The sequence below is a fragment of the Ipomoea triloba genome, chromosome 10 (genome assembly GCF_003576645.1).
Source record: "Ipomoea triloba cultivar NCNSP0323 chromosome 10, ASM357664v1".
In the NCBI taxonomy this organism is placed as follows: Eukaryota; Viridiplantae; Streptophyta; class Magnoliopsida; order Solanales; family Convolvulaceae; genus Ipomoea; species Ipomoea triloba.
This window is the reverse complement of record NC_044925.1, coordinates 21,504,160-21,574,169: the sequence shown is the minus strand read 5'-3', so window position 1 is coordinate 21,574,169 and position 70,010 is coordinate 21,504,160. Positions and strand designations below refer to the sequence as shown.

At 34.6% G+C, this 70,010-nt stretch overlaps 9 protein-coding genes and 1 non-coding gene across 13 annotated transcripts; 5 read left to right on the top strand and 5 right to left on the bottom strand.

Annotated features, from left to right (window-relative positions):
- Positions 1–5,711: 5,711 nt before the first annotated feature.
- Positions 5,712–17,245, bottom strand: LOC116032159 (pre-mRNA-processing-splicing factor 8A). Its single transcript, XM_031274591.1, has 26 exons — positions 16,787–17,245; positions 16,049–16,172; positions 15,835–15,927; positions 15,307–15,697; positions 14,662–15,139; positions 13,775–14,565; positions 13,592–13,677; positions 13,298–13,480; positions 12,859–13,173; positions 12,417–12,721; positions 11,880–12,334; positions 11,652–11,778; positions 10,916–11,157; positions 10,691–10,814; positions 10,223–10,412; positions 10,026–10,133; positions 9,517–9,770; positions 8,732–9,348; positions 8,541–8,647; positions 8,200–8,454; positions 7,657–8,130; positions 7,364–7,525; positions 7,072–7,269; positions 6,653–6,931; positions 6,293–6,535; positions 5,712–6,178 (listed from the first exon to the last, which is right to left on the bottom strand). The coding sequence occupies exons 1-26, from the start codon at positions 17,110–17,112 to the stop codon at positions 5,987–5,989; spliced, it is 7,119 nt and encodes a 2,372-aa protein (XP_031130451.1). The 5' UTR covers positions 17,113–17,245; the 3' UTR covers positions 5,712–5,986.
- Positions 17,246–21,056: 3,811 nt separating this feature from the next.
- Positions 21,057–23,615, top strand: LOC116031412. Its single transcript, XM_031273612.1, has 5 exons — positions 21,057–21,294; positions 21,396–21,492; positions 21,976–22,075; positions 22,856–22,950; positions 23,076–23,615. Exons 1-5 carry the CDS (start codon positions 21,138–21,140, stop codon positions 23,311–23,313), a joined length of 687 nt encoding a protein of 228 aa, XP_031129472.1. The 5' UTR covers positions 21,057–21,137; the 3' UTR covers positions 23,314–23,615.
- A 4,602-nt stretch (positions 23,616–28,217) lies between these two features.
- TRNAR-UCU lies at positions 28,218–28,290 on the top strand. The gene has a single exon. It is a non-coding gene; the product is annotated as a tRNA-Arg (tRNA).
- A 44-nt stretch (positions 28,291–28,334) lies between these two features.
- Positions 28,335–32,858, bottom strand: LOC116031387 (PX domain-containing protein EREL1-like). The gene is made up of 10 exons (XM_031273584.1): positions 32,438–32,858; positions 31,660–31,770; positions 31,245–31,343; positions 30,861–30,947; positions 30,254–30,362; positions 29,959–30,146; positions 29,699–29,863; positions 29,325–29,564; positions 28,833–29,051; positions 28,335–28,741 (listed from the first exon to the last, which is right to left on the bottom strand). The coding sequence occupies exons 1-10, from the start codon at positions 32,675–32,677 to the stop codon at positions 28,520–28,522; spliced, it is 1,680 nt and encodes a 559-aa protein (XP_031129444.1). The 5' UTR covers positions 32,678–32,858; the 3' UTR covers positions 28,335–28,519.
- A 5,925-nt stretch (positions 32,859–38,783) lies between these two features.
- Positions 38,784–40,691, top strand: LOC116031638 (pentatricopeptide repeat-containing protein At3g02650, mitochondrial-like). The gene has a single exon (XM_031273888.1). The coding sequence runs from the start codon at positions 39,235–39,237 to the stop codon at positions 39,838–39,840; it is 606 nt and encodes a 201-aa protein (XP_031129748.1). The 5' UTR covers positions 38,784–39,234; the 3' UTR covers positions 39,841–40,691.
- LOC116031637 (pentatricopeptide repeat-containing protein At3g02650, mitochondrial-like) lies at positions 38,989–40,790 on the top strand. Its single transcript, XM_031273886.1, has one exon. It carries the CDS (start codon positions 39,925–39,927, stop codon positions 40,579–40,581), a length of 657 nt encoding a protein of 218 aa, XP_031129746.1. The 5' UTR covers positions 38,989–39,924; the 3' UTR covers positions 40,582–40,790.
- Positions 40,791–43,607: 2,817 nt separating this feature from the next.
- LOC116032397 (zinc finger BED domain-containing protein DAYSLEEPER-like) lies at positions 43,608–46,476 on the top strand. Its single transcript, XM_031274924.1, has 2 exons — positions 43,608–43,805; positions 44,367–46,476. The coding sequence occupies exon 2, from the start codon at positions 44,377–44,379 to the stop codon at positions 46,396–46,398; it is 2,022 nt and encodes a 673-aa protein (XP_031130784.1). The 5' UTR covers positions 43,608–43,805; positions 44,367–44,376; the 3' UTR covers positions 46,399–46,476.
- Positions 46,477–46,609: 133 nt separating this feature from the next.
- Positions 46,610–52,067, bottom strand: LOC116033301 (protein FAR1-RELATED SEQUENCE 6-like). The gene is made up of 4 exons (XM_031276054.1): positions 52,008–52,067; positions 51,298–51,532; positions 49,504–49,679; positions 46,610–48,802 (listed from the first exon to the last, which is right to left on the bottom strand). Exons 1-4 carry the CDS (start codon positions 52,065–52,067, stop codon positions 46,814–46,816), a joined length of 2,460 nt encoding a protein of 819 aa, XP_031131914.1. The 3' UTR covers positions 46,610–46,813.
- Positions 52,068–53,171: 1,104 nt separating this feature from the next.
- Positions 53,172–56,666, bottom strand: LOC116032849 (protein FAR1-RELATED SEQUENCE 8-like). 3 transcript variants are annotated; one of them, XM_031275582.1, is made up of 3 exons: positions 56,510–56,666; positions 55,675–55,826; positions 53,172–55,554 (listed from the first exon to the last, which is right to left on the bottom strand). In XM_031275582.1, the coding sequence occupies exons 2-3, from the start codon at positions 55,684–55,686 to the stop codon at positions 53,329–53,331; spliced, it is 2,238 nt and encodes a 745-aa protein (XP_031131442.1). In that variant the 5' UTR covers positions 55,687–55,826; positions 56,510–56,666; the 3' UTR covers positions 53,172–53,328. The 3 variants fall into 3 exon arrangements, with proteins under 3 accessions (XP_031131442.1, XP_031131443.1, XP_031131440.1); XM_031275583.1 differs by having other exon boundaries at positions 55,813–55,826; XM_031275580.1 differs by lacking the exon at positions 55,675–55,826.
- A 1,862-nt stretch (positions 56,667–58,528) lies between these two features.
- LOC116031742 (formamidopyrimidine-DNA glycosylase) lies at positions 58,529–63,011 on the bottom strand. Of its 2 annotated transcripts, none has more exons than XM_031274036.1 (10): positions 62,680–63,011; positions 62,268–62,319; positions 61,823–61,880; positions 61,282–61,350; positions 61,053–61,178; positions 60,473–60,523; positions 60,133–60,210; positions 59,938–60,037; positions 59,286–59,320; positions 58,529–59,171 (listed from the first exon to the last, which is right to left on the bottom strand). In XM_031274036.1, the coding sequence occupies exons 1-10, from the start codon at positions 62,906–62,908 to the stop codon at positions 58,890–58,892; spliced, it is 1,080 nt and encodes a 359-aa protein (XP_031129896.1). In that variant the 5' UTR covers positions 62,909–63,011; the 3' UTR covers positions 58,529–58,889. The 2 variants fall into 2 exon arrangements, with proteins under 2 accessions (XP_031129896.1, XP_031129895.1); XM_031274035.1 differs by lacking the exon at positions 59,938–60,037 and adding an exon at positions 59,784–59,883.
- Positions 63,012–70,010: the final 6,999 nt, after the last annotated feature.

The window sequence follows — 70,010 nt, the reverse complement described above, 5'->3', positions numbered from 1 at the left end:
TTTTTCCGTCGTCGGTCGCCGAATTTCCCTCTGAACAGTAAATGACATGTTATTGCAGGTCATTACCCGTTTTTGGGCTTCTTTGTCTCAATTTAATATGTTAAAGGGCATAATTACACTTTTTAAATGTTTAGGGGTCTAATTAACTTTTCATGTATTGTTTAGGGGCTTATTTGATCATTTTTTCTATTTTGTATGGTGGCGTTTGGTTTGCAAAATAAACTAAAAAATAAACAACATTTTATAAAATATATTTATTACATGATTTGGTTCATTTTTAAAATCATATAATAAAATTTTATAAAACAGTTATTCTGTATTATCCTTGCAACGAGAATGGTCATTCCCATGCCAAGACCCTTTTGGTATTAACTATTCATCATGTTTCATGAGGAATAATAAAATTGTATAGTACCAGAAATACTCTTATATGTGTCTTTAATTTATTTATTATTTTTAGAATGAGTACTATTGTTATTTGATTATGTTATTTTTATACATGATGTACTTGTTTATGATTTGGTTTCATTAATGAAATACGGAGTACAACTTTACTTTTAAGTTTTAATTAACAAAATAAAAATAATAATATATTATATGCATTTCGTATATCGAGAAATAATAATACACCGTATCCATTATATAGGTTTTGGAAGCTATGATGTTTTTAGGGGGAGAAACTGAAACTGTATGTCGTCTTTTGCACAGCCTTCGACGGCAAATTATACCGTGCACCACGGTGCTCATAACAATGTGCACCACGTACGTAAACGACGTTGTTTTGAGTATAGTAAATTAACCGTCTGATTTTTTTTGGAAATCACGTTTCTCGTTTCGGCCGATTTCTGTATTTATGTTAATATTATGTGTATTCCAGGCAATCAGTATGTGTATTCTAGGCAACCGTTCTGTGTATTCATGTTTGTAACAGATATTGTGATGTGTTTGTGCATTCGAATGTTTAGGATGATGAGTTCTGTGTATTTTTGTGTCAATATTCTGTATATTCATGTTATTAACACAGAATTGTGATGTGTTTGTGCATTCGAATGTTAGGATGATGAGTTCTGTGTATTTTGTTTCAATATTCTGTGTATTCTGGGTAAACATTCTGTGTATTCTAGGCAAACGTTCTGTGTATTCTAGATAATGATTATGTGTATTTTAGATAATGAATTCACTGGAGTCATTCGCGTCCGCATCCACTAACATCTGTGTATTTTATGTCAATATTATGTGTATTCTGGGCAAACATTCTGTGTATTATAGGCAAACGTTATGTGTATTCTAGATAATGAATTCCCTAAAGTCATTCGCGTCCGCGTCCACTAACATCGAAACGACGTCGTTTACGTACGTGGTGCACATTGCTATGTGCACCGTGGTGCAGGGAATATCGGTTGGCCTTCGACATATTCCTTATCCATTTCTCAGTGGCTTCTTATTCCTTATCCATTTCTAAATGGCTTCTTTCAGTTCTTTGCCCTCCTATCTACTTAGTTTATATTTATCTATTTTGTATTTCATTGTGAAGAATGGTAATGCAAAGCAAGTTGAAAAATTAATAAGTTTTTGGAAGTTATAAGGTTTTACTTTTATTTTTTGTTGGGAAATTATATTTCCAATTTTGTAATTAGAAAATAACAGGGTGTTTGGTTGGAGGTAATTACAATTCATTTTCCACTTAATTCTCACCTAATTCCAAAGGCAACTAAATTCCTTCGTTTGGTTGGAGGGAGTTGTGGAATTGCAATTCCATCATTTTCATGGAATTAGAATCCCATGGTCCCCCTGGGATTTTAACTCAGTGGATTTTAAGAAGAAAAAAAAGATAATTCTGAGACAAAATTACCATTCCTTTATTTTAACCTAAAATTGATGTCTGACATTCCCTTCAAAATTATAGCGTGTATTATTCTTCAACCTCCCTTTGTGTATGTTCCTTTAAATATTTATATGGAGCAACTATTCACAATTTGCATTCTTTATATGTTCCTACGACATCCAAGCCTCTGTTGAGTCCGGGAGGTGGAGACCAATCCACATCAATAGAGGTGGGCTCGGTCTCTCTCATCTTTTCTTTGCAGACGATCTAATGTTGTTCGATGAAGCTTCTATCCAACAAGCATCGACTATCTTGGATTGTCTAAATAGGTTCAGCAATGCTTCGAGCCTCAAGATAAAACTCTCAAAATCCCAAATTTATTGTTCGCCTAACACTAATGCAAGAGTGAAGAGGAGCATCAGTGATGACAAAATGGGCATCCCCATCGGTGACAAAATGTACTTCCAGTTAATAATACCTACTACAATTAACATATTATATATCTACATCTACAGTTAACATATTATGTATCTGTAATTAATCAATTATGTATCTATTTCAACTACTATAATTAACATATTATATACCTATAGTTAGTAAATTATGTAGTTATAGTTAACATATTATGTAGTATATACATTTAATTTATTTATAGGTACATAAATTGTTAACTAAAGAGTAAAGACACATAATATTTTAATTACTGGTGAATAATCTAAATTCCAACCACATTTTCTCATCCAAATGAATGTAAAAGAAAAAAAAATTGAGAGGGTCATTGTCAAATTAATGAGGAGAGGGCCGTTGTCTAGCCGCACATATGTATGAGTTCAAATATGTAAAACGGGTAATCTGCTCTTGACAGCCATGATTGGTAGGTATACCAACTTAGCACTTAGCAACAGTTCATATGCACTATATTCTTTGCCCTTCTTCTGCAATTGTTATACGGTGGCCATGCTCCACGCACACAGCTTTTTGTATCATGGTCCGAAAATGACTTTGATTTTTTAAGTAAAAAAACGACAGTTGTTAAATTTTAACAAATTTTATCAAAATGAAACTATAGTGTATCTAAAATAAAACTGAATAATTTGTCACGCATATTGTGTTTATATTATCAAACGAAATTGTAATTGAATTGAAATTTTATTTTAGTTGTGTTGAAATGAAACTGCGGTATGTATAAAATGAAACTGAAATACATGTCTCGCACTCTCACATATTGAGTGTATATTGTAAAATAAAAATGTAGTTGAATTGAAATGATACTTTAGTTTTGCTGAAATGAAACTACAGTATATATAAAAAGAAACTGAATAACATGTCTCGTATATTGAGTGTATATTGTCAAATGAAACAATAGTTATATCAAAATGATACTTTAGTTGTGTTGTAGTGCATATAAAATGAAATTGAATAACAGTTTCACATATTTGAGTGTATATTGTCCAATGAAACCGTAGTTAAATTAGAATTATAATTTAGTGGTATTGTAATAAGACTACAATGCGTATAAAATGAAATTCAATAACATGTCTCACTGTAATAAGACTATTGTATGTATAATATCAAATGAAACTGTAGTTGAAACAAAATGAAACTTTAGTTCTGTTAAAATAAAACTACAATATATATAAAATGAAACTGAATATGTTATATAAACAGAACTAATATACGGAAAGTATGCCGTTTCTTTTTATTAAAATAAATGACATTGTTTTGGACTATGGTGTAAAGTAAAATTTGCCCGGCTTCTCTTACAAAGTCGATTCTGGAGTAGCCTTACTGGCCTAGCTGATTGGATGTCCTTCATCTACTGTAGAGTCGCTTATACGGTATTGGAAACGTCCTTAGTTCCTCGATTCATCCCGTGGCGCGAAATCCATCATTGGCTAAACCCACCTCGCAGTGTCCCGCCTCCCCCCGAATGATCGGTGCGGCGGTTAGGCATCCTTAGTAGTAGGCACTTCTAGGCCCCTTCCCGGCTACTGGATCACTCCAGTGCTTCGGGATTAACTCGTCTGAGAACCGCCATTCCCGTACTATTCCTCCCCACTAAAAAGAGCGATTGAGAATCACCATTTCTTGCAAACACCTCTTCTTCTATCCAAATAGTTTGACAAGCCGAAAGCCGGGAAAGAGAGGTTCTTGGTTACAGACAGGGCAGTCGAGGATATTAGGGGAAGCAGTGAGTGGAGATTCCCCTGCAGAGAGCCGGATGAGGGGAGACCTTCACGTCCGGTTCGGGGGTCGGGGTAGTTTAGAAAGACCTATCGGACCTGTGAAAGTCTCGTTTTTGACTAAGTTTTCTTTTGTGCCACTTATTCATATTAGGTAACTGCTCTTTCGATTCTGATACTTCTAACATTTCTTTCTTTTTTTTTTGTTTTTGTTTTGTTTTTAAATTTGTTGACGTAATTTATAATGAATTTCATGATTCATTTTATAATTAATTAGATGATGACTCTTTTTTATATTTTTTAATTCATATGTTGAGGGTGACATAACGAGGTGAAATGATAGATTCGACAAGTAAGCCCATGATCTGATAATCCAATTCTCAATTAATTTTTGCATAGACAATGTAAAAGTTGGCAAATTATTGCATGGACCATGGTCCACACAGTTGTGTGGACAAAAAATAAAAAGTACATTATTTTTGTACTGTAGGTACATTATTTGATAATATATATCAAATAATGTACCTTCAGTACAAAAATAATGTATCATAAAATAATGTATTTACAGTACAAAATTAATGTATCTTCAATACAAAAATAATGTGTTTTTTATTTTTGGTCCACACAGCTGTGTGGACCATAGTCCGTGCAATAATGATTGGTAAAAGTTCTCTCCAATGTTGTAACCTAAAATAAAAATTCATACTTGAAGTCATTTGTTGTATCAAAATTAAAGTGTCATGACCCTAGAGTTACGTTGTTGGACTAGCTTCAAAGTTATTTGTTGTATCACAATTGAAGTGTCATGACCATAAAGGTGTTGCACTAGTTAGAATTTGAATAAACAAGAGCTCTGGATGGTTGTGTATTAGTTGTTTGTATTTTGCTTCTTTTTTTTTTTTTTTCTTATTTCTATATACTTTTGCACAAAAAGTCTAACCAGAACCAGGAATTAAACGCATGTTTTAAGTGAGACTTCTCAGTAACTAAATCAATGCATTAAGAGCATCCTTATCAGTGGAGTTTTTTCACGGTAATTGAGGAGTTTTTGTAAGTGTGATTAGGAAAGAAAAAATGGGAGTGGAGAAAACAAATTTAAAACAAATCAAATTTAAAAAAATAATAATAATAAAAATAATAAAGAATGTGGTCAAGCGCGCCTGCTGTGCGCATAACGCGCACAACAGCACATGAGCATTAAATTAAAATGTCAAAAAACACTGTTTCATGGACCTTGTTTAGCATATGATCTCTTCCCTCTCTCTCTCCTATTCTCTCTCTTAACACATGGCATCTCCTCTGACATAAACCAACCAATATCTATTGGTGGTGATGCTCTAATGCCCTACAGATTGAACACTCACCCCACAGCCCACCCCCAATGCCTTTTACCCCATTTCTGCATGCGTAAACCGCCCAAAGGTAGCACCTCTACAAAGTTAGCTAGTCGTACTCCCAACACAGATAACTCCGTATTCATGCTCGCTCAATATTTTGTCAAACTTTTTAGAGTTGTATAATCATTTTTTTAACCAAGTTCTAAAACCCAGAGCACAATAATAGCTAGTAGGAAATCCAATATCTGCACTATCTGCAGGGCCGATTTTTTATCTATCCGTCAGGTTCTGATATACATACAGACAAAATGCAAGTTGGAGTTGAAATAGGTATGGATCCCTTTATGGGTTTAGGAACTTTGCACATTAAAAGCACGCAGCAGGTACCATATTATGTTCAAATACAAAATCTGCTCATTCCCAACTTGGGAGAATTACACTGGAAAACAAAATATTCCATTGGCTGTTTACAAAGAAACAACTCTAGCATAGCACATCAAGTACAAGGTCGCATCATACTACATTTCTGTAACATGTATTTACATCTTTAGAAGTAACTAAAACACATTTTCCTTCAGATACCGTATTCCAGCTAAATATAAAGTCTAGAGATACAAGTGAAGTGAGAAATTCAAAGTGGACTAAGAAAATGTATCTTCTCGATCCGCCTCTGCAGTCTCACCTTCCTCCATGTTGCTGAACTCTAGGAAATGAGTTGGCCTGTGATCTTCATTATAGTATTCCCGTGGGGTGCCTAATTTTACCCCATACTTCATGCTAACTGTGTGTTTCACCCCCATGAAGTTGTAATTCCATGGACCATTGTCTGGAATCTGTGACAAATTCCAAAACCAGTGTAAAGTTTTGATGTATACAAAATCTTCCTTGGAAGGAAATAATAATTGCATAAGACAAATGTAGTTCGGTCACGAAGGACATAAACATACCATGTAGAAACCAAGGAAACGGTCACTCAGAAGCATCTGGACCTTCTCATAATGGGTTGGTAAGTAACCATGAGGGTTACTTCCTGTGTCCTTGTTAGCACGGCCCCACTCGTATCCTGTAGGCGTCAACTTGTAAGCAGTTAATGAGCATGATCCAGGGGTAAAACTGCATGTCAAAATGATACACTTCTCTCCATCCCATTGCTTGTTGTTCTCTAGAATCCTTGCATGAGAAGTGACATCCTACAGTGCAATAAATTGTTTAGAAGATGATATGAAAAGAAGAACAATCCTAGGAATAAAACTCTTTGCAGAATCCACTGACTCATGAAAAATAGAATTGGTAATGGGAAGTATTACTTGTGGTGATAATTGTGGAAGTTCATTCGGTTGAGTGTGCATCCATCCCAAAGGCTCCAAATCAGTCAAGAAGTCATGATCTGGAAGAGCAGACGGTAGATGCACTTGCTGATGTGTCCCCCACTGTGGTGGCATGGCAATACATCGAATTTCCTTCACCTGGGGATTATCTGGAGGACTTATACCATACAAATATCCAGCAATTTGTGTTCGGAGATCAGCAATACATATGAACTTCTTCAAAATATTTTTTGGCATAATGTACGTATAGCCAGTTTCCTGCATACAATAGTTGATACATAAACTTAACAAAACATTTTTTTCCAAATTATAGCAACACATTAATCAGACAAAAAGTAAGACAAACATTACACTAGTGTAACAGAAAAAAATTTTTGTTATCAAATCAACAAGATTACCTTTATGTCCTCTGAATTCACATAAATATGATTCACTCGGAGATAAAGGTTTGTGGCAGAAATTGCTCTGACACGCCAATCAGTTTTAGAGGCATAGTTAGACTGCTCATAAGGACTTGTTGTAGTGACAATTAATTCATCCCCATGGACATTGGTGGTCCTTGTGGTGACTGCTGTCAGCTGAGTGTTATCCTTTGCCTGCAAAGAAATATCATAACATTAGCAATTAGGCAAGTGTCAAACAGAAATACAGAATATAGTAAAGCAGCCCAGTTTGTCCAAACCCACACACCTGTTTCTCAATCTCTGCAATCTGTTGTCGCTGCTGTGAAGGGGGAGTAATCTCAGCTCCAAGTATTATATCACGGATCTCAGACTGAGTCAATGCCGATGTGTTAACATTGTTCTTCTTTGCATAGTCAGAAAGTATGAGGTCTCTGAGAGCAACCTCAACCTGCAATCATTATAATTTCATATCATGACAACAGTGAGTCAGACCATGTAGGCTTAAAAAAATGGGCTAATATGCCAGACATCACACAAAAAGAGCAATGGATGCATAAAAGTCAGCATTGAAAAACCAACCTTCATCCACTGGTCATCAGTAAGAGAAGGCCAGATATGGTGTGGCTCAGTGACAATTGACTTGTCAGGCTTGAGTAACATCTTAGCCTTTTCATTGTTTACATGAAGTGCACGTAAGATGAGGATAAGTCTGGAGAATGCCGTGTAGGAGGAGATGCTTTTCAACCAATCATCATATATATTGAACAAAACCATTTGTGGTTCTGTAGCTTTTAGTATCAGATCACCAAACTTCTCAATCTTAAGACAAGCCTGGAAGGGTAGCTGTAACTCACTTCCTTTGATAACAATATTAGGAAAATCAAGCAAGTGAACCTCCAATGGATCAAGCATTCCTTTACGAGTCACAATAATTTGTTTTGGTTGTTCCTCAACAGGTAAAGAACGCACCAAAGCAGCCACTTCTTCAGCTGTTTTCCACTTGGCAAGCTGCCCCAACCGCTTTTGTCCTGCCCAAACACTTGTGTGAATGACCTGCAAAACCAAGGTATATTAATGCCATGCCTAGACAGGGAATAAACAATCACAGCTCAAAATGCAAACCTTAAGAAACAATTGCCCTGTCCTTGGGTTAAAAATGAATATTGCTCCATTAATAGGTTTTGTGGTTAAATTCCCTTCAAAGGTCTTGTGAATAGTCACACGATACACATTTGTGTCATCAACAAACCAAATTATCTGATTGCTGAATATTTCTCCATAGTTCTGGGATGATAGATATGGCTCTGTAGGCTCTGAAGAATATAACTGCAACCCTTTCCTTATCCGTTCCCTCAGAACATATAGCGCAGGATTTGACTGCATAATGCAACACATATAAGCTTAGCAATTACTGTCATATTTGAAATAAAGCTGTAAATGAGAAGAATTCAAATCACGGGCACCTTCATAATCTTGTTCATCGCTTGAGCCAATAATGGCTTTGATCCAGGGAACCAGTTTCCAAATGCAGAATGCAGGTTGTAAGCAAGGTCAAGTCCAATCATTACACCTGCATAGGAACCAAATAGCATTCATATGTGCCTTAACACACTGAAATGAAAATAAAGATTGCTCAAATATACAAATGGTTTACCAGTTGGTGATGGATAAATAGACATATTGTCTGTTGTGTAATCCATAAACTTCGCCCGGGTGTATCGTTCAATGTCATGAGAATCATAGTCACCCCATCTAAGCTGCACATCAATCCAGTATTTATTACTTGCCTTTTGGTCAAAGACATCCTTTGATTCAGCCACAAGACTAGGTTTTGACATTGGCCACCTATGCGCAGCAAATAGAAGAATGTCAGCACAAGAGCTATTCATTTTGTAGCTCTTCCTGGGGTGAATTGTTTCCTTCTGCACAGTTTCAATTTCCAATGCATCTAACTCCTGATCTAGAACCTGGCAAAGATCCATGACCACACTTTCATGGATCTTCTGCCACAAGTGAGCACGGAATATCTGAATCAATGAGATCTTTAGAGTTGGTATCTTTCCGTGCATGAAAATCCCAGTCAAATCCAGCTGCACTTGGAAACCAACATAAACATTGGCACGATTAATTGTAGGTGACCACCAGAGTGTGAACCTACGGTTAGGGATTTGGTTAAGCCCAGATCTCTGTGCATTTGTCAGTTTCTTATATTTCATGGACTCTTCGAAACCTGAAGCCTTCTCCCAAAAAAGACCCTCCCATGTCGGAAAGCTGAAAAATCAATCAAAAGTCAATCATAGAAGAAAACATCCAAAAACAAATGTCATAAGAACATGGATTTTCTCTAGTGTGTTTGCTTAGGTATCTTTTTTTGCTTGTGAGGGGATCAGTTGGATTGAGGGGTGATAATTGTGATGGTAAAGGAAGAGGAGTACATACTATGTTCCTTTAAATAGCGTATGCTCAAGAATTCCTTCAACTCCTCCAAGAGCTTGAATTACATCTGTTCGATAGTTGTTCAGGTTCCAAAGCTTTCCATCATGTCTCTGATGTGTCCACCAGAAAGGATTCTGTTTAAGAACTTGGTACTGTTTAAAATCAGTCCGTACCCTCCATCCTTTGTCATATGCAAGGGTATGACGATCCTTTTGGAACAAAGTATTTATTCGAGGTATCCCACGGTCCCAAGAATCCTACAAACCAAATTGGCAGAGTAAATGAGGCAGCTTACAAAAGAGTCAAGAACATAAAACAATGAAAAGTTGGAATATTTCAGGAAAAAAAAAAAAAAACAAAGTCAAAAATGAAAATTCATACTCCGTATTGAACACCTTCTGCTCCCTCAGTGATTAAAGAAAAGATAAATCCACAATAACTTCATAAATAAACTAATGTTTGAATTAACCAGAAAGTGGAGAGGAAACTAAATTGATATTATTAGCACTCACTTCCAGATCTTCAAGTGTCAAACGCCTATTCTGTGCCTGAGCTTCCTGCCTCTTCAATGCATACTCAGCCCAAACTCTCTGTGAATCAATAAATTCACTCTCCCATGGCTGCCAGAGACTCACAAAAAGTTATTACAGAAGCAATTAATATTTAGTCATAAGAATTGAGATTACATGCATGAGAATCACAGGTATACCTGTATGTATCTGTAAAGATTTGGAATCAACTGGTCTTCTTCGTGACTCATCCCACTCCTGAAATGGGTCACACCAACATCTGTTTGCTGACTATACCGAAGATCACTCTGAGGGATCAAAATGTGACCCATTGATAACATGCCCAGTCCCCCAATTTCCTTCGGTGTATAGAAGATTACAGGAGGGAACCTTTAGGTGTCAAAAAGTAAAGTATTTTCATTAGCCAGTTCTCTTAATCCATAAGATATTTATGTACGATTTGAAATTTGATGCAAACATTGTTCAATAAAGATGTATTCCCTTTAAGCTAACACTTCAGTAGCTAAGGAATAAGGATTGTCATTAATCTCAATAATCATGTACTATAATTTATTAGGAGAACAGCAAAATTGCTAAATTTAAGATAAACAGATAGAGAAAAGTGCTGCAAACAAAAAATTAAACAAAGTAGAGATACGTCCAGATACCTGCTGGGCATTTTTGAATTCAACCCTATCTTGATACGAGTTTGTATCTTATTTTCACATTTGACCAGAAGATCCAGTAGTTCCTGAGTGTGCACTGTTGCTTCACGGAAATATGTCATGAGGCCTGTCAACAAGGAAATAAAATCATTCAGTTAAAAATGAAATCAAGTCAAAAGATCAAGCATGCAAAGGTAGAAATTTGAACCCATAAACCATTATCTTTACCTATAAGTGCTGTATTCCACTTGTTAACAATCTTTGTAAATGTTGTAGAGCCAGAAGACATGAGGATCTGCCTCACACGATTCTCAAACACCTTCATATGCTCATCATCCACCCGCAAAAAGGCAACAGCTGTCCTTTCCTTCGTCTGCTCGTTCTGTAGATTCCATACTCCATCCCTCGTATTGCTGAATGCCTCCTGAGTCATTCTTATCTTTGGCAGTATTCTAACTTCAAATCCACACCTGCACAATCATATTTCACATGAAGGCAATGTCAAATCTATTAGGCACAACATAAAAGCAAGGCTTATTTAACCATCCCTGAATCTCCTGTGATCTATAGTCAATCAAGACACTTAAACAAAGAACATAGAAAGATACGCATCTATTTTAGCAGATCATTGAGCAATTGGAAGCAGAATGGAGGTTCAAGGAATAAGAGAATAAATAAATCTTCTACCCCATCCCTCCTGGTATATAGGACAATGAAAGAGATCTAACAGCAGCATTCTAAAGAACAAAAAAAGTAATGTGCTGATTGAATAACCAAAATTCTAACAAGTTGTTTACAAGACGCAAGAATGAGAATGTTGCCCCCATAAGTAACAGATAGAGATAACAGATAATGAAAAAGTCTAATTAGATGCACATTGAGCATCCTAAAATAGTAATCAAAGCAAATAAGAAAACACCCTAAACAATAAATGAATTTATGTGTGACTAAAGAATATACATACATGCTGAAAAGCAGGTTGGGATTATCTTTACTGTATACAGAGACAAAACTGTTCTCCCACTCCAACGTGGTGATGCTTCTTGGTAGTCGGTTCTTCATGTCCCAGAAGACACTTCTCCCTAGATTGACTGAAATAATCAAACATAAAATAATCAGCTTCAGACGGAAACTCAATATAACCAAAAGATACTTGGGAATCTTGATTGAAGAATAATGGATTATAAGGTACCATCATGTTTCATGAGCCTCATCCGTGCGTCTCTTGGCCAGCATTTCTTGTTGTTATAACCAACCATATTTTCATTATTAGGATCAGGATGCTCAGTAAGGTACCGTTGGATAAGATCCCGTGCCTCTTCATGGGTGAAGCGAAATAATATGTGCACCTTGTCAATGTATCTAGAGTACAAACGGATGGGATGCCGTTTCTCAACTCTAGTATCATTGTAAGTAATGAACTCATTAGGCATCTGTGGTGGACCAGCAATTTCACTAGCTCGAGTCAAACCCAAAAGCAAAAGATCCAGCACAAGCCCATAATACTGAACAACAAAAGATGCAAACTGGAGACCACGTATTAGCCCATATGAGTTTGTGTGGCTCATGTCTTTATAAGACAACACAACATTGTTCTTTGCAGTGACATAATCAGCAATATTATGGTCCAGTACCAGCCGGAGAAGCCTGCGGAAGTAGTGTGAAAATAAGGATCAAAAGATTTCAGCACTTAGGTCTAATCAGCAATAAACAGTATATCAATGCTCACCTGTTCAGCATGGTCAAATCAATTTTCTCAAAAAATTTCTCAAATTTAGTTTGAAGCATGACAACACATTGCCCTTCGCTAGTATCCCATATTTCCTGCAAGTTGTTAATGCCCTGGCACCATTTGTAGACTAGTAGTGGTGGTGGCTCTGAATCAGCAGGTTTAATCCAATTTGGAAACAGATGACGCTTATCACCCTCATACCATAGGTATTGGTCAAGATATGCATCAGTAATCTTCTCCAGTGGCTCAATCTCATAGACTGGAATAAGGTAACTATACAAGTCCATGAACTCAATGCCAACCTAGAAAATGCATACAGAAGATAGTTATTAGTTTAAAGGTAAAAACAACTTAAGTTAAAATAAAAAACATAAAAAGAAAACCCCTTCCTTAACTACAGCCATACTGAAAAATACTGTCAAGTTAATTTGTTAATTACTTCTTTGAAGGCACGCTGGGTGAGAAGATGACGCTTAATCCTTGACAATGCCTCATGTGGATTATCATAAGCTTGCTCAATGAGACCCAACTCTTCCCTTTGCTGCTGATTTAGCCTTACAGCAACACTGTAAGATTCTTTCAGTCTCTCAAGAGCGAGAATAAGAAGTTTCGTATCATGCTTATAAGACAATGGTGGGAATGGAATAGGAGAAAATTTCCTAGACTCCAACCAATGTACAGTAGTGGTATATATAGCCACTGCTTCTTCTGGCGTGACATATGGACCATCCTTCAGGTAGTTATGTTGCCGTTCCTGATACAATGATAAAAGCTATTTACCACAAATCCTCTTGTATATGCATTTCAAAAATGTAAAACAAAATGTGTAAAAGATATTAGCTGCAAAAACTGTTGAAGGACATAAAAACAATCTTAACCTGTTCTGCCTTCAACCAAAGGCGAGTCAATCTCCCAAGATTTTTTCGACAAACTGTCTTGTCAACAGTTGCACCTCTTCTAATACGCTCCCGATTATAGTGGGCAACATTTGTCCACCAATCAGCCTTTGACTTCACATAACGAAGAATCATGTTCTCAATTGGAACTGGTAAACCAGGCACCTAAAGGAACCAAGAAGGCACACATGGTTAAAACCTAAAACATGAATTTGTATCTATAATTAATTAATTATTCCATCACACAGACTAATCTAGATAACTCAAAAGCCGCACCTTCCAAGGGATATTTGCTTTCCAACAACGCCAAGCCTCACTTAGATGCTGCAAGATGGTTCTTGCTTTGTTTTGCTTGATACCCTCTGAAAATATATAAAATTATAAACACCACCAAAATAACAAGCAAGAATGGAATGATTAAAACCCAACACAAGGAAAGAGGGGGGTGGGGGTTCACACCTGGCATAGCATCAAGCACATCATGCATAACTGCAGCACGAAGCTCTAAGTCAAAGTGACTTTCCACACGCTGTTTTGTAACAGTTTTAGCCACTCCCTTAGAATGTCGTCCCTCAAATTGCCTTGCAAGTAGATTTCCAAGCCATCGCTCCAAAAGAGGCACTATGCCACGTAGAAAGAACAACCACACTCTCCACATTGGTGCCCAGAAACCACAACCAGGTCCCTTTCCAACCGGCCCAGTGTTAAATCGGTAATAAATCAAATGCTTCAAATCTTTGCACATCCTGATCTGTCTCATAAGCCGGTACTTGTACCGATACATACCCGTCAATTGGCCAACATGTGAAAATATATACTGCAAGCCATCTGCCAACTGAAATGCATCTACATTCCCCAAACGAAACTGGACATTTGCATCAACAACTAGCTTTGTCAAACGCAGAATTTCTCGACAAAGATGGAAAGCATTACCAAAGCGTGATTTCTTACGTTCCTTGGTTGTAAGTGTCTTTACTGGCTTCAAATTGAAATTATAATCAAGGTGAAGATAGTTCAGATTCTTCCTGTGAATCAGGAGATTCAACATATTGTATCCCTGCTTACAAACTTGAAGACCAGCTTCAGCCCAATCCAGTTCTGTAGTTTGGAAAAATTTTGTAGCCTGAAGAGAACGGAACAGGTGCTTCTTCTTCTGAGCCTTAGGCGGTCTATGATGCAGTTCATTCAGCACAAAACATTTCAACAATTTCTGATAACTGACACGGACCTTGACAGGATAAGATGGAGGGCTGCACAAATGTAAGATCACAAGTTAAGAAGGAATAACTAAATCTGTGTCCTAACAACATCTAAGAACACACATGAAATAAAAGACCAGGCCCTACCAATGCTCCTTGTACCACTCTGACACTAGGGGTATATCTTCAGCCCGCCGTGTGCGGCCAGATCTCATATTAAATGGGCGTGGGGCAAACAGTAGCGATATACCAGCTGCAGTAGTATCTGTATATATTTGAGTGTCTTTGAGCAATGGTTCAACGCCCTCAGGTAATTCAAAATCATCATCATCATCCTCATGAATTCTCTTCTCTTTCTTCTCCTTAGATGTTATCGGATGGATCAGAGGATCATAATAAAAAGCGGGCAGATCAGGATCCTCAGTTTTTATATACATAATCATAGGAGTGTGATATACACCAAGCTTCACTTTCCTTGGCCTGTTATTGTAGAGATGAGGGAATGCAATTCTGTATTCTGTCCTGAGAGGTGACCTAATGATCAATTTATTGATGTCATTAAATTCATTCCAATCTTCATCTCCTTTCTCCATGTCACGATACAAAGGTTCAAACTTGGGGCCACCTGCAAAGGAGCCATTGAGAAAAAAATTCTACAAATATCTAAAATATACTTTAGAATCACAGTACATGTTTGTACAAAATGGGAAAGAACTCGGTAAGCATTCCAAAAAAAGGTGTAGGACAAGGAGAAAAAAGGAGAAGCAGAAGAGCAAATAATGGAGGCTTTACCAGGAATGCACATGTTGAGTGCCTTAGCCGTGAAAAAGGATTCCATATCGAACAAATAAAAATAATTGTGATCAGTTAAATCAGAAAGCAGCTGCCCAGCTAAACGGTGAAGCGTTGCCATAATTGGAAGAGAAAGGTGCCACCTTCGGTAACTAGGACCATTGATAAGCTTTGTTTTCACCAGAGGTTTATGATCATAAAACCAGTTATACACAGCAGAATCTTCTTCTTCCTCCAACTCCAATTGAATTGGTTCCAAAGGATCAACATCTAAAAGATTGTCAGCGTAGTCAAGTGGAGGCTCCTCATCATCAAAAGGAGGAAAGCGCATTCTCTTGAAATGCCTCCGATCTCTCTTTTCTCGTCGCATCATAATCCACATTGTACCCCACTGCAAGATTTCATAAGCATCAATAAATAAATTCACTGTGATCATAATAAATTGTCCACTTGCTAAGGAGGACCAAAAGTTAGGCAAAATCAAGTGCATATATAAGCATATTTATTCAGCAGGATAAAGTTGCAAACCTGTGCTAGATAGATTGGCTCAACAACCCATGGTATCTCATTAACAAATGTGATAGCACCAGTAATGTGATACAGAATTTTCACTTCACGAACCTACAAAGACAATAGTATTTAAGAGTTAACTCAAGGTAAGTAAAACAAATGAGGATTTCCACATTGAAGCCTATATTTAAACAAAATTGCAGAAGACAACGAGAAGAAAAGAGGAACATACTTGTTCCCAAGGCATAGGCATGTTCTCAAGGAGCTTGTAAACAGCATGTGGAACAAATTTAAGTGCTCCAAGGTACACCCGTTTATCATGGCGATATTTTTTGGAAGACATATCCCCATGGTCCCTGCACAATTTTTAAAAATTAAAAATAATAATACAAGAACTCAATAGCTGTTCTCACTCCTTTCTGTTTCTTTATTAGAGGAAGAACAGTGTGTGCATTGATGAAGAACCATAATAACAGCACCAAATATATAGTAGAGAAGTTATGACCTTACAGAGGTGATTTTGATCATATCCCACAAAGATGAAAAAGATTAACAACATATGCAACTAGATCATATCAATCTTCCCCTTAGTAGCCCTCTGTGATATTTTGAATTGAGGTTCCTTTATTCAATTGGAGGTATAATTGTGTAAATTAAAGATATACTAGCATCTCCAGTCAGCTGCTCTTTCAGTTATGACTTTCTAATGTCAAGTGTAGTTTGCATCCTCCTAGCAGCATGTAAATCGTATATAAATGTAACTCCATGTGGTTTAAAAGCACTCAGAACAAACAAGTCCCAGTGGAGCTTTTCAACTTTCAGAGCTCAAGTAAGCTTAAAATTGATTAACTAAATCTAATCCCTCACCAATTTGATAACCCCAATAACGATCTATCAGGGCTTTTCCATCGTAAGTTCGAAAGTAGATACATAAAGGAAACCATACTTCAGCAATGGAGAGAATACTTACCGAATAATCTTCCTAACATGCTCAGGAGGCATATCCTCTTTCTGCGTCTCCACGAAACCAAACTTTCTTTTGTCACTGTATCTCTTAGAATTCAGCTGCATCCATTTCCTAGCTTTCTCTTCGAGCTGAGCCTCAGTCGGCAGAACAGTATACGAAGGCGGCGGAGGCGGGCCTCCGCTACTAGAAGGTCCTGCTCCGGTAGTCCCCGGAGGCATTATTGGCGGAAGTCCGCCAGCAGTGCCTGGTGGAGGCGGCGGTACTCCTCCACCGACTGCCCCGGCGGTTCCAGGCGGCGCGTTGCTGTTCCACATCTCTTGGTTCCACATACCTACTGTACAAATTCACAAAACCCTAACGATTGCAGGCAGATACGTTGGAGGAGAAATGGAGATGTGCAGAGAGGGAGAGGGAAAGCAGTGCAGCACTCACTTCTCTCGATCGAGGAGAGAGTGAATTAGTGAAATGGGTTTGGATAGACCCTAGCCCTTCTTTTCAAACAGGGCCGTCAAGGCGGTTCAGCTGGCCGACTTATTGGTATGTGGGCTTGCGCTAGATCTGGTGTTCTTAATAGCGCTTGGTCATTGTAACACAGCGGCCCAACTGGATGTCTCATTTCGTTTTTCTTTTTCTTATTTTCACTTTCTTTTTAAAAACAAAACAAACATAACATAACGTTTAATTAAAAGGTATGTTTGGAAACCCGAAAATTTGATTTTTGAAAATCATTTTTTGAATTTTCACTAGTTAATTTGGCAGAAAATGACTTCCGTCAAAGTTTGGCAGAAGTCATTTTCCGCAGCAATACAAAGCCCACGAACAACACCCACAACCTTGGTTTCCAGTAGAAACCATTGGTCTGGTTTCCGCGCCGGAAACTATGTTTGTTTGTTTTTTAACAAATAATATTATTACAAATATTTGTATATTCTAAATAAAATATTTAAAATGTATAATTATATAAATCTACCAATTTTTCAGATAATGAAGAAAACACGATAAGAAAGTTTTATGTTGTGCAACCAAACACGGTAAATGAAAATATTTTCTAAAAAATGACTCATTTTTCAGAAGTCATTTTCATGCTTTTCAAACGGACCCTAATATCATTAAGAAGTACATCAATCATGAAAACAATATGGAAAGTCCTCTGATCCTTACTATCGACTATGAACCAACCTTTCCTAACTAACAAGTGACAGCCTTGTTCGAGAACTGTTTAGCAAACACAAAGCTAATAATATGAAATTCATCAACTATTTTCATAATGTCATCAACAATATGATCAAAGGAAGAATTATAATTTAAACTACTCACTTTCATTATTGAACCCATATAAGTTAATAAAAAGTCCCAATGTAATAATTAAATAGTGATTTTAGTAATATATATATATATATATATATATATATATATATACACACACACACAATACGGAATAGAGCTTTCAATTCATATCATATTTGCCAAGTTGAACCCGTTTAGCTAGCTTATAGATTGGTTAGGGCGGCATGTTTCGGCCCAATTCTATAGCTCGCGGGTAACCCATTTAGCCCGCATTAATAAATTTTATTTAAACTTATTTTATAATTTAATTGTTTTAGTATTTATAAATTTTTTGCATTTAAAAGAAAATTGAACCCCTAACCTCTTAATATAATTACTCTAATCACAAGTTCACAACCAAGTAGCTTAATAATACTTATTGTATATATATTGTATAATTATTATATATTTCAATAAATCATTTTCAAACATTATATATTTTATAATTTATAATTACAAACGTTATGTTGCAAATTATATATTTGTATGATGATTCATGATCATGTAATTGAATTATTGGTAGATATTTAATGAATTGGCATGATATATATAAACATATAAATAATTATAAATTAATTTTTATATAGTTATGTTTACACGCATTCATTATATAATTAATTATATCTACTATACTAATAAGAGCCAAAGAGAGTTAGGCCTTAAATGGGTAGAAAAAACGGCGGTCAAATTATTTAATCAAGTGGATGGTTCAGATAAATTACTTAATCAAATAGATGGTTAAGATAATTCAGATTAATATTATTAATAGAGATTACCTAATTTAACCTTACTTTTATGATTATCCGTTAAGTTTTCCGTTAAATATTCTCTTCTCCGTTAACTTTTAACTTACCCATTAATTTCTATAAGAAATGTCTTAGGTTAGAACCTCATCTCAATCAAATTTCACATAATTAAGTTTCTCACTCTATTTTACTCTTATTAAATTAAATAAATTAGTAGCTACAACAAAAAATGATACATACGTATTTCTTTAATTTAGAATTATGTGTCTACAATACATTTATTTGAAAAATTTATTCATTATCAAAAAATAAAATTAAATAAGAGAAATAATTTCATTAGTTATATTGTCTTTATTTTCTCTCATGCAAAGATTCTTTACATTCAAATTTATCAATTGATATTCATTACATTGTCCATTATTTTATTTTTACAATATCTTGTAATTAAATTTCAAAGTTATAGTACAAAATAATGTTATATATTTATTTACCAAGTATTTTATTAATACTATAAAAAAATTTAAAATAATTTGAAGCTAATTATATTAATTACTTGGGGATTGGTTGACAAAGAGAGTACTCAAATAATAACCCAACAAATTGAATCGGAATCACTCTATTTTACTCTTATTCAATTAAATAAATTAGTAGTTACACAAAAAAAATGATACATATGTATTTCTTTAATACCATGAAAAAAAATAAAAAATAATAGTTTGAAACCAATCATATTAACTACTTAGGGGACTTGTTGACAATGAAAGTACTCAAATAATCCATTACCCAGCAAATTGAAGTGAGAAACTACCTTTTAATATCTTTAGAATACATAATATTTTAAAATTTCAAATTTTTATTAATTTATTTAATCTTTTTTTCTTAAACTAGGGATTTCTTTATCCATAATAACTCATTCAACAATAATGGTTAAACCAAATAAACCCCAAGCAGAACACCTAAAGGAAATTAAAGTCCGATCCATAACTCCTATATCATAATCTCATTGCATGACGTCGTTGTCATCTATGCTACCAATAATAACCGAATTGCAAATAACACACTACTAATAAAAAGGAAAAGAACAAATAGTAAAAATGAAGACAATGACAATGTTACTCAAAAGAGAATTAAGAACACTTAGAAAAATTCAAATTAAAAGTAGTATTTATTTAGACTATCGGTTTTACAAGGTTGCAAACATTTATTTTAGTAATAATTATAATGAATTTTCTATATTATCTTGGATTCATATACTTTAAGTTAGATATTTAAATAAAAAAATTCGACACCCAATTACCCATGTATAAACTTTTCTTATATAATCTTGCATTGATATACTTTCAAATATTTATTTAAATATAAACATTGGGCATTAACCCATTCGCGTAATGCGCGTATAAAACTAGTATTTATATAAATATTAATATAATTATATAGTTAACATAAAGTTTATCTACTGTATAAAATATAAATATATATTTTATAAATTTTACAACTTAATAGAGAGTTAACTATACACACACTTCATCATATTTCATATGAGTTATATATTATATTTACTCCCTATTTTTACTATGTCACTTTTATTAAATGACGTGACAATGAATGATTAATTATCTTCATATTATTAGTCTCAAGAAAATTGACAATAGCAATATTTTATGAGAAAGAATAAAAGTTGGGAGTATAATTTAAAAGTACAAAAAATATTTTGTATTTCATATTGATCCGACTGCCTCAACCGTTTCATACAAGTGTCACTCAAAAGAAAAATACTACTTGGATTCTCAAATTATATTCTCTGCTTTTACTTTCCCATACACAAATTTGATGTTGACACTTTTCTTAGAACCCATAAGATGAATGATAACTTATCATATCTTACCAGAGAATAAATGTAATGACTAGAAAATAAGAGTACATGTAATAGAACTCCATTAAAAACCCATCCCCTAAAAAATGTAGTACGGTAATTCCAAAGGCCATAACGGTCACTGGGCACGCTGGTTTTAAAAGACTCAACCGAAGTCCGAAACACTTCGCACCAAGTGCCTTGTGCAACCGCCTCTTTCTTCTTCACTCAACCGATCGATATGGTCTATAGATAGATCCGTCTGTTAAGGATTTCAGCCACGTTTACATCTCCTCGTAATCTTCTGCTTTCTCCTCTCCTCTTTCTTCTCCATATATTCACGCTCCAGAATCCAGATAGCAAGCTACAACAAGCAAGCTAGGTTCATTGTTTTTTGTTTTGCGCATTATTCTGTGAATACATTGTGAAGATGATGTCGAGCGTTGAGTACCAGAATCGGGGCGGTTTTAGAGTTTGGGCGCCATTTTCGCTCAACAATGCGTTTATCATTCGGAGCGCCCGCTACCAGAAGCTCCCTGAACAGCCGCTCCAGCTCTCTGTTCTCAAATTGGATGGCTCTTCCTTTTGTAAAAACTCATTTCATTTTTCTCATATTTCTCTCCATCTTTGTTGAGTTTTTTTTTTTCTGCTAATGTAGTCGATTTGTATATTCCGGTTGCTGGTGCAGGTGTTAATGTTGCGAGGAATGCTACAGTGGCGGAACTGAAACTGGCTATTCAGCGAGTTTTCGACGTTTCGTGCGAGGGTGAAGGCAAAGTTTTGTGGTATAAACGAAAGCTAATGATTTCAATTTTGTTGTGAAATAGCATCCGGTGGATAGATGTGGCATTATAAGCTTGTTAATGGTGCAGATGACAATTATGTAGCATCCACAGTTTGTTATTGCAATTATTTGGAAGGTCTCAAAACTGATTTCTTTTTCTTCCTTGTTAGGGATTAAAATTTTAGATAGAAATTAATTGATGTCCTGTTTTGAAAATTGGATTTGTTAGCATAATCAAGGCCTTAGATGCTGTGGTCTGGATGTGTTGCTTCATTATATAACCATTAGTAATTGAACTTTCTGATGGGAATTTCCACTTTCTAAATTCTGAATCTAGAGGTTCAGTTTAGTGCCTTCATCATTAAGGAGGATGAACTTTAATGAAAATGGTGTAAATACCAAAAATGAACATTTCGGTTTCCTATGAAAATGGAGGTGCAGAAGTGGGTGGCTAGTTCTCAATGTTGTAGTGTTGACATGGCAGGTCACTTGTATGGAGTCACTTCTGTTTATGCTATGAATCCCAGAAGCTTACAAATGACAAGGCTTGTATTCGAAACTTTGGAATCAGAGATGGTGATCAGGTTAGAGCAATAATGTTGAGCTTCTTGTGTTGTCTTCTACATTAGCATTAATTGACATTGAGACAAATCTGGTCTTTTGTAGTTTTAGTTTACTTCATCTTTGCATTGCCATTTATAGTTGAACAAGCAAGATTTTTAGTATACGAAACATCACTAGTTGGAGATACATACACATGCGTCACTGACACAGGCAGCAAATATATTGAAAAATCTGTTGTATGTTATTGCTTCTGTGGTTATTCAGGATCAAGAACTAATGACTTTCATCTAGAAGAAAATGGATTGATTTGTAAATTTATGCTCTCCCAATCTATTGCATGTTGTTCACAATTTTGAAGTCTGTTCTAATGAACAAGTGAAGTAACAACTACAGTTTGTATCTGAAAACTTTTTTGCCTCCATATGCTAATTGTGCTGGATTGTTATAAAACACCTAGTAATGTATTACCTTATCATTATGCAGTATGTAGGAAAAGCCAAATAGAGGGGAAACAGATGAGTGATGTTTTCTTTATGATCTCGTACAAATTTTGGAATCATATGAGTCAATGTTATTATCTCCTTGGAGACTGCATCAATTTCTAGGTTTGGCTTGCACATAGTATGGACTAATAAGGAACAGATATAGGTTTAGTAGGGCGATGTATATGGTGGCTCTCCTTGCTTTTAGTTGCATCGTCATTTTTATTTTTCTCCTGTGCCTTTCCTAACTATATTATTTCTGGAACTTATTGAACCTTTTCTCTTCGACCTCCTCCTTCTTCTTCTTGGAACTTGCAGGTTCAATTTGTGCGACAGATGATGATTGAAACAGCCGAATATGAAACAGCTAAACAATCCCAAAGTGAGAGCAATCACCCTGACAAATACTCAGTGTAAGATCAGAGCTTATATATTCCAGATGGCACACGTTGAATACTGCAGCATATGCATGAGATTCTGAATCTGGATTTTAACAAGCATTTGCAAGTAGCATGGCTTAATGAATTCTTCAATTCAGGATCAATATCTGTGAAGCTGATGAAAATGATAGTGCCTGTCCTAGCAATCAACAAACTACTTATTTTGAGATTGAGGAAGAGAAGCGGGAGGAGGAGGCAATATCTAATTCTGAGTTCAATTTGGCTCAGTTTGTGAAAGGATGGTTAGCACATCCAAAATTTTGGTATTCAAAAGGCAAAGGATTGCGAGAAAGCAACCGCCCTTCAATGTTTCCCTTTCACTGCGTTAGATCTTGAGGATTCTGAAACCGGTAGTAGTAATTGGTGGAATTATCATCTTCTAACACAGCATGACAGCTGTGCAGTGCCAATGAATATCATTTGTGCACACATTTAGATTGCAGCATTCTGAGTAGTTCAGTATCGGGTGGAATTAGCATCTTATAAACACAGCTTCACAGCTGTGGAGTGCCAATGAATATCATTTGTGCACACATTTAGATTGCAGCATTCTTAGTAGTTGAATTTAAATAAAATTCATGTAATGGGATGAACATGCGAGTTCAAGATGTATCGATATCCCAGCTGCATCCTCTCTCTACTCTTGAACCTTAATGTCATGCTTATTTAGATGAATATGATTTCTGCCTTGTTGTCATTATTCTTTAGTACATAAAAGAGGAGTAACTATTCTGATATCTTATATTAAGCAATTAGGGGACTTGATAAAAAGAGAAATATTTGATGCAATAATAATACATAACTTTATACACTAACACTAGCAGCTTGTCCTCAAGAATTGAATTGTGGAAATTGAGGCATTTATCTTTCAAATGTGAGTAGTCCTCCAATTATTTTCTTCAATTATGAGACATGGTGGTAGAAGTTGCATTACGTAAGCTAACTGCCTATAATCCTTTCAAGTTTTTTTTTTTTTTTTTTTTATTGGAACCAAGGCTAACCATCTTCTCTTAATACACTGATATCTGTCTGCAGGCCTGGAGTTTGAGAAAAACCCAAAATGCCTACTTCAAATTCCCAGGTTTGTTTTGATCTGAACACTGCTTTTATCATATTCTGAGCCTGAAAATTTGCAATCATGTTCTGCCTTGCTTGTAACCATTTAATAGATGCTAAATAAAGGTTCATTTAGGCGCGTAGCAGCAGGCCAGCAGCAGTGAGAGAATATTGTGGAAGAGAGTATTGATATTATGTGCTAAAAGGGGATAATGGCTTTCAATGAGGTGTGATAACTGGTTTTGGTTGGACTAAAAGTTCAGCTAAGAGCAATCTCCTGTTGGTTTTTTGTGATTTTTTTGCAAGCCAATTAGGAGAGATGAGAGAGAGAAAAATGGGAAAAAAGAATAGAACAACCTGTGTGCCAACTAATTTAAGATTGAGCCCCACAAAAAACTTAAATTTGCAGGAATAAAAACTCTCCAAAAAAAACTTGTTTCATTTGTTAAAAAATCTCTTCCTAATTTTTTTTTCTTTCAAAATGCAGAATTGGAGTTGCTCTAAAGAAAGCCATTTGAACTAGGTAGGCTAGTTTATGAATTGCCAAATTTTGCAGCAGTCTTGGAGGTAGAAAGTTCTTATAGTTTTATTTTACCAAGAAGTATCACATTTTCTCATATAGGTAATTATCCTTCCCTAAATTCCAGTCTAGTAAAACATCAACCACTTAGCCCTTGTTATGGAGCTCAATCACAGGCAAGAAAAACTGAAATTTATACTCTTTTACTATGATACAACATCTGGGATCTTTCTTCTAAGATTCCCTGTAGATCCAATATAAATTCTTCCCTCATATTTGATGATGCATCCTTCTCGACATACATCAGGATTTGATTTGGGTTTAATGAGCATTCTTAATCATACTTGTTTTTGCACAAGTTTTTAAGATCCAAGTAAAAAAGAGGATGGAAGAACAAAAAAAAAAAAAAAAAAAAAAAAAGGCAATAAATGAGAGTGGTTGCGAATTGACAACCGTCCTCAACGCGCCCATGTAGTACCCATTGGGTGCTGCTGGTATGCGCTTAACGTGCATCAACTACAGTTTATTATTTTTTTATGAGTTAAGTGGAGCACACATTAATAGACAAAAATCCACTCTCGTACAAGAACATTTGTCTTCTCTCTCTAACCATCTCTCTTCCACATAGGATTAAACCTCATCAAAAATCACTCCAAAAATTCTAATGGGGATGCTCGGATGGTTTAGTTATGAATATTTTGACTTTTGAAAACAAACAAATTGACCACACTCTTCATATTTGACAAAGTGATTTGATAGCTTGCAAGTCACTTGCCATTTATAAATTTAAAAAAGATGTGAGCAACCCCATTAGGGGTTCATTGATGGTTTTTTTGCAGTAAAAAAAATCAAGGAAACAAATGGGAGGGGGAGATTTTTTGATGATTTTTTCTCCTGCAAAATCAAAATTTTTGTGGGTTTATTGGATGAGAACAAAGAAACAAAGTAGATTGCCCTTCTTTGGGTGTGGGTGACAGATGCGCCTAGTTGGGCGTGTAAAGGACTACTTAAAAAAAACTTTATGTCAGTTACTGTTTTTTCTTTTCTTTTCTTTTTTTCCTTATTTTTTCTCTTTATTTCCCCTCTCTCTCATATATGTATCTGAAAAAAAAAAACAACAAATTCAAACTAATGGACTTGTATTTTATGATAATTTAAAGACTAAAAGTGAGCAAAATCCTAGCTCCCTTTTCTCTCTAAAACCAAACGCCTTTCTCTGCTGCTCAACTTCGGCTTCCACCGCCGGCCTCCGGCCGGAGCTCTAATGGAGCTTTGAGCCGGCGGTTTTGGTCACCTTCTACGTTTGCTTTCGCTCCGACCATCGTCGCAGTTCAGTCCGCCTACGACCACCGCCACAGATCTTCTTCTTCCGTTTTCTTTCCCTTTGAATAAAATAATAGTAGGTAGGTATTGGGTTTGTGTTGGTAGTCTTGAACTCCCAACCCTACTTTGACTTTACCCACTTTTTATTTTCTCTATTATTGTGTTTTCCTCTCGTTACTTTCACGAGCATTTTTCCTCTCGTTACTTTCACGGGCTTTTCATTTTCATTAGCATAAATCGTTTAGTTTGGTTTCGGCAAGAGTTGATCTTATCCTGGGCGAGTAAAAAAGAATGATGACGAAGACCTAGATCTTTGATGAAGCTTTAAGCTCCTTGAAGGAACATAGCTTCCTAGTTATGAAACAGTTTGCGATTCAAGTTTTCTATAGCATAATTAAAAAAGTTGTTTCTATGTCTGACTGTAAGGAATGATTTACCATTTCATTGATCATTGATGTAAACGTTTTATGTTATGAATTAATGGAATAGCTACGTTTTCTTTCAAAGAAAAAAAAAACTAATGGACTTGCTGGTGAGTAAGATTGTAAGTGACGGCTCAACTTTGACACTTTGTCAACCAATTTAAAATAAACTTATAAAAACACGCCCAATATTTTAGACATTAACTAGATATTTCATCAATATTATATGTTGGGAATTTTTCCACCCATCTACCTCCTATATCTTTTATGTTTAACAATGCCAATATAAATCGAACTGGGTAAAGTTACTCCTATTCAACAACAAATTTGGTTATTTATCCATATTCCTCAATTGTTTTTACAATGAAAAATCTCAGTTTCATGAAAGTATGAATCCGTTCATAAATGTAAGATAACTAAATATAATTGTGAATATGTGCATGTAAATAATAAATTTAACATAATATTTTAATTGATAGAATTGAGACGTGGGAACCAAACAATTACATTTATTCATCAATCATCAGTGACACATGCTCGTTCTCAATTCCACCTTAGGATAGTGATAGTGAATTGTTCAAATATTTAAAAGCTTAAAAGTTAACTAGATTCTACATAAAGAAATAAAAGACCTTGATTAAATCTGCATCCATCCATTTGCTTTCGTCTTAAGTGGTATGAGTTCGCTTAATAAGATGGTGGAATAACCAATTTTCCTCAAATCTTTCTACCATAAAATATGCATAAATTTAGTAGTGCATTGTGCCTCATTTATTTATATCGAGAGTTTTAATTGAAATTTGAATAATGTTTGCGAGTATTAATTGAAGTTCAACGCTAATCGCCTCTCGTGAACTCATAAGTCATAACTGTATAGAAAAATAAACATGTGTTACGTGTAAACAAACGCTAAACAATAAGCAAAAACAAGTATTGACTCAAATATTGAAGTGGAAGAAATTCAATCTAAACTCACAAATTTTTCACAATGGAATTAAAACACTAGCACAATATACTTTATGTATTTGTAGAGTTTTAATTTGTTTGTGAATGACTTAATGTGGGCGATATTGTGCTGTTGAAATGCTCGTATTTATAAAGTAGTGGAGAGAAGATAGCAGGAAGCTAAGCCAATATGGATCTAATTATTATTGAACAACACCAAGTGATATTTATGTATTTGTGTTGTTGATATTGCTGAACAAGACCAAGTGGTTCAACGAGAGCCAGCTGACAAGACCCAATGGGTCTTGTTTAGTTCGCTTACACATCGGCTTTAGTTCAGTCTGCGCCCATATTTGAGGCTTAGACACCCTAGTCTAACTTGCAGTTCTTGTTGGTTGAAATGCGAGAAATGCAAATTTGACTTGCGTTACTCGTACATTTCAGCGTATACCTAATTATTTAGTTTAAGAGACACAAGTGAGTTTTGTGTTTGTGGTATTTGCAATAACACTTGTGTTTGTCGTATTCTAGTTAAAAAACTCTTTTAAAAAAATTAACATCCTTTAGGACTTGCGTTTTTTACCAGAAATGTAAGTCTCAAAGGAGATTCTACTTCTTTTGTCTAAATTTCAAAAGTCTCTCATTTTTGTCCAAAACTAATGAGAAATGCTTATTTCAATCAATGACCCTCGAATTAGAGAATTTACCAGAGGATGATAGATAAAAATCACCAAAGTAACCTTATATTTTGTTTTCAAGAATTATAATTAGCAAATAATGGATCTGGACTAAAAACTCCACTTTAAAGAAGTTAACGCGTAAAATACTACGGAGTAAAATATAATACCTTAAACTATTGAGGTAAGTCTATACTATAGCTATAACTTCGGCGTTAAAAGTGCAATTGCAATATTTTTAATGAATTTTAATAAGAATAATAATATGTAGTTTAGATATAAAATATTAAATGTTCAGCGCCCATGGCCTAATGGATAAGGCGCTTGACTTCTAATCAAGCGATTGTGGGTTCGAGTCCCACTGGGCGTGTTTTTGCATTTGCCATTTTTAACAACTTGGGGGCGTAGGCAGTGTTTCTCTGTAAGTCAAGAACTTCAATAATTCCATAGACATAAATTCTAGTGTATAAACATCATTTGTCATAAACTTATTTAAGCTGATAATCTAAAAACTCGAAGGCTGCAGCTCAAAACTAGGAGTGTGACAAACTGACATATCTAGTGGAATAACAATGCTTGGCTTCCTGTCTTTGAACACTTCATTCTTCCGAGTGAGGAACAGTTTTCCTTGGGGTACTATCCTCCTCGTCTTTCTCAGATCTTGTAGGTGGAGAAAGAGCACAGCGAATTACGCTATTCACCTGTTTCCTCAACCTGGCACTGTCAGTGAGCAAATCTGTAAGCACTTTTCTAAGTTCAGTGTTTCTTGTCCTTGAATTGTCACCATTGGAAGTGACAACATCTTGTGCTAGAAGCTCCACCTGTTAAAGCCATAGTGGATCCATTTCAAATCAGTTTCCGTTAATGTATACATTGTGACGGTGTGTATGAATAAAGGACCAGAAAGCTCACCTCTGCAAGGAGAAGGCCTATTTGGTTATCAGATGTAACTGATATATCAATGGGATCAGAAGGGGTTGGAGTGTCCATGATCAGTTTGTTTTCACTGTCAATTTGGAAATTAACACTGCATTCTTCAAGTCTAGTGCGAAGAATCATGCACTGTTGCAGCAGCTTAGCGTTGACAGAATCTGTTTGTTCCCTGCTTTGCCTTTCCTCGTGCAAAATTGCCTGAAAATGGGTACAGAAAACAGAATTAAATAACAGCACCGTTGGTAAAGGAAAAGCAAATACAGTTGAATCCAAGAGTTCAATGTCACGGCGATGCAAAAGATACTTCTGGAAGAAAATAATAAGTGGAGGGTCTAAATTATTCTTATAATGCAGCACATTACTTGAGCCAAATACTGCAAACAAAAAGTTTTTCAAATCTCTCTTCTTTTTTTTTTTAATTCAGACATAAAGATCGAAGTTTGTATAACTTAGTTTGAAGTAAGACATTACTTCCACTTCTGTCTTCTGTTTGGTCAAAATGCTGAGCTCCTGAGTCATTTCTGAATTTGAACTTCTAAGAGATTCAACCTCCTTAACAAGTAGTTCTCGATCAGTTTTTGAGTCCAAGTCTGACGTTTTATGTTTTTGCAAGTTCTCAAGCTGCTGGTGAGCAGCATCCAATTCTTGCCGCAATTTTTCATTCTCCTGAAGGAGGAAACGGTTTGTTGACACTGCTTGAAGCTTTTTATCCTGAACAATTTTCATAAATAAAGTCACAAAGAGATTCAAAGAAGTCAGAGTATGTGAACGTCAGAACGTGTGTATGGGATAGAAGAGAAGTTGGCCGTGCGTGGGGGGAAGTGGTGGTGGTTGGAAAACCAGACCTGTTCAGCCTTTAGGCTTGCCTCTGTCTCCAAACACTTCCTTCTAAGCTCATCCATATCCCCTAGCATTTTGGTAAGCTGTTCCTTCTCAGTTAAAACAGGTTGCTGCATATTTCCTTCACTGCTCTGTTCTGCACTTTCAGCTTCAGTTTCCAGATCTTTAACCTGCAAAAACTGGCCTTAATAGCAGCTCTATTGTATGGCCAAGTTTGAAACTCAGAAGTATAGGTAAACGTAATGGTCAAAACTGGGAAACCAACCTTTGATGATTGTATATTCAAGTCCGGTGGTTCATCTAGTGTTTCTAAAGCTCCAGCAACATTAGGGAGTTCAGGTGAAGAAGTAGTCCAATTATTGTTTGGGATATTTGGAAATTCAACTGGCTGAACAACTACGCCACTGATAGGTGAACCTTCATCGGGAACATTATTATTTGACTCATTAAATGCTGCAATCATCAGATCAAGAGAGTTTTCAGAGGTACATCTACAAAATTTTGGTGAGTACAGGACAATACAAGAGAATCCTATGGGCAGAGAGGAGGCAGGCACCTACATGACCTTACTGCTGCTTCTAGCTCAATAAAGATTGCGACAGAAAGACTTCTAGAGAAGTCAATGTCAGAGAGCACCTCCGTCATCCAATCCTCCAATAAGCGCCTACGCTGTGAAGGAAACAAAAGTGACTCTAACATCCCAAATATAATTTTCAGGTAGCATACACATTTGGAGGATAATGCCAACAAGCCTTACCTTCTCCTATCACAAACAACAGGTAGTCCTTGCAGGTGGTCAGGTAAAGCTACATATAATATGAAACTTTTGCTGTTCCCTATAAAAGACTAAATTGGCAACAGCTAGATTGCAAACTGTAATGCATTAATGGAGACTGGCACTCTACAAGTATTAATTATTTTCAAATAAAATTACCAGTTCCACTGTTGCAAAAGGATTTTTAGTTTCCCAAGTTATTGAATTTTCTTTTTATAAAAATTCTGTATCCTATCCAAGGGAGTTAAACTGAAGCGAAGCATGGCAAGTATATCATGTTCTAGTTATTTGACTACATAAAATAACACCAAAATTTCAAATTTTCCAATTGCATTGACACTGCAAATTATATGAGATCAAGTGATCAACTGTAAATTTAGAAGGTTACTAACTTCTTCCAGTAGGTCACTGCTTTTTATCCTCATTAGCCCCCTCCGAGGTGCTGGTGGCAGCTTCTTGTTGGGGAATTCCTTTCTTAGCTGCAGAAAAGACAAGATTGGAGATCTCTTAATATCAAGTTTAGTCAAACACATCTGCAGTTGAAATAAGTGACTGCTGAGTCTTCAGCTAGTCAAATAACGCTTAGAAATATATTTAAGAGTGAAGCCATATGAATATTAATAATACAATTACTTGACCATGGCATCTTATTTTCCAGATACTCTATTAGTGCATACTGCTATGCACCTTGGAGTTTTAAATCTTTTTCTTTGGGGTAATGGAAATGCCTAATTACCAGATAATTACTTTTGAGAACTCATGAAATCTGAACTTACATCAGAAGATAGAGTTACAAAATCACTAAATCTTCGTTGTATTCCTCTTGTAGTTGTAATTCCTTGTGGTGATTGTATTCCGACAAGAACCTCGTAAAGCTGTTAAAATCAATACAAGCAAATAACTTCCATCAAATGCAAGGAAAAGGAACATCATATATTCATAGTAATACTTCAAGTTCATTATGAAGAAAGATAATATCACAAGGAACTGGACTCTTTCCACTCAGCTGTGAACTTCTTTTATCAAACTCAAGACACGTTTCAAACCACAGGCCCAATTTCTTGGAAGAAAAATGATTTTTTAATTATATTTGTGAGAGAAATAAAGGTATTATGAAGCAGTCTTTTCCCCATGAATTTATGGAGTATTTTTTAAGGTACTTCAATCATAAAGATTTACAAGTATGCCTACCACCACAGATTCTGAAGCACTGGACTCTGACGATAGTTTCCAAGAAGGTATTGTAACACAATAACTCCATCCCGTGTGAAAGTCATGAGGCCACACAGTGTTTTGTCCATCCTGTATTAAAGAAAAGCTACTATCAAAGAAGATATCTGGTTTCACTCATGAAATTCTCTGCCTATATGTTTCTTTCTTTCTTTCTTTCTTTCTTTTGAGGAGTATGCATATGGATAACTATTAACTCACTTATTTGACCACTATTAGCTGTTTGGCTTGGTTAAAAAGTCAAGTGTTTGGTTAATCAGCTATTTGTAATTCCAAAATGCTAAAATTCAAAAAGCTGCTAAAAGCAACATTTTCAATTAGCTTTTTGAGAAAAGATTATACCAAACAACACGGCTAATTTATCGAACAAGTTTCTACAATCAGCTAATATTATCAACTAATTATAACCTGTGACCCAATCCGCTGACAGCTATAGGCTAATAACCATTTACCAAAAAGGGTAGAAAATGAAATGCAATTGTCACAACTCCAAGGAGTATTTATATCAAAGTTCATATTTCAGCCAATTTCTAGTCTTTTTCCAAGGAAAAGGAATTTCTATTGTCAAAACGAATTCCCCAAGCACTTCAATCCCCCAGCAAAATTGCAGTGCAAAGCTAAATTACTCTAATAATCTACACTTTATTGTCATCTAATATCAATCCCTAGTATCTTAAAGCTCAGAAACCATAAAACTACGGGTGATTAGGTCCTGGAAAGGTAGTAAGTAGTAACTCACCCAAACACGAGGTGGAGGACTCCAGTCCATGCCTAGAGGAAGCGGCGAAGTGCCGTCGTGGCGGTGCCTCGGTGGACTCGCATCCCTATTACCGGAAGATAGCCCCGTCAGAGCTCCAAGTCCGGGAAAACCGCCGGCGGTAATCTGCGGATGGTTGTAAAGGTTGAGAGACTCGATTATGGCGGGATCGGTGAGTCCCAAGTCGAAGAGAGTGTAGGGCCCGTACACGTTGGTCATCATCGTTGCAGTCGTCGGCGCCAGAGTCTGAGTGTTCGCTTCGGTTTCGACGGGAAGAAATACTCTTAGCGGCTCACCTAACGGTCGGGTTGGTTGTGCACAGTCAATCACTCAATTGACTTGTGCTCGAAGAAGACGATAACGCATTGCGGATGTTGTTCACTGTGCTTCTACATGTGTACCGTTGTTATTTGTGAATCAAACATTGAAAACTGGGAAGTTAGGTAGTTTCTTACACATCACGTTTTTTTTTCCCCTACTAAAAAATATAAAAATGATTAAAATAAAAAAAATGTGTACAAAAAGAAAGAAAGAAAGAAAATACTCCGTATATAATTAAAAACATCTAGGATCGTTTGGTCCCGAATTTTTGCTGTTATATAAGTAGGTAATAAATATACGATAGCTTATGGGATTAATATTTGTTCTCCTAATTTTACATTTTAATCTTCATCTTGTCATGTAAATATAATTCTTTTATTATTTTTTATCTCACAAATTGACCAACCTTATCTTGACGTAAAAAAATATTTATTAATTAAATATTAAAAAAAAAAACTAATCAAAACATAAAGGGATGAAAATGAAAAAGTGAAATCATGAGGAAATATAGCATTACTTGTAATATAGTTTATAATTTGACAAAATTAAAAAAATGATATTTTTTACCTTTGAATTGTTTTATAATGACTTACTCACTCTAGAGTTATATATTCATTATTAGTGTATATATCTTCAAAACTATTCACATTCAACTCGTTGCAATAATAAATTTTATAATTTATTTAATGCATAAGATGTTATAATTTTTAAAATAATACAAAAAATAACAATATGTCATTATACAATCACACGAATACATGAATATATAAATTTAAAAAAAATCCTATTCATATCTTACTACACGATTATTAATAAAGACATGTAAATAATTCATTTTTTTTTCAAAATAATGCATAAGGTATGAATTCATCGACATTGAAAAAATGTTAATCCTCTATATATGATGCTTACTTTTTTAAAACTACGGAGTACTATTTAACTTTTAAAAATATTGCTAAACTATTAAGTAACTTATCCTTCTTTCAAAAAAAAAAAAAAAACTTATCCATAAAAATTGAGTAGCAAAATATAGTATAGTTTTTTTTTTTTTTTGTTTTTTGTTTTTTGTTTTTGTTTTTTTTTTTGTTTTTTTGTTTTGTTTTGTTTTGTTTGTTTGTTTTTTTTTTTTTTGCAAAATATAGTACAGTTAATAGTTTTGATTGTTTTATTGAGATTGAGTCTACCCTAAATCATGTATACAATTGGGGTCGGAAGGTTGTAATTTTAATTATTATTCGGGGCAAGTAATGGATTAGAAATAAAATGTCGTAACTATGAATTGAAACCAGGTGTAGACTATGATGTATTGTATAAACTAGACCATGATATCTAAAGGGGAGACAAGACTACATATTTATAGTGTAGAATGTAGATGCCCCTCTCTGATGCTTGACAAGTGTATGGTCTTGGTTTGTCTTTCATCTACATCATTCGTGTATCTCATTTTTACCCCACTACTTTACTGCCAACGCAGCCCTTTGACTAAATAAGTATTGTTCGTCGTGCTTTTTATACATAAGGAGTGAGTAGCTTGATTGGTAGGTGTTTGTATTCTTATCTCATAAGTTGCGGGTTTGAACCTTGTTGGTCATACTTCTTTTTATGTTTTGCTCATTTACTTTCTTTCCTCCTTTAAGTCCAACATGACCACTCATTCACTCTTCTTGAACCAAAACCTTCCTAATAAAATAGGTCCCGGTTTTTATATTAGGTATGCTTTGAAAGTAATAGCATACATAACTGAATTTGGAAAAAAGTATTATTGCTTTTTATCAAACAATTAAATATTGATGATTCAACATATTTGAAAAAGAGGATAATATTGACACCAACTCTTGAAATGGTTGACTTTATAAATGAACCCACAGGTTCTTTGAACACATTTGAAATAAATATATTTACGAGTTTCGACAATGCTTACAAATCTTTGAATTGATTCACAATAAAATTTGCAACAAGTGTTTTACGGTCCAGTGACACCAAGTTGCTCCCTTATATGGGAGGTTGTAAGGTTGTAGGTTCGAGCTTTAGTGGAGTCAATATTGACTCTTTGTGAAAAAGTAATTATAAACATATACTGCATTGAATTGTGGTACCCAAATGTACTCTTTATGTGAAGCTTGCCTTGTGGTTATCAAACTAATCACTCAACCAACTCGACTAGGATTTCTTCGAGTGCTTAATTACAAACTTAATGTGATATTGAAAAACATTGACCATTCAATTTCTTTTATGTAATGGCCCATAATGGTCATTATTAATCTTAAAAATAATGTTTTTGGAGTAAAGATGTTATTATTATTTTTTTTAATACTACTAACTCTATTACAATGTAGTATCTGTTCATAAATACTTTCTCAATGCACTGAGGCTCAAACCCACCACCTCCCGTATAAAGAGAAGGGTTTGATGTCACTGGAGTAAAGATGTTATTAGGAAGTAAAGTTGATAAATTTATACAACGAGCTAGCCCTAGTCTGTATATTGTAGCAAATGAACTGGGATGGGCTGGCCCACTAGGTCGATCTTGGATTGGACTTGGCGGTCCGTTTGACACATCTACAAATATGTAAAACAACGGCGAATATGATATGAGAAAATTATGATATATATATAATATATATTTTTTAAATCTAACACTAAAAAGGGTAATTTGGACTACAACGGATAAAGAAAGTATATTAAGGAGATACTACATTGTAATAGATCAGAGTCGATAGTACTAAAACAAAAATCACTAAAAAGGGTAATTATGTAAATGAATAAATTTTATACTTTTCCAGTTACATTAGAAAAAGAATCATACAGTTATAGGCTGGATTTATTCTCTTTTAAAAAATATGATTCTTAATTGACTCCAAACTTTCAAGTCAAATACTTCACCAAATTAAACATGATGTGAATTATTTTTATCATAGTTTAATTTTTTTAAAAAAGTTATAACTTTAATTTCCTAAGGCCTTCTCCAATAGTTAGAATTTTAGTGTAGTTTTTGAGGATATTTTGTAAGTGTGATTATGAAAGAAAAAATGAGGTGGGAGAAAAAAAATACAAAACAAAGCTGACAAAAAAAAAATAGTATTACGCGCCAAGGCGGGCGCGAATCTGCGCCTCACGCAAGCGAGGCGCAGTGATGCTGTCATAAGGTGGGGCCCACCAAACGTGCAAAATCACTTGGTTTTGCAGGAGAAATATCTCCCCTAAATCACTCCCTTCCCATTTATAAAAACACAATCCACCAATGTTTTACTGTTCCAAAATGAACCCAAGAGCAACTATTGGGGATGCCCTAAGGTCTTCCTCAATAGTTTAGGTTTTTTTCTCAAGTTTTGTGTGGGCTCAAGCATTCACCTCATCATCCACTATCTCACTCAAGTAATATAAATATTTATGAACACACATTTTGTTAATTTTATTTTTATTTATATTTTATATTTTATTAATTATAATTAAGAAAATTATTTAGAATTTAATTTTTAAATGTATATGGATTAATGTAGTCCCTAACTATATTACATATTTAGACAAATTTTTAATCAAGAGTATGGGTTTATACATATTTAAAATAATTTTTTAATAAGTAACCATTGTAGTAATTAACGTGTATAATTATGCCAGTAATTATAATTCTAAAAAAAAAAATGTGCACATTTTCATATTGTACGAAATACTATAAATATAATACTCCGTATATGTCTACGTAAATGGATAAAAAGAGAAAATGATAATTTTTTTTATTATATAAATATTGATAAATATTTTATAATTTTTTTCCCTTGCATGAAAAAAACATTCTTATTTTAAAAGTTTACATTGATATCTGAGTTTTGTTTCAGAATCTACTTTGATGATATTTTAAACTTCGAATAACATTTGTGTGAGACCATCTCACGGTCTCAATCAGTAAGACGGGTCGGATCTTTGATTAATAAATCATCTATTTGATTAATGAGTTGGATCTTTGACCTCGTTAATTAAAGATCCGACCCGTCTCACAGATTGAGACCCATGAGATGGTCTCACACAAGTTTTTGTCTTAAATAGTAAATAGATGTCTGGGAGCCATTTAGTTTTATTTCTAAATACTTTCTAACCCATAAATGTAGCACAATCAAAACCTGTATAGATCATCATTTAAACAATAGGTCAATAATAGACTGTGTGGTTCAATATTTGTAGATCTATGATATGTTTTTAACTAATTTATTGAAAATTTATTTCTTTTAGTTCTATTATCTCTTATTCTTCTTCATTTTAAATCGATAGATCTCGAGATAATGCATCATTCTTAAATATGTCAATTTCAATTAATTTAATATTATATTTAAATATGAGACATTTACCCAATAACATTATATTTTTTTCAAACTCCACAAATGTAAGTCAGTTCAATTATTAGTTCATTGTTATGTTAGATTTTCTTCAGTTATGTTATTAATGTAAATTAATTTGTTTTGGGTTCATAATATTTAAATACTAAATATTATTTTAGATTTGTAAATTTTTATAATTTATGGTATTTTATAAAATTTGTTTACATCATTTGTACTACAAAACTGTTAAATTAATGCAATAATACTTATATTTGTAAGTAGTAGAATGCTAAAATCATAATAATTTATGTAGAGAGAAATTTATAATATATAGTAGTAATAATATCGTAGTTGTTTTTAAAAGTTAGATGAAGTAAACAAATTAACATGCAACAATTTTTTTGGGAGAATTTTTGGCATGCAACAATGATTCAACATGTATATATGTATTATAGGTATTATTTTCTCTTTTTAGCTATATATATATATATATATATATATATATATATATATATATATATATATATATATATATATATATTCGAACCAAATTACATTATTTTAATTTTAATAATTTTTAATTAAAATTTAAAAATTAAAACAAATGAAATTAAAAATATCTATAATAAAAAAAACTAAATTGAAAAGAAGATTTCAATTTTATCTTATTAGAATAAATTAAATTTGACATATGTATTTTTATTTATAATTTTTTATTTTAATAGAATATATATTTTTCTTTTTTATAAATTCTATTATCATTAAATTATCATATTATTATTATTATTATTATTATTATTATTATTTAATGACTTTAAAAAGGATATATATATATATATATAGCTATATAATGATTGAAAATAAAATTACAAATAACAATGAAATTGCATTTGATTTATTTTTATTTTATTTTGCACCAAAGTTTACTTTTATGCGCATGAAAAGTTTGAAAAATAAATTATTTCAATTGTTGTACGTAATTTAACTATACAATTAAAAAAGATATATAACTAAACTTGAACCAAATGAAATTATTTTAATTTTATTATTTTTTGAATTGAAATTTAAAACAAATAAAAAATATAAAAATATCTATAATACCTTTCAAAAAAAATATCTATAATATTAAAATATTAAATTAAATAAAAGATTTTAATTCTATATAAAGAATTTAATTTAAATTGATATTATTGTTTTTGTGTGCAATTGGATCACTGAATTTATAAAGTGTGTAATTGAACCATCAAACAAGCAAAATTTGTGCAATCGGAACATTTTTTAAAAATTTTACGATAAATCCGATTATATTACTTACATGTATGTATTGAGAGTTGTATTTTCCTCTACCATATTAGTTGGGAGTCAATAACTCGAATTGAATTTTTAAAAAATAGAAAAATGTTCTAATTGCACATATTTTATTTGTTTGATGGTTAAATTACACACCTTTTAAGTTCAATAGATAAATTATACAAAAAAGATAAATTCAGTAACCTATTTGACACTTTTATTTTTACATAAATATTAATGATTCTTTACAAAATAATATTTTTTCTATATTTTGTCAAACATTCGGCCCAAAAAATCTAAGCTCGCACCGAGGTTTGAATCGTTTAAATGATAATTGAGATGCCTGGTAGTTGGCAATAAAAGAGGGAACTTAAAAGTTAAATCGTGTAAATACTTGAGGACAGTAATGTATTTTTCCTTGAGCTTCCAAACCGCCTATACTCCGCCGCGCTGCCCTCCCCTGAAGAGATGTGGAGATCGACGATTAGTGTTGGTAGAAAAGCTCTTCTCAGAAGGCTCGAACCAAAATTAAAGCATTCCATACTCCAAAGCGCTTCTCAGGTATGCTACTCAATTGAATCTCCATTGAATCCAATTCCAGATTTCACGGCTTCCAGGAACTGCGTTTGCCAATACTCCTTTAGGTTTTTCTCATCAAATCCGTCACTCGATTCCGAAGAATCTGAGTATGAGGAAAAATCCGAGGATGGATCTTCCTCTGTTTTCAGTAAAGGCGTCGAAAATTGTGACGTTCCGTTTGTTGTTAAGGAGGAGGATGGTGAGCCTGAGGTGTCTCTAGGAGAGGAGGGGATGTAGAAGGTGGAGGATGGTGATTCTGTTGAGAAGCTGGAAAGAATGTTGTCTTTGCTTCAGAGCAGTGGAATGGTTGAGGAGGGGTCCTTAGAGTCTAGCCTGGAGGATATTGGTTTGAATGTCGATAAGGAGCATATCATAAAAGTGCTCGAAACCAAGTATATTCCTGGGGAGAATTTGATTGAGTTTTTCAGTTGGGCTTCAAGGAGACCTGGGATGGCACTGAGTACCACCATGGTTGAAATGCTGACCAGGGCGATATGTAGTGGGGAAACAATGAGAGATGCCTATGCTCTGTGGAATTTGTTGAAGGAGCTTGGAGAAAAGGAGATTGGAGTCTTGAGTACTCACATACTTAACGAGTTGATATCTTTCTTTTCGAGGTTTGCTAAGGGCAAGGCAGCTTATGAGGTGTTCAACAAGTTTGGGGATTTTGGTTGTGAACCCAATTCTGATACATATTATTTCACAATCGAGGCTGTTTCTAGGCGTAAAATTTATGATTGGGCCAGCTCTGTTAGTGAGAAGATGCTAGGTGCTCAAAAGTTGCCTGATTCTTGTAGAGTAGGAAAGATCATTTCCTTTTTGTGTAAAGGAGACAAGGCTAGAGATGCACATCTTGTTTACATGGCTGCAAAGGGGAATTGAGTTAGTCTTCCTCAGACTTGTGTTAATTTATTGATTAAGTCTCTCTGTGACAAAGATGATGAAGATGTTTACTCTGCACTGGAGATGGTGCAGGAATTTTCACAAGATGAACGGAGGCATGCCATTTATACATTTTCTTCAGTTATTCAAGGGTTATGTAGGCCTAAAGACGACGGGGAAAAGAAGGTTCAAGAGGCCAAAAATTTGCTCCTGAGTATGGTCGATGCAGGTCCACCTCCAGGTAATGGGGTCTTCAATACACTTATTACTGCACTATCCAAACAAGGTGATATGGAAGAGGCAACAAAGTTGGTGAAAATGATGGAGGACAGGGGCCTGAAACCTGATGTTTACACATACACCGTAATTATAAGTGGTTATGTGAGGAAGCTCGAGATGGATGAGGCTCGTAAAATTTTGGATGATGTCAAGGAGAAACACTCTAAGCTCAGCTCAGCTACATATCATACGCTTATCCGTGGTGGATATTGCAAGCTCGAACAGTTTGACGAGGCTCTTGCATTATTGAGAGAGATGAAGGAACCCAGTGCGGATGAATATAATAAGCTCATCCAATCTCTTTGCCTAAACGCCGTGGATTGGGAAAAGGCTGAGAAGCTACTGGAGGAGATGAAGGGGAATGGGGTGCAGCTTAATGCAATTACAAAAGGTCTTATAAGAGCAGTTAAGGAGATGGAGCAGGATGAATTAGAAAGGAAAGAAATGAGAGTATTCTTGTAGCATTTACTATTTTGACGATAATTGCAGGTGAGTTCTTAGATTCTTTTTGTTTTCCTTGATTGCGTTTTCTCATTCAAAGCTTAGAAGAAGTAAGTTTTGTCTTTCTCCTATGATTGGCTATTGCTGTTCTTCATTTGCCATTGCTAGCTCTAAAATAATCAAAATACTACTCCTTACTGGGAAGGGGTAAACATAATGATCACGAATCACAATACTGTCTTGTTTTTTTTTTTTCCCTTTTAATTTTGTTATCTATTATCCTTATTTTAAAGGAAACATATTTTATCCTTATTGATGATGAACAGTAAATGAGTCATTTTTTTTTTTAAAAAAAAAAGGTTGAATTTTCAATCCCAAGGATTCTCTACCTCCCGAATCGATAGAACATTTGAAAAAATGTAAATTACGATAATTTAGTGGCTTAACAAACATGACCAAATGACTGGTAAATGAGTCACTATTGCCATGGCTGATTGCACATCTGCATGCCGCCGGGAACATGTGAATCTTAGACAAATTGTAGCAAAAGATTCTAAACCTGAAACTCAACACCACCACGATGGCATGATGCACATTAGAGTGTATGTCACAACTGATGTGACACGAGAATTAAACCGCACAATATGGTGAAAATACAATGCATAACATAAAATATGTCATGTTCTAGTGGCACGAAATGATTCTCCAGAATGGAAGGTCATGATTTTTTACAATGGCAGCACCGTCATGGGCCGCTATGCAATATCATGTATTATATTATGCATCCACATCAAATCAACTTTTCTCCAGTGGAGTCCTTACGTTGTATATTGACTTGTCGTTATAATTATAGTCTTGGCTTAATATTATCCCGAAAAAAAAAAAACAAAGGGACACTTGTAATTGAAGATTTCTCTGCAATGACAGCAACGATGCGCAATATCATGTACGGAGTATTATATTATGCATCCATATCAAATCAACTTTTCTCCGGCGGAGTCCTTACGTTGTATATTGACTTGTCGTTATAATTATAGTCTTGACTTAATATTACTAAAAAAAAAAGGAGCACTTGCAATTGAAGATTTCTTTGCAATGGTGGCATCGCACAATATCATGTATTATATTATGCATTCATATCAAACTAATTTTTCTCCAGTGTAGTCCTTACGTTGTATATTGACTTGTCGTTATAATTATAGTCTTGACTTAATATTACTCAAAAATAAAAACAAAAAAAGCAAAGGGGCACTTATAATTGAAGATTCTCTGCAATGGCAGCGAGGCACCGTGCAATATCATGTATTATATTATGCATTAATATCAAACCAACTTTTCTCCAGTAGAGTCCTTACGTTGTATATTGACTTGTCGTTATAATTATAGTCTTGGCTTAATATTACTCAAAAAAAAAAAAAAAAAAAAAAANAAAAAAAAAAAAAAAAAAAAAAACACAAAGGGGCGCTCTGCAATGGCGGCACTACCAGGGGCCGCCACGCAATATCATGTATTATATTATGCATCCATATCAAACTAAAACTTTTCTCCAACGGAGTCCTTACGTTGTATATTGACTTGTCGTTATAATTATGATTTTGGCTTAATATTGATTTGAATTCACTGTAATTTAGCCAAAAGATTTAGTTGCCCAAAGTTATTACCAGACTTTATTTGAAAATATCTCCTTATGAATTTGCTTCATTCTTAAAGTTAAAACTTGAGACGTAGCTTGTTGAAAGAGAATAAAACTTTTCACTTGAATTAATAGTTGTCAACTTTTTTTTTTTTTGGTATATTAAATCATTTTCTTCTGTTCTGTTTTGGTTTGGATTTCCGTTTTAAAAAGGATTTATAATAATTTAGTAAGGGAAAATTTTTATTTTTGACCCTCTAGTTATACTTGTAGAAATTTAGTCACTGAGTTATATTTGTGACTATCTTTAATTCTTAAGTTATGTGTAAAGTGATAAGTTAGTCTTTAAAGGATAAAATTCGTTACTTTATTAAGTGACATGTTAGTAACATACATAATTTTCGAATGACTAAAAATTTCACTTCGTGCATAACTTGGGTGCTAAGTGCTAAGTATAGTCACTGCTATAATTTAAAGATCAATTCTATACCACAGATATTACTGAAGCATCAATGCAAGTTAAATAATCTAGCAAGATGGTAAAGAAATTTTCATCCACCCAACCTTGCCATGCCTAAAAAAATGACAATTTTGATAAATATAAGTTTATTACAGAGTATATAAAATAACCTTTAATAAAAAGTTAAAATACTACTACGTAATATTTACGGAGTATTACTTATCCATTTATTTTTTTTTTTTTGAAAATAAATTACTTATCCATTTAATACTCAATACAAAAAACATCTCCTGGGGCAAAGGGGCAATGGTAATTGATACTAAATACAAAAAATGTAGCTAGGTGAAGCAAGTGTATACGAAAATCCACTATTCTCGTTGAGTGAAAATTTCTCTATAATGGTGGCGCCGCACCCCCTCCCATACTACCGTGTTCTTTCGCGGACGTCCTCTCTTCTACTTCAGATGAAGCGTCTGTCCGTCCGGCAGCAGTCTCGTTCTTAGATGAAGATATTCTCCAATTTGCTCATCGCTTCAAATTTGCACTGATTGGAAGGGCGCCCGAAAATCATTATTTGATCTTATTGGTTTTAGCTTTTTTCACATTATAAATTTTCATTGGTAAAAAAAAATTAATGATTTTTTTTTACTCAACTCGGTCAAAACAACTCTAAGAAAACTGAAGGTGTTTTTAGGTTCCATAATAAATAATCACAGTAGGAATGTCTTTAGAATTAGGAAAATATTTGTTTCCTTTTTTAAGAAAGGGATTAGGATTTAGGAATGTCACAAGGATTAAGAAACGAAAAATCAAAAAAAGAAAAAAGAGACAAAAAAAACCCATCAATCTCGAATACTCAACGGCTAGGATTAGTCGAAACACGCGGGCTCAAACGTAATGGCGGCGGGATGGTTTAAGGGCCAAAATATATAAAGGCATCATCAGCCCTAGCTTTTTTATTGTTTTGGTCCATTAGGGTTCTGAGTTTTTATCCTTCGACTTCTGAACCTCTTAAGCCCATCATCTTCTCCCCTCTCCCTCCACAATTTCAAAAATACTTCTCAACTTTGATCGATAAACCCTAAACCCTACTGCGCACTTGTTGTTCTGACTCTTCATTACGCCATTTGTTTTGACCTCAGTTCTTCACAAGTACGTTTGTTTTTTGTGTGATTTTGTTTTTAATGTTTTTACGTATTTTTTATTTATCTATTTTGTATCTGTATTTATTTCCGATTTCGTTATTTGTTGAAACGTTATTCCGTTGATTTGCTGCTATTGCTTTTACCTGTGTTTTATTATTATTATTTTTTGTCTGAATTTTTTATGGGCTTCCAGAGGTTTAGGAATGGGGATTTGGAAAGTTTAATGTGAGGGATTTATGTGGTATAGTTTTGAGTTTGATGAAATTTTATCATTGAAGAATTGAATATTTTATTTAAATTTGATGTATTTTGGGTTCGGTTGGAAGGAAAGAGACAGTTAGTGGATTATTGAAAGGAAATTTTTTCGTGGAGGATGGAGAAGCAACTTTTTATTTCTTTATTTTTTGCTTTTTTATATATGAGTTGGGTGTTCAACATGATGAAGTGTGCTGGTATGTGTTAGTAATGTTGGAGTTTCTTGAACTGGTATCACAGTTGATCACATGCATTTAAGCGTTAGTTTCTAAAGCTGTAGTTTATTTGCTTATATTCTCTTTTCTACTTGAAGGACTTTCTAAATGGATACCCCTACAGATAATAATGAATTGGCGAATTCAGAGAGACAACCTAATAAACGCAGGAGAAAGAAATCCATTGTCTGGGAACACTTTACTCTTGAAGCTGTTAATGGTGACTGTACGAGGGCCTATTGTAACCAGTGCAGAAAATCATTTGCTTATGTTACTGGCACAAAATTAGCAGGCACTAGCCATCTTAAACGGCACATTGCCTTGGGTATCTGTCCTGTGAGTCGGCTCAACCAGGATACAAATCAATTAGCTCCATACAATCCTGCTTCCCAAACTCGGGGTACTGCTAATGGTGCTGATAGACCAAGAAAATACTCCAGAGCAACTTCCACATCAACAAGTACTCCTTTTGATCAGAACGCCTGCAACTATATGATTGCTAAAATGGTAATCGAGCATGACTACCCACTTCACATTGTAGAAGACACCGGATTTATTAACTTTGCACAGGCTCTTCAGCCACAATTTAATTCAAGTGTTGCTGCCATTGAAGAGCTTGTTATGAGTATTTATTCCAGAGGTAAACAGAGCATTTTGAACCTCCTTAATGGAATTCCTGGGCGGATTAGTCTTACATTGGATGTAAGAACTTCAGTTCAAAGCATAAGCTATGTATTGCTAACTGGATATTTTATTGACTTCCAGTGGAAATTTCATCGGCGTCTTCTTAATGTTATCAAGATACCTTTCCCTGATTCAGATTTTGCTTTCAGTCATGCTGTGGCTACCTGTCTAGTTGATTGGTGTTTGGAGAACAAGCTATTCACTGTGGCTCTTGATCAGTCATTTGCAAACGAAGCTGTTAAAGACAATCTAAGGAGTTTATTGTCAATAAAAAATCCTATCCTCAATGGGCAGCTTGTAATTGGAAATTGTTATGCCCGAGTTTTGAGTCAGCTTGCAAAAGATGCATTAGAGTCCATGACACAAATTGTTGAGAAAGTTCGTCAAAGTGTTAAGTATGTGATAACAGAAGATGCCCATGAGAAAAAGTTTCTTGAACTGAAACAGCAGCTTCAAGTGCCGAGTGTGAAGGAACTAACAATTGATGACTATACAAAATGGGATACTACCTATCAGATGCTGACAGCTGCATCTGAGTTAAAGGAAGTATTTTCTTGCTTAGATACTTATGATCCGGATTATACAGTAACTCTATCAATGGATGAATGGAAACAGGTTGAAGTTCTGTGTCACTATCTGACACTTTTCTTTAATGCTGTCAACGTTTTAGCTGGCCCAATGTACCCAACGGCCAATGTGTTCTATAATAAAGTGTGTACAATTCAGCATAAACTGAAGCATGCAGCATCTAGCCATGACCATTTTGTTAGCAGTTTCACGAGACCGTTGCAGGAGACATTTGATGAATATTGGAAAGATTGCAGCCTTGTATTAGCTGTTGCCGCTGTTATGGATCCTAGGTTCAAGATGAAGCTTGTGGAGCATAGCTTTTCAAAGATTTATGACACAGAAGCGGAGACTTGGATCAGGATTGTTGATGATGGATTGCATGAGCTATTTCTTGACTATTTTGTGCAATCACTTCCTCCGCCTATTTTTCTGGAAGATGGAATTGAACCCGATATAAAGTCAGAGGCATCTCAAGAAGATAATTTTCTTACTGGAGATTGCTTCTCAGATTTTGATGTATATGTCAATGATTTTTCAAGCAACCAGCATCAAATGAAATCAGAACTAGATCAGTATCTTGACGAATTGCTTATGCCTTTCCGCCAAGATTTTGATGTTTTAGATTGGTGGGAAACCAATAGGTTTAAGTACCCAATTCTCTCGAAAATGGCATCTGATATTTTGTCTATTCCAGTCTCTACTGTTCCTCCAGATTCCCTCTTTGATACTGTAAAAAGGAATGTGGATAGTTTCCAAAGTTCATTGAGGCCAACAACACTGGAGGCCCTTATATGTGCAAAGGATTGGATGCAGTATGAGACTTTGGAACCACAGCCAGTAGGAATCCCAACAGAAATTGTTAAAATAGAGTATTAGTATTCTTTCAATTGTAATTTGTTTTTGACATTTTTGAACAGAAGGTTATATAGGTCAATTATATTCTTTTTCCCATTATATTTTCTTTAGATTGCATTAAATTTAAATTTTGATCAAGGCAAAGGTTGTTTGAGTAATGAAATAATTTGCTGTTTTGGAACACAATCATTGTGTTACATTAATCTTGTGATTTAGTGTTTAAGCTTTCACAAAGTTCAATTTATCACTTTTCAGCTGTGAAGTTTATTATAGTCATATATGTAGAGAATTAACTCACAAATAGTTGCAAAGTTCTTTACATGCAACACTTCACACATGTAACACCTACATTTATACACCAACATGCCATCATTAGATTACACAAGGGGTGCACATTAACCCCCCCCCTAGGCATGATGGTCAAGCTTTTAACCACTCAACCTGGAAGATCCCCTTCAAGACACACCTTGTTTAGAATCTCAGCCAATCCATCCATTGTAAATTTGTAATGATGATGAGATATTTGCCCTTCTTCCACAACCCTCATCGCGCATTTGTATAAGCTATCGTACCTGTGCACTGGATTGTTCACATCAATGCCATGGCAACCGTTGTCAAGAACATAACTACGATGAATATCCTTCCTCCATCGCGGAAGAATGTACTGAGGTGGAATCTCTTCTACGCCGTTCTGGCTTAGAACACTCAACGCGTGCCTGCACAAGAAACCCTTGGAGTTGAACAACCCACAATCACAAACGACCTCTGTGTCTGACATGTTCAACACAACCTCGTAATCTCTTGTTTCCCTAACGTCATCCTCTGCTCTATGTTCCTGGATTACGTGTGTTATTACTGCTCCATCAATGCGCACTTGTTTTGTGGTTAAACACGAAAACATTCCCTCTATTTCACATTGGAACTTCTTGAATATGGCACTAGTGTACAATTTTGAGAGCTGAGCTTCAAAGTGAAATCTCGACTTCAACATACAATTAGGATCTCTCGATTCCATATCAGCCAACGATTCTCTTTGATATATTTCCTGCAGTGCTTGGACATAATTGGTAACAAACTCTTTCAAAGGAGTATGTTTGGATAAATACCCTTCAAAGGGGCTCAGTTTGTCTTCGAATATCCCTGCCAAGAATACGTCTTTCAAAAAAGCTGGCACCCATCGTTTACGATCTACATACAATGTTTGAAGCCATTTCTGATCCTGAATTCCATGGCTCACCATCATGTCCTCCCAAGCTGCTACGAACTCACCTACTCTCGATGCATTGCTAATTGCTTTAGTAAATGATGCCTTAATTGCTTCATACTCTTGCAACCCTCCCAGTTCATCGGAAAATTTCTTCATGATGTCAGACAAAGGAGTACAATAAGCAGCTCTCGGGAAAACATCAAGAACTGCAGTCTGCATAGCTTTAGACTCGCCAATAAGAACAGTTTGCGGAGGGCGTCCTACCATGTATGTCAGCCATGCCCTCAACAGCCATACAAATGACTCTATGGTCTCACCAGCGACCAAACCACAACCTAGTGGCACAGATTGTCCATGGTGGTTCAGTCCCGCAAATACGACCAGTGGTACCTCGTATTTGTCTGACAAACTAGTACTGTCAATTGACACTATATTGCCAAAATAACTATATGCAGCCTTACACCGTGCTTCTGCCCAAAAGACATTTCTCAAACGTCCCCTTTCATTAAGATCCATTACGTAAAAGAAATTTGGATTTATTAGCTGAAGATGAGCAAAGAGATCGTGAATTGCTTGAGCATCCCCCGGTTTAAGATTTAATTGATTACCGGGCTGATTTGCAGTGTTCCTAAATTCATTTTCATCAACACTCGGGATTCCATTTTCATTAGTATCAACAATTACTGTTCTAAACAACCTAATTTTTTGAACTTCAGCACCATCCACCTGTAACGGTCTCTTACTTCCAAGAGTCATGTTCCGGTGAGATTTATAGAACTTTCCACCCCGTGCATGTATTAAGTGGTTGTGCTCAAGTTCAACTTCAATAACTCTCCACCTTTTGTTCTCCATCAATCGGAACTTTATCATTGCAGGACAACCAGTTCTTGTTTCTGGTCTGGGCTTGTTAGCTTCGGTTTTTTTCTTGAAACCAGCACTACTACAACTTAGCTTTCCTCTATACCTCTCTTTGCTCTTTCTGTACCATGTATTACTCACCCTAACACCAAATCCTTGCTCTTTAGCATAACAATTGTAAAAGTAGTAAACATCGTCATATGTTTCAAACTCCATTCCAACAGAAGGAGGCAGGGGATTTTCACCTTCAATAACACCAGACTGGCCGACAAATTCAGTCATCGCACAATCTCCATCAATCTCAAATTCCTCCGTCTCATCATCAAGTAAAGGTTCGGTATTCAGTGAAACTTCATCCATCTGAAATTTTGGAAGCAACGTAACAATCACTCCTTTGTTACAACTATCAATTGTAAGAATTGCAATGCATAGTTTATCAATAAGAAGCAAAAAGGGAAAAATAAGAAGCAAAAATGTTCACCATTTCACTTTGTAACCTTCACACCAACATAACTTACAATTCTTGAATCAATAAATTTATGATTCACTACTACAAATGGGATAATTTTCAAATCAAAGGAGGAATTAAACTATTTGGTTATAAGGGTAACCATAATCACCTAGTTTTTCAATATAAAGACTGCCTTTGCAAATCAAGGATAACTAGGGTATGCCAATTTCTAGAGGCATTGCTGCCTAAATAAAGTACTAATAGTGGTTAATCACTTGTCCATGGTAAGTGGATTTCACAAACTCCCATTTCTGTACGAGTAATCACCAACCAAGCTAACCCTCCTCGCCCAAAAGGCTTTTGATGTTCAATTTATTACCTACTTCTACAAATAAAATTTGGTCAAATTCTATTTACATGAGATAACGAAAAAAGGCACAAACTTTACTAAATTCCTTTGATGATTGTTTTCCAAACAGAGAAAAGAATAGTTACGAGTATATTCGTCAACTGAAAATTGCAATCTCAAATTACTACCCAAAAAAAAAAAAAAAACTTAGCGCAAATGTGAATACACAAAATAAATAAATAAAAACAGACCAGAACGTACCTGTTGGCTGTGGCTGTAGAATGAGGAGGGACAAGAAGAGACAGTTACCGGTAATGGAAGTGTAGTTGAAGGAGGAGCTCGGCGGAGCAGCCACCGGAAGCGAGTGAGCGGTGGTTCTCTTCTTTGTGAGTCGTATTTCCCGCAGTGAGCACTCGTATTCACCGGAAGCGAGTGAGCTGTGCAAAATTAAGGGTGTGTTTAGTTCCACATGGGAATCAAAAATATTTTGATGGAACAGGAATAATTACCAAATTAATGTTTTTTTTTTTTTTGAACAGCCAAATTAATGTTTGATTACGTATAATCTAAAATAAAAGTTTTAAAAATACAAAAATAAAAAATTAAGACAATTGATCTTAATATAATGACAACCAAAACACCAATATAAATAAAAAATATTAAAAGAAAAATCTAAAATCACTAAACCCAACTTAAAAATCATATTACCAATAAAATGAAATGATACATTTTTTAATTAGAGAATAAGATTTTTAATTGAAAGGGTAATAAATTCCATAGCTGTGTTTTAAAAAGTTATCAACTAAACCAGCCAAAGGCCTTTGTACTCGAGTAGCATAGTTGAAACTTCTGAGAGGTCTCAGGTTTGAACTTCAGTGTGGGGTAGATACTATAACACATCATAGATACTATAACACATAATAAATACTATTGCATTCCTTGTACCAAAACCGTGTGTCCACTCCTAATCTTTTCTTTCCGCCTCTCTTGTTTTTCTTTAAATAGTTTTCCTTTGTGGTCTATGAGATATTGAAAGCTCTTCACGAACATCAACCACGCGAGGTAGATATCGTATGTAAGGTAGACAGTAATACCTTTTTTTTTTTTTTTTTTTTTTAAAATATTTTGTATTGTTCGCAATAAAACTAACATTTGGTGCACACACACACACATATATATCATTGCAAGACATCATTGAATAAAGATCAGTGATTGATTCAACACACTGATGTCATTCATAGCTCAAGTCTGCAAATTCAATCGTTGAACCGCTTATAGCATAATGGTTGAAACTCTATGATCAACTTGTGTAAATTGTACTTTTCAAGCTACTTATAAGAAACTTCGCCATTACTAGTGCATGCAATCAAGGCTCCCCAACATTCTAGGGAAGTTGTGTCGAATCACCTATGCAATGTCTTTGGTATTTGGTCTTCACAAGTATTGACCTCCAAAACATCAATGACACATCGACAGAAGTTGAGTAAACATTCTACGGTAGTTTTTTATAGTCATGCGTAGGTACTCATCCATTGTGTCATCCAGTGCTCTATATGCTAATTGACGAATAGTTGTAGTTCATTTTTGTAGGGGAGATACATTTTTTTCCTAGCAACATCTACCTTGAGTTGAAAATATTCAAATCGAATAAGCACATAAATAATTGTTTCCTCATTTGAAATAGTTGGCTAAACACATCTTGGATTATTGAGTCATCAGCGAAGTAATATTTGACTAAGCGAGTGTAGCCTAACTCACAATCGTTATGAAAATACCCAAACACCTTCTTTAATGTCTTGACGGAGAAAAACGAGTTAATTCCACTTTTGGTCCTAGACTTATTAGGCGTATGCCAGTTTTAGTCCTCCATAATAAAAATGGTCAAATTCTAGCCACGCTTTTTGGATGTTGGACACTTTTAGTCTTCCGTCAGTTGTGTCGTCTGTTGACCGTGAAGTCGAAGGGCTTTTTGGTCTTTTTACGTGGTCTTGTTCTAATTATTTTATTCCTCCATTTTAGTGGTTGTTTCTTGCTACAACAAGAGCAGAGATGAACAAAATAGCTTAACAATGTTCTTATGCCTAATCTTCCCCAATGTCTCGATCGCTGCTTCAAACCCATCGTCTTGATAACCACCTTTCTCAACGTCACTGCTCTTACCAGCTAGCTTCAAATTCTTCTTGATCTTCTTCACAGCAACCACCTCACCACTGCTCAGCACAACCTTGTAAACCTTTCTAGACAACCCACTTCCAATGACATTATCTTCATCAAGACCATCCAATATCTCCTACTCATCGAAACCCAACTTATGAAATAACATCAAGGACCATTTCAACAAATTTGCAGCACCGGCTATGGTTTTTGCAATTTCACCGGAAAATGAGTTGCCTGCTAGAGAGGGAATTTTATATCATCATCGCCTCCTCCACAAAACCCAACCCACACAAATTTTCCCGCTCCAAGGACTACCTCTTCGTCGGCCTCACCCTAGCTACTCCCCGCTCTCTACTTCCTCTTCTCCTTCATCTATTTTGGATTCATCGCCGTCTGGACGCAGATCTGCTGCGCTAATCGCCAATCGGTGCACCGGATCCATCTATTAATGGCGCTTCTCCTGATCATGAAAGCCCTAAATCTTCTCTGCGCCGCCGAGGACAAGCATTTCGTGAAGGTCACCCGAACCGCACACCGAAACTGCGCCGCCGAGGACAAGCCTCCGTTGTGATCGGCGAAACCGGTCCCTTCATCAAAGACTGGGTCACCTGGAACCAAGTCTTCTTAATCATTGACATCGTTTGCTGCTGCGCCATCATCTTCCCCATTGTATGGTCCATCAGATCGCTGAGATAAACATGAAAAATCGACGGGAAAGCTGCGAGGAACACTCCGCCCTCGAATTCCTATGGAACACTGAAAACACGGACGCCTTTCATAGCTTCCTCTGATGCTTACATCTTGAAAAGGCCAACAATGATGCTTCATACAAAAGCTTTCCTATGTGTTGCCTTGAAGATACGCAAACAGGAAATCAGGGAGAAAAAAATAAGACTTTTTTCCTAGATCTCCATGAACTCTTTTCAACTCTGTTCTTGTTGCAGCTGAAAACAACCACTAAAATGGAGGAATAAAATAATTAGGAGAAGACCACGTAAGAAGACCAAAAAGTCCTTCGACTTCACGGTCAACAGACGACACAACTGACGGAGGACTAAAAGTGTCCGACATCCAAAAAACGTGGCTAAAATCTGACCATTTTTATTATGGAGGATTAAATCTGTCAAACGCCTCATAAGTCTAGGACCAAAAGTGGAATTAACTTGAGAAAAACTGTCACTTTTCTTTTTAAGGAGTTTGTGAGTTAAATTGGTCATGTTTGTGACCATTTTTCTCCAATTGATTCATCACTACTATCAATGATGGAATAAAAATCACGAGAAATTTGTGCCATATATATAGGCTATATTTTGATGACGAGTTTCTAAATTAAAGTAATATAAAATAAAATAATTTGCATATTCAAAATGAAAATAATTTAAATTTTAAAATATTTAATTTTGTATAAAATAAAATAAAATAATATTCAAAATGAAAAAATAAAATAAAATCAAGTTCCAAAGTGGTCGCTTGAATGAAATGCGCTCGCTAAGAGCTATGTGTCTCGGCTGTTTATTTCTCTCCTTTGCTTTTTTAATCTTTACCACCAAAAGCACTTGATTTTTAATTTTGTCCAAAAACTCACATCACCACTCAATGATACTCTTAAATAGTTACTCTTAAATAGTTAAATTACTATTTTTTTTTGTTTTGTTTTTTTCCTTTTTAAATAGTGAAGATTGATGTGAAATACCCACAAAAAATTAAAAAGAAACTCTAACCATTGGAGTTGCTCTTAGCAATTCAGGAATCATGCACGATCACACTAAACAGTCTTAAACTAAAATTGCTATTGGCTATAACTTAGAGAATAAATTACAATTTTCAATATTGCACTGTACAAAAGTATGTAGAACTGAGTGATGACTGTATACAAATACAAGAATAATCTTTTTAAAAAGATGAAAAATGTTATATCTTTGACTATGCTTATCCATGTCTATCTGCAACAAGTCGAACCTTATTCAGAGACTCCTGGAATGCCTGCCAAGCAACCATATAATGATCTTGAGAAGCCATACCCTCCTCAACAACTTGAAGAGCACGCCTATACAAGTGGTCGAACCACTGCACAGGGTTAGAAATGTCGATGTTATTGGAGCCAAGGTCTGGTGAATACAGGCGTTTGAAATCCTTTCTCCACCGTGAAAGAATGTACTGATTTGGTATTTCCTCTACGCCATTATGGTCGAGCACACATAATGCATGGCGGCATAGGTAACCTTTGAAGTTGAAACAACTGCACATGCACCGTACATCTTGTCCTACCCTATCGTACATAACTTCATAGTTTCTTGCATCCCTTGTATCTCCAGCAGTGTCTTGTTCTTTGATCATGTATGTGATCACTGGTGCATTGGTGTGGATTTGTGACACGCTAAAACAAGTAGACATCATTTCCACCTCAACTTGGAAGCTCAAGAATATTTCTTTTGTGTACATTTCAGACAGCCGTGATTCATAATTGCATCTAGTTCGCAACACAGGGTTGAACTCTTTTGACTCAAGATCATCGAGGGCTTCTTTCTGATGCTTTCTTTGCAGTATCAATTCATAAATATCAAGGAATTCTTTCAAATTGGTCTCTTTATGTACAAAACCTTCAAAGAAATGGCTCGTGGACACACCTGGCTGAGAGACAGACATTCCAGCAAAGAATGTATCTTTCAAGTAAACAGGAGCCCATCTTTCACGATCTTCATACAATTTTTGAAGCCATTCATGGCTGCTAATGCCGAAATGTTGAACCATTTCCTCCCAGGCAATTTCAAATTCATCAACTTTTAGTGAATTATATACAACCCTGTTAAGTACAGTGTAGAACAGTTCTGGTTGCTCCAACTCTCCTAATGTCTCAGCAATACTTTGCATGACAAGTGACAAGCAAAGGCAATGATGAGCCCTAGGGAAAACCTCAGATACTGCATTTTGCAAGGCCTTGCAGCGGTCTGTGATGATGGTCTGTGGAGGACGCCCTGACATACATGTTAGCCATGCTCTTAGCACCCAAATGTACGTCTCAAAACTTTCATCTACAAGCAAACCACAACCCAGTAAAAGAGCTTCTCCATGGTGGTTTACTCCAAAGAATACTACCAATGGGATCTCATAACTTTTGGACAAGCATGTAGTGTCAACCAGTACCACGTCACCAAAATATGAATATGAAGTCCTGGACCTAGAATCAATCCAGAAAACATTCCTGACATTCCCTTCATCATTTAGATCCATGATATAGAAGAAGTTGGGGTTTGTGAGCTGCATCCGAGGAAAAAAATTGCATATGAGTTGGAAATCACCTTTGTTAACTTTCAAGCACTTGGAGGCATCAATACAGTTGCTGAAGTCTCTTTCATTTGAGCTTCCATAGTTCAATGTATCAACAGTGGGAGATCGGTACAATTTGATTGTTCGCACTTCCACACCAACTGCAGGCTCTAACTTCCTTTTTGCTACAGAATCCATCTTCTTGTGTGATTTGCAGTTCTGTGCCCTCTCAGGATCAAACGGGTGGTTATGTTCAAGTTTAACTTCATCCACCCTCCATCTGTTGGAATCCACCAGCCTCAAACGTATCATTGCTAAACATCCTCTTCTTGTTTCCTTTCTTCGAGTACTTGCTTCTTTCATTGTCTTGAAACCCTCACAATTGCAGCAAAGCACTGCACCGCGCTTCTCTTTGCTGTTCCGTTTTGTCCAGGAAGATTTCACCCTGATAGCAAAACCAAGCTCCTTGGCATAACAATTGTAATAATTATAAGCATCTTCATAGGATTCAAATTCCATGCCCACGACTGGTGGCAGATAAGACTTCTTCTGAGACGTACCACCATCTTGATCATGAAATATTGTTGTATCACCATCTGTACAATTCTCTGGCTCATTGCTTTGAATCTCCAAAATTTGATTGGTGTTATGCCCTTCGTCAGTGCTTCCAAATTTGAGCACGTGTTCACTGTTATCATGTCCACTGCTTTCAAACTCAAGCACTTGCTCAGCAGTATTCTCAAGATCATTGCTATCAATCATGAGAATGTGGTCACCATCATTCTCGAGGTCATTGCCCTCAATATCAAACATTCCATCACTTTCAACCTCGTGGTCACTGATCTCATCCCCAATTACTTGCTCACTGTTTTCTAAACCTTCCTCCATCTGGAATCATTTGAAGATAGAATAGAATGCAGAATGTCAGAAGCACGACCATAATAAATGAAGAACACCGGTCAATTATATGGCTGAAGATGGTTTAGACTCTTAATTTACTACTTCAACCTTGCAATGCATACTCTTTCTCAAATGTTAACAGACAATGTTGTCATTGTTGAGAACTACTCAATGTGTCATCGCATTATGATGAGACGAAAAAACACACTTCACTAGTAAGGCAGCTAAAAGCCCATAAATCCATACCTCATGCTGTGCATCTACATGAAAATTGAATTTTCATTAAAAAAATTCCCCAAATTAGAAGGCAAAAAAAAGGTATAAACGTGCATCAGATCCACAGTTAAAAACAAAATATCCAGCTGACTTTTAGGTGTCAAATAACCAAAGTTATATATGGAGTATCATTATTATGAATACGAGACTCACACATTCTTCAAACACAGAAGACATTTAAATTAAATCAAACAGTAGGGGAAAGCAAATGATAGCAATCCACATCAAATTGAAAAAATGATAGCCACACGTTTTTTCTAATTGTCAAGCCACATAAACAAAATGCTTGAAATTAAAATGAACGGATCATGAATCATTTTGCTCTTCAAGAATTTAGAACAATTTACATCCTACGAGTACATAACTATTCCACTGCTTGCAATTTCCAGGCAATTTACGAGAGTATTGTCACTTGTCAGTATTGATTGCTATGTACTCTTGGCGTTACAGCTATAATAAATGATGAACAATCATACATTTGCTATGCACAGTAGAATTTGCATGGAAAAGTTGAAACTCAAGGAAAGTAAATATAGATAAAAGCCAACGGAGAATAGGAAAATATAGGGGGAAAAGGAGAATTTCTAGGAGCAATGATAAAATTAAACAGAGAGAAGCTAACAAGAAATACAAGGACGAGTTTCTAGAGGAGTTGAGAGGGACTTACAGTGATTTCGAGATCGTGGTTGGGAGATAAGCCATCGCCGGCCGGAGAAAAGGAGCTGCCGTCGGCCATCATTGCAGAGAACATCCCACGAGTTGTGCCAAAGTCTGAGAGATTATCAATTTCACCCTAAACCAGGCACCAGCTAATGATTTTTATTTTTTCACGCTTTGGTCCTCGAAAGTTCTATCTGTTTCACTTAAACCCCTTCTTATATATCAATTTTTTTTTTGTATTGAAATTATTAACATGTAATAGTCCATCATTAAGATTTTAAGATTTTTAACTAGATTCGGCAACTAAAATCAATTAATCAATAATCAACGAACAGTTGTAAGTTGCCTTCATTATTGAAAAAGACGACATACTAGTCGCTTTTCCTAAAAAGAGGCATTCGCAGTCGCCTCCTTCATGGATGAAGAATGCAGCTTCTTTTTTTTATCTTTTGTTGATAATCGCCTGTTGTCTATTTTAGTTGTTGGAGCTAGTTGGAACCTCTCTATAACTCTAATGTTGGCTATTACAAGTCAATAATCCATTCTTGAACTTTGATGCACGAAAAATGACATGTTAATGTGTTTAATTACAATTTTTAAAAGTTTAAGGGTGTGTTTGGAAAGCAGGAAAATGGTTTCTGGAAAATGATTTCTGGAAAATGAGTCATTTTCCAGAAAATATTTTCTTTTCTTGTGTTTGGCTGCAGAACAGAAAACTGTGTTGGTGTGTTTGGCTCATTTTCCAGAAAATGGGTAGGAAAATAAACAGAATTATATAATTGAATATTTTAATTAATTTGTTTAAATGTAACAACATTTATAACAAATATACAATCCAAAAAATAAAATAATCACAAAAAATCACAACAAAATAATATCTATCTCATAAAAAAAAAAAAAAAGTGGCTGACTTGTTTCAGATGTCAAACAAAAAAAAATAAAACTCATAATATCTATCTCATAATAAATAAAAAAAATTATTACTTAAAAACAAAAAGAAAAAGTTGAAGATGTCAAGAAGATCAGATGGGATGAAGATGAAGAAGTTAAAGCATTTAGGAGGCTTAAAGGAGATGGAAGAAGCAAAGGAGAAGGAAGAAGCAAACTTTGGAAAATGACTTCCCCCAAAAAAAAGAGGAAGTCATTTTCCATAAAATTAGGTTTATTTTCCATTGACCAAGAAGTTCATTTCCATTGACTCTATTTTCCCCCTTCTTCCCAAACACCAAAAACCCGGAAAATGATTTCCAGAAATCATTTTCCGGGTTTCCAAACACACCCTAAGTGTATGATTGACTTTTGGTATAAATTTAGAAACTTATTTGCCTTTCTTGCAATGATATTTTAACAAATTGCAATTTTGTTTGTTGACTATTTTGCCCCTAGGAAAATTGAAAAAATAATAAAGTTTGTGTTTAGTTGCTCCAATAAAATAACATTCTCAACACTAGTTGCTGAATCTAAAATTATCAATATGTTTTTTTTTTAAATGTGTAATAGCCTTTAAACCACACAATATATAATGCAGAGTAGTTCGCAAGAGAGCGATAAATCATACTCCCTCTGTCCCATTTTACCTGTCTTATTTACTATTTATTGGTCAAACCAACTCTTTCTTCTTTGCTTATTTTCTTTAGTAATTTTTTATTATTTTAAAATTTATTTTTTTGTATTTAATAGTACTTTTAATGTAGTTTCTAAATATATAAATTTTATATATTAATGCTAAACTTAATATTATGAAAATTTGGATTAAAAATTACTTCAGTCAAGCATCGTGACAACCATTTTAGGACGGAGGTAGTACTAAATAAATTTTATATAACAGACTCGATTGAGAGACTATTAGTAAAATCAAACTCGTGACTGTTTGGTATAAGAAATAAAATGTCACCTCTACTCTAGAAGAGGTAGTAACACAACTTTTCATCGATTTGAAACTATACACTCCTCCTGGTAATATAAGATACCTTCTGATACTATATACTAAAGTGCATAAAATATTAAACTTCAGAACACAAGATCATAAGTAAAATGTTGTTCTAAGAAACAATTTGAGATGCAAAATCTCAAAATGTTTGGAACAATTTCCTTGCATAAGGGTCAGAATGCTACAGTCTAGAGACCACTAGGGTACAGAATAGACATAAACAAGTTGCAGTGCTGTTCATGACTGCATATACATAATGGTTATCCAATTCAGGGTACTTTCTAGCTACAGATACACATGCAAATGATGCAGTCAGCATAACCGATTGGTAGGTAGGTATGACAAAAGCAAAAATCCCACCTTAATTTACAAAAAATTACTGCTACTAGCTACATTCCATGCTATACAAAAGCATATGACTGAAGTTGTTCTCGCTATTTTATATGACCATCGGATACTACTTTGCTTTCTTGGACTGCTTCCTGCTTCGGGTGGATGCTGCCTTTTTCTTGGATGGCTTCTGAGATGCGTCGAAGTCATTCTCATCGTCACTCCCACCAGAAGAAGCATCATTGTCAATGCTTTTATTAGACTTTCTTTTTGGAGTAGTTTTTGCTGGCTCATCTTCATCAGCAGCAGCAGTAGTATCTTTTCCCCCTGATTTTTTGTCCTGCTTTTTACTAGCTTTAGCAGGCTGAGATCCTGTTAGCTTTTGTAGCTCAGGTACAATGGCCGATGTCTGAGTTAAATTCAGGAGGGAAAGAAGACGAGGAAGAAAGTAAGCACATGAGGATACGAGCCAAAGCTAAATGCATGTCAACATATAATATAATGAGTACACAAGCAAGCATACCCTGCCACCGGCAACTAAGAATTCAATTTTCCTCCCTGCAGAACATTCAAAATTCAAATGCAATCAGAATATTTGATGCAAAGCAACTGGGTATTTCAAGAATTGTTGACAAGCAAAATATTTGAAGTAAAGAGAGCCAGTGAATGTCATACTTCTATCTAATTCAGGACAGGACCAAAATAGTTGCATAAACAAGGAACAAGGAACAAGGAAGCCAGGTACATAGAACCAATAAATGCAAGTGTAGGCCTACATACTACATCCCAAAGAGGGAATCTGAAATAACTTCTTCTATAACCACTAAACGCACTAAAAACAGAACAAAAGTTACTAATTACCCAATAGCAATTATTATCCTCACATAAACAGTAGATCTAGTAGAAATAGATGACTCGATTAATCTGTGGACTGTACTATTGAGTCATGGAGATTCAAGGAAAATAAGAAATCAATAGCCATAAGCCAAGAAAGCAGTGCAGCAGGGGTAAGGATCCAAACCATCAATAAAAGCATTGTCCTTCTTTTCCCGAAAATGGTAAATCCAATTACCAGGGAACTGATCACTATCTGCTCCAACTTCTACAGCTTTTTCAATAACCTGTGAACAGAACTTTTTTCTGTTAAAAGAATCATAATTGTGAAATTATCTCACCATTAACTTTTCCAGGCTTTTTGCCCCACCGATAATGAAATAACCACTCAGCAGGGAAGCGGCTGCTGTCAGCATCAACATCAACTGAAAACTCTATAACCTAAGCATATGATCTCCAATGTCTAAACATGAGTATAAAGGCAATAAAGATATGATGAATTAAATCACCAGCCTATTAGTAAGAATATGAATAACCTCATTTATGCATTTGAGTAGTGCTGCACAACTTTCTTTGGACATGCTTGAAGTGATCTGCAGTGGATGAATTCTTGCCTGTCAAAAAAAAAACATTTTGTATGTAATTGGCAATATGAATACGCACCAAATTTTATTTAGTGGCTAAAGGGAAAGGAATAAACAGATTTCACCAGAACAAGAGTTTTTTTTATTATTGATAACCTTAATCACAGAAAGTTATCTGTTGATTTGACTAAGCAACCCACTATGCAGTAATCAGATTTAATGTGATGACAGGAATCTAAATTTCCTAATGAAGTTATGGAAGAAATTGATGACAGAGAAAAGGCACATTCACCTGATATAGCACTTCATCTGCAATCCAGTTACCAATACCAGATATAAAATTCTGCAGAAACAATGGCAAATCAAAGTTTGACTCACTTCAAAATGGGACTAGCTAGCATTTCAAATAGCAAAATGTTTTATTTGGTCCTAATATTGTTTCTTACATGGAAAAAAAATGATTTGTTTTTGAAGAAAAATGTACAGAGTAGTATGTACGGCTTGCAGTTGTGGCTGGTTTCCAAGAGGGAAAGAGGGGTTGGTGGCTTTGATCTGGATTAGTGATGTTGGTGGTAAATTTGAGGAGGGATGCTATAATTTTCATTAAAAATAATAATAATTTTATTGTAGACAACAAAATGAAGTTGAAATTAGACATGCCATTAGATCTAATGGAAGTTAGATGGCTCCATCCAAATATGGGGCATTGCCCATAATACTAACAATAATTGAGTTGAGGTGCCACTTTTAGGATGCAGGTTCAAAATTAGCCAAAAAGGAAAAACATAGAGGCCAAATTGACCCTTAACCATTTTATGATGCATTCCAGACTAGGAAATTGCAGAGGGCAGAGTCGGTGGATTTTTATAAACCTGGTCAATTAAAAGGGTCTTAATTCCAATCTTTTTCTTGCTTAGAGCTTTGTGGAACTCTTCTATTGTCTTTGGCTTCAATAATGCATCAGGTCCAAGCTCTGATATAGGAGGCACAGCAGCTGGCTGCAGAGATTGAACCATAAGAGAACTTCATATAAGAACCCTGTTCTTGAGGGGAAAAATGGCATGGAACACTGCAAGTATATAATATATAATATAACAATACATTTTCAAGTAACCGAACTCGAGCAAATCTCCTCATATCAGTGAATGAAAGCTCCAAGCCATTTTCCAGCTGCAGAAAGCATGCAAAGTGTCAATGCTAATTGGAAAGTGTATATTTTCAGAGCCAATTAACCTTATAATTATTGAAATGAATCATACTTGTTTTTTATCAGAATGTTTAATATTATATATGTTTGCATTCAAGCATCTCAGTGCCATAACTGAGAGTTGCATTAGTGTTACAATGCATGGTATTGTATCATCAGTGTCATCAGTATTATGTCATGTGTCTGAAGCAGAAACATTAGGGCAATCTCCCTAAGAAATTGCAAGCAAAAGTTGTCTTTCACAAATAGTCTATATCATTGATGAAACATGTTCTGTTCCTAACAAGAACATGTATCGTGTAATTCTCAGACTAGTGCATAAATCACCCAAGAGTTCAGGACCGATGAAATTCCAAATGTTTAGTATAATAAAAATCAATATGTAAGCACTCCCTAAATTCATGGAGAATACTAAGAATAGACAAGACTTCTCACTTCAATGAAAAACTTCGAATGTCTGGAAGGCCACTCATCCTCATCACTGACAGCAGACCTGTAAGCAAGGAAATTTGTAGCAAACCTCAGTTGCAATACAATTTGCAGATGCAAAAAGTAAAAGACTTGAAAGTGACAGTCCTCTCCCTTAACAGAAAATAATGAAAACAATTGCAGCAACTCCAAGTACATACTGCAATGAGTTATTAAAAAATGAACCTTGATAAGTGCAGCTAGAAAGCAGGTATGTTGGACACATCAACCAGAAAAAAGAGTATAACAAATGACAGCTTCCAAGTTTAATGTGTATATATGCTAAAGTAATTCACCAGTCAACTCTCCAAAATTTGATAATAGCTTTAAACAGGATCATAAAATGATAATTTATGAACTGAGAACATTATATACAATATATTCCCCACTGGTAAGGAACATTTGGACACACCGTTTATATTTTGTAACAGCTACTCCCTTGATATACACAGCACCGGCCATTCCTGATCAAGACAGTAAGATATGAAACAAACAAATTAATTCAAGAAAGCCTTAATTTTTTTTTGTCTTTGAACTTCAAAGATGCAGTAACAAATAGAAGACTGAAACATATACAGAGTAACATTTTCCCCCAATGTTTTCAACACACAACTGAAGGAATTGAAGAAAGCTTCAATTTTCTTTAACAACAAAACCCTAAAATGAACTGCAGCACTCTAAATGCATAAACCTCCGAATATTCTTCTGTATAACAATAAAAGACGATCAACTTATTCTCGGAAGGATATCAGCACTCCATAAAACTATCTAATTACATGTCTAAATATTTACGATAAGTGAGAAGAGCAATCGGCCAATCTCACCAAACTGGAAAGTAGGAAAAGGAGGAGAATCGAGCTGAATCCACATGTGTTTGCCCTTGCGGTGAGCAGCGACGATGGTTTTCCCCAGAATAGAAGCCTCGAAGTCCTCAGAAGACACGCCATCGATGACCTTAAAATCGTTGGCGATTATGGCTTTCTTGATCTTTAAGCCGGTGCAGTGTTCCTCCACGGCTCTCCGAGCCGCCTCCACCTCTGGAAGCTCCGGCATTCTCGAGCGGAGGTGAGTATGTGAGTTTAGGTTCTGAACTTCGGGGGGAAAGCTGATACAGTGAGACCTTTTAAGTTTGGCGCTCTTTCGCTAATGGGATTTATCAGGCCAGGAGGGTTTTATTTGATTCGTTTTTAGGTTTTTAGGGTTTATAAATTCAGAAAATGACTTTCTACCGTTCGAAAAAAGGATTTCAAGATTTTTAGGGTTTTTTTTTTTTTTTTTTTTTTTTGCAAAAGTCATTTTTTAAATTTACAAATAGATCCTAAAAATTTTGAAAAAGCCCAAGCAAAATCCTTCTTATATATGTCACTAGTTTTATACGCGCATTGCGCGAATGGGTTAATGCCCAATGTTTATATTTAAATAAATATTTGAAAGTATATCAATGCAAGATTATATAAGAGAAATTTATGCATGGGTAATTGAATGTCGAATTTTTTTTATTTAAATATCTAACTCAAAGTATATGAATCCAAGATAATATAGAAAATTCATTATAATTATTACTAAAATAAATGTTTGTAACCTTGTAAAATCGATAGTCTGAATATTTGGTCTAAAAATGATAGTCTAAATAAATACTACTTTTAATTTGAATTTTTCTAAGTGTTCTTAATTTTATTTTGAGTAACATTGTCATTGTCTTCATCTTTACTATTTGTTCTCTTCCTTTTTGTTGGTAGTGTGTTATTTGCAATTCGGATATTGTTGGTAGCATAGATGACAACGTCATGCAATGAGATTATGATATAGGAGCTATGAACTTTCCTTTAGGCGTTCTGCCTGGGGTTCATTTGGTTCAACCATTATTGTTGAATGAATTATTGTGGATAAAGAAATCCCTAGTTTAAGAAACAAGATTAAATTAATTAATAAAAATTTGAAAAGTTAAAATATTATGTATTCCAAAGATATTAAAATGTAGTTTCTCGCTTCAATTTGCTAGGTAATGGGTTATTTGAGTACTTTCATTGTCAACAAATCCCCAAGTAGTTAATATGATTGGTTTCAAACTATTTTTTTTTTTATTTTTTTCATGGTATTAAAGAAATACATATGTATCATTTTTTGGTGTAACTATTAATTTATTTAATTCAATAAGAGTAAAATAGAGTGATTCCGCTTCAATTTGTTGGGTTATTATTTGAGTACTCTATTTGTCAACCAATCCCCAAGTAGTTAATATAATTAGCTTCGAATTATTTTAAATTCTTTTTCATAGTATTAATAAAATACTCTGTAAATAAATATATAACATTATTTTGTACTATAACTTTGATATTTAATTACAAGAGATTGTAAAAATAAGATAATGGACAATGTAATGAATATCAATTGATAAATTTGAATGTAAAGAATCTTTGCATGAGAGAAAATAAAGACAATATAACTAATGAAATTATTTATCTTATTTAATTTAATTTTTTTATAATGAATAATTTTTTCAAATAAAAGTATTGTAGACACATAATTCTAAATTAAAGAAATACATATATATCATTTTTTGTCGTAGCTACTAATTTATTTAATTTAATAAGAGTAAAATAGAGTGAGAAACTTAATTATGTCAAATTTGATTGAGATGAGGTTTGAACCTAAGACCTTTCTTATAGAAATTAATGGGTAAGTTAAAAGTTAACGGAATATTAACGGAGAAGAGAATATTTAACAGAAAACTTAACGGATAATCATAAAAGTAAGGTTAAATTAGGTAATATCTATTAATAATATTAATCTGAATTATCTTAACCATCTATTTGATTAAATAATTCATCTGAACCATCCATTTGATTAAATAATTTGACCGCCATTTTTTCTACCCATTTTAGGCCTAACTCTCTTTGGCTCTTATTAGTACAGTAGATATTACCATTTAAGTGAAAGAGCGTCAAAATTAAAAAGGTATCAACTTTCCATCGAGGACCTTAGCTCACCTTTGCTGGAAAATATCGGAGCTTCCATTGGTGGAGGTGGCTCGAAGAGCCGTGGAGGAACACTACAAGGTCTTGAAGATTAAGAAATCCATAATAGCCAACGATTTTAAAGTCATCAATAGTGTGCCTTCCAAGCACTTCGAGATTTCTCTTATGGAAAAACTATTTTTGTAGTTCACCTGTTGCGGGGCTAGGCTTTTGGAAAGAAGAGAATAATGAATTAGGGTTTATTTGGCTTGCTTTAAATATGCTTAAAATTTTTATTTTTTTTATTAGTAGCTACCCAAATCTTTTAAGGTTTGTATACAATAATACAATATATTTCAAATTATTTATGTTTTATGTATTTTCAATTTTATTTTTAAATATTTATTAGTAGAATATATTACGTGCATCATACGTGCATTCTGTGCATTTTTCGTAATGGGTAAGTAGTATTGTGTAACAAACCTAATCTTTAAGGTTATTTTTTTTTTGAAAGAAAATGTAGCTATTCCATTAATTCATAACATAAAACGTTTACATCAACGATCAATGAAATGGTAAACCATTCCTTACAGTTAGACATAGAAACAACTTTTCTAACTATGCTATAGAAAACTTGAATCGCAGACTGTTTCATAACTAAGAAGCTATGTTCCTTCAAGGAGTTTAAAGCTTCATCAAAGATCTGGGTCTTCGTCATCATTCTTTTTTGTTCGCCCAGGATAAGATCAACACTTGCCGAAACCAAACTAAACGATTTATGCTAATGAAAATAAAAAGCCCGTGAAAGTAACGAGAGGAAAAATGCTCGTGAAAGTAACGAGAGGAAAACACAATAATAGAGAAAATAAAAAGTGGGTAAAGTCAAAGTAGGGTTGGGAGTTCAAGACTACCAACACAAACCCAATACCTACCTACTATTATTTTATTCAAAGGGAAAGAAAACGAAAGAAGAAGATCTGTGGCGGTGGTCGGAGGCGGATAGAGCTGTGACGATGGTCGGGGCGGAAGAAGAGCGAGAGCAAACGTAGAAGGTGACCAAAACCGCCGGCTCAAAGATCCATTATAGCTCCGGCCGGAGGCCGGCGGTGGAAGCCGAAGTTGAGCAGCAGAGAAAGGCGTTTGGTTAATCTTTAAGGTTATTGTTATAACTTCTTTCAAAAAAAAAATGTTATTGTTCTAACCGATGCACATCCCTCTTTTAAAATTAAAGGGGGGAAAATATCATTTTTAGTCCTTCAACTATAATATATGTATCAATTTTTGTCCTTGACTATTAAAATGTTCAAATTAGGTGCATGACTATTCAATTCGTATCAATTTTGGTAATTGACTATTAAGATTTTCAAATTAGGTGCATGACTATTCAATTTGCATCATATTTGATCCTGCTATTAAATTTTCTGACCAATTTTTTGGCCAAGTCACCAGTGACCAACTATTTTATTTAATTTTTATTTTAAAAATTATTTTAATAAATTTTAAATTAAAGAACTTAAAAATAAAAAACATCGGCCACCCCCACCCTCCTCCATTCGTCTCATGAATTGAAGGTCGAGGGGGGGGGGGGGAGAACGCTGGTCTCCAAGGAGGTAGCAGGAGTTCTGTTATTTTTATTTTATTTTTAAGTTTCACAATATTATTGTTTTTGATTCTCAACAAGATGAGTTTGATATGTATAAAATTTATGTTTGAAGTAAGGCTGTTAACGAACCGAACATAAACGAACGGAGGCTGTTTGTGTTCGTTTGTTAAGGATTTTGGAGTGTTCGTGTTTGACAGGATAATTGGGCACCCGACCCGGAACCACGGGCAGCACCCAAGGACAAGACAATGAACGGACGTTCAAACTAGACGTTCAACATTCCACTCCAATGGTACTCTAACGGCTCCTCAGCATTAACACTCCATTACTGCGCATTTAAGATAGGACGTTGCGCTCAGGAATATAAAAGGGCGCTCACAACACATGCGGAGACACGGAACATTTTCTGGACTAGAACCCTTTACTGTATTGAGCATTTTGTACTGCACTGTACTCAAACATTAATAATAAAAGATACCGGTAACACATTATTACCGTCAGTGTTCGTGTTCGTTTGTTAAGGTTTTTGAAAATCTTGTTCGTGTTCGTTTGTTAAGCGTTCATTAGTGTTCGTTAACGTGTTCGCTAACGTTAACAAACACGTTCACAAACATGTTCATGAACACGTTCGTGAATACTTAATAACCAAACAACTGCACATGTTCATGAACATCATTTGTTCGTGAACAAGAAACAATATATGTTCACGAACAATTATACATACATACATATATATATATATATACATATATATATATATGTATGTATATATGCGTTTATAAACATGTTCGCGAACATTACTAAACGAGTACAAACGAGCTTGTTCACGAACACTACTAAACGAACACAATCGAGCTTGTTCACGAACACTTAGCAAGCGAGCTTACTATTGTTCAGACTCTGTTCGTTTATTAACCAAGCTCTAAATTTCGTTTGTTAATGTTCGTTTACCTTAATAAACGAACATAAACGAACGTTTGTCGAGCCCGAACACGAGTAGTTTGTCGAAAGCTCTGTTCGCTAATAGTGCTAGTTTGAACTATATTTTGCATGCCTTGTGATTCCATGAGTCATAAGCATATTCTTCCTTGAAGTATATTACTATGATTTCTTTTCTTGTTGTTGTTGCAATTGTAGATGATATTTGTATGTTTGTTTTGGCTTATACTTTAATTTTCTGTTTTCTTGTTCTGAATGCAAGCAATTCTTGTTGTTGGGTCGCAAATACATACCTTGGATTATTTTTTTATTTTTTATTTTTTATTTAAGATAGTGTATGGCATATTTTATATGCTTTCCTCTTCTTATTATTTTTATACCTTTTTTAATGTCTAATAATTATCATAAATAATTATTAATAATTGTAAATTTAAATTAGATAATCATATTAATAATTAATTATTAAGGCAAGTATAATTTATTGTGTACTGTGACACATTATTTTTAATAATTTTGATTTAATTAAATTATACCTAATAATTTTAATATTACACGGGACACAATAAATATCATAAATAATGTTTAATAATTTTCAATTGTATTCATCAATAAAATTAATAGTTAATTTTTAAGTCAATTATAAAATATTTTGTACTGTGAGCACATTATTTTTAATTATTTGTGCTTAATAATATTATATCTTATTTAAAAAAATTCAAAGTAATATTTTTTAGTACTACGGATGTGTTAATTATTAAGGAAATTAACAAATATTTAGTTTGATAATAAAAAGTCTTCAAATGTACAAATTATAGTAACATAAGAATCAAATCAATCAATTAGTAAGACAATTATATTAGGCAATATAATTAATAATTTACTTTTTAAATTATATTCTTAATTTTAATAATGAATATTTTTCTAAAGTGTACACACACACGAAGCTTTATTTATTTATTTATTTATTTGGTGAAGTCACACACACGAAGCTATAACACTATATACATGCCTTAATAATTAATAATTATTATTAATATTATTGCCTAATAATTATTTATGGTAATTCTCTTCACCTTCTTTCGTGTAATTTTTATGATAATCTATATACATATGTTTATACTTAAGGTATTATATTATTGACACAAACTAAATAATACTTACCTTGCCAAAGGCTTTGTGGTCAAGCGGCATAGATGTGGCCCTCCCATGTGAGAGGTCACAGGTTAGAGGTCACAGGTTCGATCCCCAGTAGAGATATTGTGCTTCAGTATGTTGAGGAAGTATGTATGAACATATACTACATTGTAATAGAGTCAATAGTATTCAACAAAAAAAAATAATACTTACCTTTTTTTTCCAAAATACTTACTTTAATAATTAATTATTAATATAATTGTCTAATTTTTAGTTATAGTAATTATTATGGTAATTCTCTTTCCCTTCTTCCGTGCACGTGTGTCTATATATATATATTAACAAGGCCGAGCTGACCAGATTAACTCGGTTTCAAGACATTATATTCAGATCACACGTGAAAGTTGAGAACGCTCCAAAACGAAAACTATTAATATGAGGATCAAAATTGTCACTTTTGAGTAGTCATGGTCACGGTTCAGAACCAAATAATAAATAATAATAATTATTTTTTTATTTTTTCTGATTTGGAACCAGAACTGTCCATAAGAGCTAAATTTGTAGCTATATATAATTTAGGGACTATTTTTACATTTAACGTAGTCCCTATAATTTAGTGACGAAAAATATAAATTCCTATAATGTAAATACATTGTTAAAGCCCAAAGTATACTTTAAACAATATATATACAACTGTTATACCATGGACCAACAGTTATATTGCATTATAAATTTTGGTTCAAAAATTATGTGTATGTAGTTAACACCTGTAAACAAATTGAAGGGCACAAAACATTGTTAACTGCAGGTACATACTATTTTAACTGTAAAGACAATATTATGTGTCTATCCTTAACATATTATGTATATGCAGTTAATAGTTTATGTGTATGTAGTTATCATGTTATGTGTCTATAATTACCATATGATGTGCCTTTAATTTGTTTACAGGTACAGAATGTGTCAACTACATGTACAAAATCTGAATGTTATTTTTAAACCAAGATTCACAATGCAAGGTGGACTCTCATCCATAGTATAATTGCCCAAAAATACTTCATGTACTCGAAAAATTATACTCCCAATTTTTACTCCCACTTATTTTCAAATTTGATTGGAAGAAGAAAAAAAAAGTAATGAATAAATATCAAGGCCCTCTATTAAATTAAGCAATTAAGACATAGCATGTCATATAAAGTAAAAAATAGAAGTAGAATTTGAGAATTTCTCTTGCCATGTTACTATGATGTTGTAGGCTTTTTGGTTGAGAGAATCAGACAAACAAGTGAAACAACTATTTGTATGGGCTTTCCATTGATTAGCCCAAAATACCTTTTTGAGTTTGCAGAGCCCATTGGCGGCTGCAAAAGGCTAACATTGTTCTTAGAAAATATTCTTCAGAAAAAAAATTTTAGAAAAATAATTTAATGCCAAACACCGTGTGTTCACATGGCAGAGTAGTGGCTCTCCCATATGGAAAGTCATGAGTTTGAGCATGAACAGATACTACAATGTAATAGTT

Excerpts from the sequence above, each read along its gene's own strand:
- LOC116032159 (XM_031274591.1), bottom strand. The coding sequence starts at position 17,112 with ATGTGGAACCAAGAGATGTGGAACAGCAACGCGCCGCCTGGAACCGCC. Across the intron at positions 14,566-14,661 it reads GAGTGGTACAAGGAGCATTG|CCCTCCATCTTATCCTGTCA; the intron begins GTAGGGCCTGGT and ends ACATTTGTGCAG. Across the intron at positions 7,270-7,363 it reads TTGCAGAGATTGAGAAACAG|GCAAAGGATAACACTCAGCT; the intron begins GTGTGTGGGTTT and ends ATTTCTTTGCAG.
- LOC116031412 (XM_031273612.1), top strand. The coding sequence starts at position 21,138 with ATGATGTCGAGCGTTGAGTACCAGAATCGGGGCGGTTTTAGAGTTTGG. Across the intron at positions 21,493-21,975 it reads GGTGAAGGCAAAGTTTTGTG|GTCACTTGTATGGAGTCACT; the intron begins GTATAAACGAAA and ends TTGACATGGCAG. Across the intron at positions 22,951-23,075 it reads CACCCTGACAAATACTCAGT|GATCAATATCTGTGAAGCTG; the intron begins GTAAGATCAGAG and ends TCTTCAATTCAG.
- LOC116031387 (XM_031273584.1), bottom strand. The coding sequence starts at position 32,677 with ATGATGACCAACGTGTACGGGCCCTACACTCTCTTCGACTTGGGACTC. Across the intron at positions 31,344-31,659 it reads GTGCTTCAGAATCTGTGGTG|CTTTACGAGGTTCTTGTCGG; the intron begins GTAGGCATACTT and ends TGATTTTAACAG. Across the intron at positions 29,565-29,698 it reads CAAGCCTAAAGGCTGAACAG|GATAAAAAGCTTCAAGCAGT; the intron begins GTCTGGTTTTCC and ends AAAATTGTTCAG.
- LOC116031638 (XM_031273888.1), top strand. The coding sequence starts at position 39,235 with ATGTTGTCTTTGCTTCAGAGCAGTGGAATGGTTGAGGAGGGGTCCTTA.
- LOC116031637 (XM_031273886.1), top strand. The coding sequence starts at position 39,925 with ATGGTGCAGGAATTTTCACAAGATGAACGGAGGCATGCCATTTATACA.
- LOC116032397 (XM_031274924.1), top strand. The coding sequence starts at position 44,377 with ATGGATACCCCTACAGATAATAATGAATTGGCGAATTCAGAGAGACAA.
- LOC116033301 (XM_031276054.1), bottom strand. The coding sequence starts at position 52,067 with ATGGGGAAGATGATGGCGCAGCAGCAAACGATGTCAATGATTAAGAAG. Across the intron at positions 51,533-52,007 it reads TTAAGAAGACTTGGTTCCAG|GAGATATTGGATGGTCTTGA; the intron begins GTGACCCAGTCT and ends TTCGATGAGTAG. Across the intron at positions 49,680-51,297 it reads GAACATTGTTAAGCTATTTT|CTCACTCGCTTCCGGTGAAT; the intron begins GTTCATCTCTGC and ends AATTTTGCACAG.
- LOC116032849 (XM_031275580.1), bottom strand. The coding sequence starts at position 56,593 with ATGTTCTCTGCAATGATGGCCGACGGCAGCTCCTTTTCTCCGGCCGGC. Across the intron at positions 55,555-56,509 it reads ACCACGATCTCGAAATCACT|ATGGAGGAAGGTTTAGAAAA; the intron begins GTAAGTCCCTCT and ends AAATGATTCCAG.
- LOC116031742 (XM_031274036.1), bottom strand. The coding sequence starts at position 62,908 with ATGCCGGAGCTTCCAGAGGTGGAGGCGGCTCGGAGAGCCGTGGAGGAA. Across the intron at positions 60,211-60,472 it reads CAGATGAAGTGCTATATCAG|GCAAGAATTCATCCACTGCA; the intron begins GTGAATGTGCCT and ends TTTTTTTGACAG. Across the intron at positions 59,321-59,937 it reads AAAGCCTGGAAAAGTTAATG|GGAGGAAAATTGAATTCTTA; the intron begins GTGAGATAATTT and ends AATGTTCTGCAG.